Consider the following 72,089-nt stretch of genomic DNA (forward strand, 5'->3'; position numbering starts at 1 on the left):
GAGCTGATGCAAAGGCCATGGAGAAATGTTTCTTCCCCTGGCTTGCTCAGCTTTCTTTCTTATAGACTGCAAGACTTCCAGCAGAGTGATGGCATCACCCACAATGGGCACTCCCACACTTGATCACCAATTGAGAAAATGCCTTACAGCAGGATCTCATGGAGGCATTCTCTAAGAGAAGCTCCTTTCTCTGTCATAAGTCCATCTTGTGTCAAGTTGACAAAAAAAAAAAAACAAAATACAAACAACAACAACAACAACAACAACAAAACAGCCAATACACCCTCCTCCAAACAAAGAGATGTACTCTTGTCTAGGATCTCTAACTCATCTTCCACCCCTATTTAGGACCATTCATCTCTAACACACATTCAAGGTCACCCATCTCCGACTCCCACTTTGGATCATTCAAGTCCAACCCTAGGGTAGAGCAGAGAAGACTGGTAGAAGACTTTCACACATATTTGACACTATTAATATCTCGAACCAGCCTCTGAGAACACAACCTAAACACAGTGTGTAGGTCTATATATTCCTCCTTAAGAATCAAGAGGTAATAGCCTAGAAGAGCTTATCAGCACCACAAATCCAGGCTGGCAGGATGCAGTCATGGGCTACTTGCATCATGGATCCCCTATAACTTCCAGGGCAGGATGGCAGGTACACTCAGAATACTCAACACTCTCTGACCTCACTACTTCCTCCTCTTCTCCCACCCCCACACATCTCAATTTCTTAACAACTAAGGGAAAATCCTTATGTCTATCCTATTTTGCATTTGTGTGATTCTCAAAATCTCTTTTCCAGAAAAAGAGAGAAAGTGGCTTCAAACTGTCAAGGGAAATAAAAAAGGATTAAAGATACATGAAGTGATAGGTACATGTCATTTTGGATTAATAACCCAATCAAATAGGAGAAAGTCTTAAAAAACAAACAACTAATTAAGAGAAGGAGATAAATCTAAAACATTTTCTGACATTGCTAATACCACGAGCAAAATAACACAACTTCCAGGAGAAATAGAAGTTAAACAGGATGATTTGAAAATCCATCTTAGTCAGTTTTGGTCTGCAAATCAGAAAAAAAACAAAAAACAAAAAACAAAAAAACAAACTAGGGTGGCCTCTGGCAACAGAAAATTTCTACCCCCTCCTCAGGTGCAACCTCTTCCCAGACCTTTCTTCCTAGAAAACCTGGAGTCCCTTTGCCTCCTGCTTGCCTGCCTTTCCCCCCAGGATCTTACCTCTGGGTTCAACTGAAGAGTTGGGATCTATCAATTTGTTGTTTAATCAACTGAGTTTGCTGGGTGTTTCTTCCTTGGAAAGATAAAAATCCCAGAATCTTTCTGATTGATTTTCCTTTTTCTCTCTGGGAGGAAGTGGCACAGAAGAAGGGGAAAAGCTGGAGGTACAAAAAGCAGGTCCTCTGTGTCTGGAGGTGCTGGTGGCTACTTGAGAGGGGAATGCTTTGCTTCTCCCTCCCTCAGTAAGTTGCATGCAAGAGGAGATGTGTGGGGCTGAGCTCTGAGTCTGAGAATTTCATGAACTCCAGAGTTGTTCCCTTCCTCTCCCACACAGACCAGGGCATTTAAAGAGACAGCTAGGCAGCCTGAGTCAGGGCTTCACCTGGGTGTTTTGCAAACAGCTATTACCAGGGAAGAGGCACTCTTAAACTAGTTCTCTGTCAGTAAGAACTGGGCTCAAGAGTATCATTTGCCTTTACTCCACCCTGAGAAAAGAGTTCCTCTCCAGAACTGGAGCAAGATTCCAAATAAAGATTACAATGGGTGGGTAGGGAAGTTGGGGGGGGGAGGGTATGGGGGACTTTTGGGATAGCATTGGAAATGTAATTGAGGAAAATACGTAACAAAAAAAATAAATGATAAAAAAAGAAGAAATATAATGAAATCCTTACACTTTGGTACACTAGAAGGACTACCCACTTCCTTGAGCATATTTGTTTACTGCTAACTAAAGACATAGAGAGTATGCTAACTAGATATGTGCCTCAATTCCCCTTGTGAAATCAGGGCAATCTTTAAGCATCTGGTGGAAGTGGAGGCTGTAACTAGGATAGGAAATCATTATTTCAACAAACACCTTTGACTGCTGGATCTAGTTGAGACACAAGGGCAGGCAGCCAGGAACATAATATCCAATCTACACAAAGAGCTCAAGAAGATGGACACCAGAAATTCAAATAACCCCATTAAAAATGGGGTACAGAGCTAAACAAAGGATTCTCAACTGAGGAATACTGAAGGGCTGAGAAGTACTTGAAAAAATGTTCAACATCCTTACTCACCAGGTAAATACAAATCAAAACAACCCTGAGATTCCACCTCACACCAGTCAGAATGGCTAAGATCAAAAAATCAGGTGACAGCAGATGCTGGCAAGGATGTGGAGAAAGAGAAACACTCCTCCATTGCTGGTGGGATTGAAAGCTTGTACAACCACTCTGGAAATCAGTCTGGCAGTTCCTCAGAAACTCGGACATAGTACTGCCTGAAGATCTAGCAATACCTCTCCTGGGCATATACCCAGAAGATATTCAACTGGTAATAAGGAAACCTGCTCCACTATGTTCATAGCAGCCTTATTTATATTTACAGAAAATGTGGTACATTTACACAATGGAGTACTCAGCTATTAAAAACAATGAATTTATGAAATTCCTAGGAAAATGGATGTATATGGAGAATATCATCCTGAGTGAGGTAACTCAATCACAAAAGAAGTCAGTTGATATGCACTCAGTGATAAGTGGATATTAGCTCAGAAACTTAGAATACCCAAGATACAATTTGCAAACCACAAGAAAATCAAGAAGAGGGAAGACCAATGGGTGGATACTTAATTCCTCATTAGAATAGGGAACAAAATACCCATGAAAGGAGTTACAGAGATAAAGTTTGGAGCTAAGACAAAAGGATGGACTATCCAGATACTACCTACCCCACCTGGGGATTCATCCCATAATCAGCCACCAAACCCAGACACTATTGCATATGCCAGAAAGATTTTGCTGAAGGGACCCTGTTATAGCTGTCTCATATGAGGTTATGCCATCTCCTGGCAAATACAGAAGTGGATGCTCACAGTCATCTATAAGATGGAACACAGGGTCCCCAGTGGAGAAGCTAGAGAAAGCACCCAATGAGCTGAAGGGGTCTGCAACTGTATAGGTGGAACGACAATATGAACTAACAAGTACCCCCAGAGCTCATATCTCTAGCTGCATTTGTAGCAGAAGATGTCCTAGTTGGCCATTACAGGGAAGAGAGGCCCCTTGGTATTGCAAACTTTATATGTCCCAGTAAAGTGGAATGCCAGGGCCAAGAAGTGGGAGAGGGTGGGTAGGGGAGCAGGGCAGAGGGAGGGTATAGGAAACTTTTGGGATATCATTTGAAATGTATTTAAAGAAAATATCTAATAAAATAAATAAATAAATAAATAAATAAATAAATAAATAAATAAATAAAAGTGAAAGAGGTAGGCAAAGTAAAAAAAAAAAGAATAGTTCTGAGAAACAGTAAAGAGTCAACTTCAATTTGCAACATGTATTAGCTGTGTAATGAATATGGGGCACATCACTTCCAAATTCTCTTCCTGTTGAACAATACAAAAGAGTGAGCCCTCTCACTGTAAAGCTTTTTAAAAAATTAAAATAAAAGAGCAACAAGGAAAACCCATCTACGCTCCAAATTCATGGTAAGTAGCCTGCTTTCAGCGCTAATCAATGAATAGGGAGACCTGGCTAGAATCCAGTGTAGAGCTCCCCTGTAACAGGTGGAACTCAGCACTTGGCTGGCTTTGTTGAGTGGCAGAAGCCCCTATTTCCATCTCCTCTTGCTAGATAGCAAGCTCTGGGTTGAACTGTGTGAGAAGACAGTGCTCAGAGTGGATGCAGGGTCTTTCAGGACACTGAAGATTATGACAGTTATACGCAGTTATGTCACGCCTCTTTTAAAATAAAAATTTAAATTGCATCACATACTCTTATATTTCCCAATCAGACTTAGGTCTGGTGTATTATCCCCAGTCTCTGTGTTTGTACTTATCCATGCTGTGTACAGATTCTCTCTGAGACAACACTTAGTCAGAATTAGACTTGTCTGCTAAAGTTCTAAATTTTCCCTAAATGTGATGAGAAAGCTATTGATTTTGTTCATTTTATTTCATGAAAACATTAATAAATATTTTTGAAACAAATGTGCTTCACATAAGAAGACTGCATATTTACAATCTAAAATTCTAAGCATCCATATACATGAAACTTGGTGTAAGTACCAAAATAGTCACAGATTAGAGTGCATATTTTATCTTGAATATATCCACAGTACATGAGGATAAATCTTCTGACCTTAAATTTGTTACATTGGTGATGAGAGACATTTATCCTGTGTTATGACTTTCTAACATTTATATCTCTATTTTAATGAAAATAACGTTTATTCTTTCAATGATTTTTGGATCAGTATTACCCAGAAATTTTAGTCATTTGTATGATGTATATATTATCCCCTGGACTTGGAAGGATATCCTTGGTGGAGTCAATATAATTCATATATATCAACACAAATATAAAATTTTATTTTATATTCTATGTCTATATGCCCACTGGATGCCAACCAGAAATGCAGAGAACCTGGTACCTGCTGACTTCATGCCATTGGATGCCTTTGAGAATCCAAATTAGTGCTAGGGAGCTGGAAGCTCCCTGGATTGTCTTTGAGACACTCACAGCCACAGCAGGGAGCAGACCCAAAGCTCAGCAGCAGCCCCAGGACATGCATGTTCTGAAGAAGGCTCCTGTGATAGCTTTATAGCCTTGTACTGTGAGTTCTTTTTTGCATAGAGGATACTCCTGGAGAAGAATGAGTGGATCTGGAGACAGTGGTGAATCTATTTGAGAAGGATTAGGAAGTTTGTCTCTGTTGGGCAAAATGTGTCAGTGAAGTAAGGCTTATGCCTTGAAATGATTTATCCCATTCTCAGAGTTCCCTAACTCTACTTCTTACTTGTTGATAACTTCATGATCTTCACTTTCCCTGACTAACATGATTTCTGCTTGCTGCCATGCTGAATTATCATGTTATAGCCATCTAGAACTATAAGCCAAATTAAACATTTTGTTTCATAAGTTTCCTTGGACATAGTGTTGTACAAAAATAAAAGGAAATTAATTAGATATTTTTCTGTGAATTCACATTTCAGCAATCATTAATGATTATATTATCTGAGTTAAGCAGGGTATACAACATATGACAGATTTGTCTTCCAGACCACATATATTCTTCTTTTATGAATTTATTAATTTGAAATTATTTTAATCATTATTCTTTAACCTTTTTTAATTGTCCAGTTGTAATTCCTCTCCAGGTCTTCACTTTGACTGTTCCTCATCCCATACCTCCTCACCCCATCTCATTGAGGTTTTAGCAACCTCCTCCACACACGCTACCATACCTCTCCACTCCCTGTGGCCTCAAGTCTCTGGAGGTGTATATGCATCTTCCATCATTGAGGCCAGACTACACAGTCCTCTGCTGTATACATGTAGATGGGTATCATATCAGCTGTTGTATTCTGCCTGGTTGATGGCCATGTGTCTGAGAGATCTCAGGGGTGGGGAGGAAGGTTAGCTGAGACTGCTAGTCTTCCTATGGAATTTCCCTGCTCCTCAGCTTCTTCCAGGTTTTCTCTCACTCAGGCTCAGGTATCCCCAGTTTCTGTGCATTGATTGGGTGTAAGTATCTGCATCTGTCTCCTTCAAATGCTTTTTGGGCTTCCCAGTGGGTAGCCATGATAGGGTCCTGTCTATGAGCACATAGTAGCATGAGTAATAGTGTCAGGCCTTGGAGCTTCCCCTTGAGATGGATCTCAAAATGGGCCTATCACTGGAACTCCTTTCGCTCAGGCTTCTCTCAGGTTTTGTCCCTCAAATTCTTTTCGAAAGGAACAATTCTTGGTCAGAGTGGGCTGGCACATGGAGCCTCTAGGAAGCATGCCATTGAAGACTTCTGGGTATAATTTAAAGAGTTTTAGTGGGCTGTGGGCATTGTATTAACTAAAGACATTATCAGTGACGTGTCTTCCTGTTTAGCAGGTCTTCTGCCAGAGTTTTGGGCAATAATTCTTTTTACCATACCCTAAAATAGATTTCCTGTGCTACGTGTATGGGGCAAGCCCCCTGGTGGTACAGAGCTGCTCTATAAGGAGGTTTATGTCTGGGCTCACACTGAAGACTCCACACTGTGTCTCTCGCACAGTAGTAAGTGGCTGTGTCCTCAGTAGTCACAGAACTCAACTTCAGGAAGAACTGGTTCTTAGATGTGTCACGCGTTATGTACGTTCGACTTTCGAGAGATGGGTTGTAGTAAGTGATACCACTGTAGAATATGTACCCGATGTACTCCAGTTTGTTTCCTGGAAACTGCCGGATCCAGATCCAGTAACAATCACTGTTGATAGAGAAGCCAGTGACAGTGCAGGTAAGGGACAGTGTCTGAGAAGGTCTCACCAGGCCAGGTCCCGACTCCTGAAGCTGCACATCAGACAGGATACCTTCAGAAAAAAAAAGAGTCATTTTTTTCATTCACACATGAAAAAATAACCCTCAAGACCCATGTATGAAATGGCAACACTAACCAGGAAGGGCTGACAACAGGTACAGAACACTCAACATTCTCATCCTTTAGGCTACACCCTCTTTTCTTCAGAAATCAACCTCCAGTGAGAGAGATATGAGCTTCCACAACCCAGTAGGGGATTTAACTTAGAACTTGAACAAGCATTTGCATGCAGGGAGACAACCCTGCCTTCTTAATTGGGGAAGGTAAATAATGAATGTCCTTGGTTATTAAAGTAAGACCATCATGGTTTCTGGCTTCCTCTAGTGTGAGTCTCCAATAAGAGAGCATTAAGACCCTAGAAATCTTAGGGATCACAGCTAGACATGATCCAATCTTATAATCCTAGACCAACCTTCATACAAACCCCCTTCAGACACTGTAATTTTAAAATCTCAAGTCAGTGTCAACCTTCCTTTCACATTTAGGTTCATGAATTCTTGCTTTCTTATTAGCAAGTCTACACTGTTCCTAGTTTTCTTCTCTTATCCCATCCAGAATATGTGTTTGCATCTTTCATAAAACTTTGCACACATTCTTCTTGTTGTTGCACAGATGATCTCCTGCTTTTCCAATAGAGAGACCTGAGCTGTCTGCACAGGAGTGATGTAGTTAGGTCACATGACTTTTTTTTCCCCTCTTTTTGAGATCACTTTCGTACAGAATTCCATGGGCCTTACAACAGGTTAAACCAACCACACATTGTCTTTCCCCTTTAATCATTTTCTCATCAGCATCTGGTGTCATTTGTTTTCCTTAATAAATACCATGGTTGTTTGGATTAGATGACATTTCAAATTAGCTTTTTCATTTACATTTTCTTGATATATCATGATGTTGAGAACTTGAAAAAGTGTTTACTACTCATATGTTTTATGGAGATTTTTTCATTACACAAAGAAACTATAAAAAAAATTTCAAAGTTTGTCTGCTATCTTCAATTCATTCTTGTTCTTTCAAAGGCTGAGGGTAGAATTCTGTGGGTGGTGCAGAGAAATCAGTGAATAACCCACTAGACATTTTTCCACCTAATCTCACTATATCATTTGTGGACTGCCCTCTGTGTGATCCATTACAGTCCTTTCAGTACATGATTGTCTGCTGGAGACAGTTGCAATGCTCTGTCATCCTTCTCAGTGTCTGAGAAGCATAGAAACAGAATTAGGAACAGCACAGTGACAGTGAGGTGTGATAATTGTGTGTTTCTTTAAAATACAAGGTCGGTAGAATTCTGACAAAGTATCTGATTTTAGAATGGATAGACTCTCAAAATTTCCTGTCATTTACATTAAAAGACTGTCTCTATATTGCTTTAACAGCAGAAAGATAGACTCTGTGTGCTAGGTCTAGTCATAAAGAGCTTGCACCAATAGATTTTATAATCTCCCTACCTACACTTCCATCTTTTATCATGGTGTGCATAAGCTCCTGCCTACCAAAAGAGATATAACTGAAAGTTAAAATGATCAAGTGAAGTAGGATTGAGTGAATGAGGGAGACACCAATACTCACAGGAAATCACCCATCTTCACACTGTTCTGGTTCCCTAAGGATGAGTGTTCCTATACTTGTCCATAGTGGGAGCTATGTACCATTCATGAAACAATGAAATAATCTACTGGTCTGTCATTAAACACCCTAAATAACTTTTATACTGAAGAACTCTTTGATGGACTTTTCCTAATGTCTTCATGAGTCTTTATAGAAAATGAAGACAAATGGGCGAATGAATCTGTGAGGAAAATGACAGTTTTATTTGTCTATGTTCAGGGGAACATTCCTGATATTTTTTGGTTATTTCTTTAGTTTCAGCAGCAAACACAACGTTTTAACAATTAGCTTTCACCTACTTCTAAAAATGCACTTATATTCTTAACAGCACTTCGGACATACATGGACTATATTGTTTCTTCTTTTATTTTCTTTCAGTTACTCCTTGGTTATGTTATACTGGTTCAATGGGAACACCTGTTTAATCACTCAACTACAGAAGTGCCAAAACCATCTGTTTGAGGAGTAAAAGATGCATTTCCTGCAGTCTGGTGAGGTAAGCTGTTCCTTGCATCACCAGGATGTCAGAAAAGCAAGTCGCTTTCATTGAAATCTATAGTTAGAACTGACCATTAGTCATTGCAGGGAAGAAAGTGTGCATACTTGAGAAGGACAACCTCCTTTTAATATAGGATGCTCTGCAGTTTTAATCCATACAGCATGAGTATCTTCCCCTTGCACAGCTGACAAATCTCTGGCACAAAGGAAGGCAGAATACAACTGGTCTGATTGTGGAATATAGTATGTTTTACTATATTCAATAATACCATTTACAAACAAATATTCTGATCATATCATATGATGGAATGTATTTCTCACCTCGATTCTGAAGGTCTCATAATGCAACTACACCTGGATTATGCCAGGTGTTTCTGGAATCCATAGTACTGGTTACAGTCATCAGGGAAAATCAATAATCCCCAAACTAGAGTTGTTTTAAAACCACTTGTTGGTTTTATGCTTCCTCAGGGTGAGATCTTGGTGCTGACCAGGGAGTCAAATGGGCCTTGTTAATGCTCTGCATTTTGTTCTAAACAGTATGTATCCTATATTCGAATTTGTCCATCAGAACTAAAGATGTATTTATTTAAATATTTGATCTATTTATTTCTGGAATGTGTGAATTATAATTTGAAACTATTCAGAGTAATTTTACAATTCACAATCCTTCTCCACTTCTTTTGACCTGGAGCTCCTTATGTTCCAGTGCCCCCTGCTGACCATGAGCACCTTACAGAGTATTTGCCTGAGCTCCCAATTTACTTTCCTCACTGTATCTCTCACACAGTAACACATGGCAGTGTCCTTATTTCTCAGTCTGTTCACGAAACCTTGTGTAACTGTCAACATAGCCACAGCCATGAACACATATCCTGAATACATCCACATATGAAGTGATATATCTTTCTGACCTTAATTTTCATTGCTCTGGTAATAAGAGACATTGATTCTGTGCTAAGCATTTGTTGAATGAATCTTTTATTTTTTTATAAAATTATCTTTTGTCTTTGTGTCGCATTTTAATCAGTATTTTCTAGCTCTTTTAGTCTTTTTATGATATATATGGTATGGACATTATCCCCTAGATTAGGAAGGATACAATTGGTGCAAAGAATTAATACAATGCATATAAACCAAAACAGATATAAAATTTTATTTTACATCCCATGACAATCTGACCACTGACAACCAACAAGAAATGCAGAGGACCTGAATGCTGCTGAGTTCATGATATGTGATACCTTCAAGTTTCCAAATATGTGCTAAGGCTCAAACCTCCCAGAAACATCTCTGAGACATTCACAGCAGGGAGCTGTGGGATTGTGTGGTGTCCTGTCTCTGGTCCATCACAGGGCTAGTGACACTTGTGGAGGCAGAATGTAAGAGTTTTGACTGCACTTTCCCCATGCCAGCATCAGGCTAGTGCCTGGATATGTGAAACAGCCATGAGAAGGTTAGAGATACACTTCAGTCTCTTTACACCCAAACCACAAAGTTAAGTCTCTGTGCTTCATGTGTGTTGACCACCTCCACGGTGAGCTTTTGTTTCTCTGCAAGGAGGTTTGTATCTAGGGCCACACAGAATTTCTTTCACTCTCTTTTGCAGTAATGCATGGCTGTGTCCGTTGTGGTGATATAGTTCAGTTGTGTTAAGAATTGGGCTTTGAAAGTGCCTTTAATGATGGAGATGTGGTTCTTGAGTTTGGGCTGTGTACCACCTACCAATAACTAGACAAGGCTGTTCACTCTCTCCCTATCTATTCAATGGAGTACTTGAGTTTCTAGTTAAAAAAATAAGTCAATAGAAGGAGTTCAAATGGATATAAGTTGGAAAGGAAGAAGTCAAAATACCACTATTTGCAGATGATATGATAGTATACTTAAGATGATATGATAGATGATATGATAGTATACTTAAGTAACCCCAAAAAATCCATCAGAATTTATTCCTAAACTTGATAAACAACTTCAACAAAGTGGCTGGATATAAAATATACTCAAAAAAATCAGTAACTTTCCTATACTCAAAGAATAAGTAGGCTGAGAAAGAAACTAGGGAAACAACACCCTTCACAATACCAAACAAATGAAAGATGTGTATGACAAAAACTTTAAGACTCTGAAGAAATATATCAAAGAAGGCCTCACACGATGAAAAGATCTCCCATGCTCAAGGATTGGCAGGATTAATATAGTAAAAATGGCCATCTTGCTGAAAGCAATCTATAGATTCAATTCAATCCCCACCAAAATTCCAATTTAGTTCTTCACAGAGTTTGAAAGAGAGGTTCTCAAATTCACCTGGAATATCAAAAAACCTAGGATAATGAAAACTATTCTCAATAAAAGTAGAACTAATGTGGGAATCACCTACACTGACCTCAAGCTGTACTATAGGTAAGTAGTGATAAAATCTGCATGGTATTGGTACAGTGACAGGCATGTAGATTAATGAAATACAATTAAAGATGCAGAAATGGACCTATGGTCACTTGATCTTTAAGAAAGGAACTAAAACCATCCAGTGGTAAAAAGATAGCATCTTCAACAAAGATGCTGGTTCAACTGTCAGTCAACATGTAGAAGAATGCTGATCCAATCTTATCTTCCTGTACAAAACTCAGGTTCAACAGGATCAAGGACCTCCACATAAAACCAGATATACTGAATCTAATAGAAGAGAAAGTGGGGGAAAGCCTTGAATTTGTGGGCACAGAGGAAAATTTCTTGAACAGAACACCAATGACCCAGGCTCTAAAATCAAGAACACACAAATGGGACCTCATAAAATGGCAGAACTTCTGTAAGGCAAAGTAGACTGTCAGTCGAACAAAATGGTAACCAAAATATTGGGAAAAGATCTTTACCTATTCTAGAGTTGATACAGTGCTAATATCCAATATATACAAAGAACTCCAGATTTTGGAGTCCAGAGAACCAAATAACCCTTTGAAAAATGGAGAACAGAGCTAAACAGAGAAATCTTAACTGAGGAAACTCCAGTGGCCGGCAACCACTTAAAGAAATGTTCAATATCTCTAGTCATCAGGGAAATGGAACTCAAAATGACCCTTATATTCCACCTCACACTCTGGAAATCAGTCTGACGGTTCCTCAGAATATGGGACATAGTTCTACCTTAGTACCTAGCTATAGCACTCCTGGGCATATAACCAGAAGATGTTCCAATATGTAATAAGGGCATATGGTTCAGCATGTTCATAGCAGCCTTATTTATAATAGCCAGAAACTGGAAACAACCCAGATGTCCCTCAACAGAGGAATGGATTCAGAAAACATGGTACATTTACACACTGGAGGACTACTCAGATATTAAAAGCAATGATTTAATGAAATTCACAGTCAAATGGATGGAACTTGAAAATATCATCCTGAGTGAGATATCCCAGTCAAAATAGAACAAACCTGGCATGTACTCACTGATAAGAGGTTATAAGTAAAAAACCTTGGAATACCCATGATTCACCTCACAGTCCACATGAAGCTCAAGAAGAAGGAAGACCAAAGTGTAAATTCTTCAGTGTTTCTTAGATGGGGGAACAAAATTCTTACAGAAAGAAATATGGAGATTAAAGTGTGGAGCAGAGACAGAGGAAAGGCCTTCCGGAGGCTGCCCCACCTGGGGAAACATCCCATATTCAGTTATCCAACCTGGATTCTATTGTGGGTGCTGGGAAGTACTTGATGACAGTAGCCTGAAATGGCTGTCTCCTTAAGAGCTCTGCAAGAGCCCTACAAACACAGAAGTGAATGCTTGAAGAGAACCACTGGACTGAGCTCCGGGTCCCAGATAGAAGTATGGGAGAAGGGACAGAAAGAGCTGAGGAGGTATTTTGCCCCATGGGGAGAGCAAAAGTGTCAACTTGCAAGACCCTCTAGAGATCCTGGGGACTGTACAACCAACCAAATGGCTCTGACCACTTATGTGGCAGATGACCTTGTTGGACATAAATGCGAGGAGCAACCCTTGTTTCTGGGAAGGCTTGATGCCCCAGTGTAGGTGAATGCCAGGGTTAGGAGGGGCTGTGGGTGAATGAGTGGGGAAGTATCCTCATAGAAGCAGGGGAAGGAGGATGGGATAGGGGGTTTCATGAGGGGAGACCTGGAAAGGGGATAACATTTGAAATGTAAGTAATGAAAATATCCAATAAATAACAAAACAGAACAGAACAGAGCAACAACAACAACAACGACAACAAAACAGTTTAGATCTTTTGTGAGTATTTCCCAGCCTCAGACCATGCTAACTTTTGGGGTCAGGTAGTTAATTATATATGTTTCTAGTACTGTCAGATATTTGTTGCCATTTATGATCTCCAAAATCTAGATGCCAATTCTGTAAACATGAGAATACAGACTGTCTCAAAACATGTGCACCAAGGACAAATTCCTTGGGGCTCGAGGAGGACCTAAGAGCAGCCAGAGCAATGAGCAAGTGGCAAAAACAGCTGAGTGGCTGAGATTCAGCTGAGCATGCTGCTTTACAAGCCAGATGTTACTGAGTCCCATAACCTAGTGGAAAATGAGGCCCTCAGTGATGGAAGAAAACATCACATAACCATGAGCCTCAAATTGGACGATAGGACTGTGCAGCTCATGTGGCTGAGAAAAGAAACCATGTCTAGGAAGCTGATCCCTAGAAGTCAGCACACATCAGCCTCTGATTTGGGAATATAGGTTTGAAAATTTTTCCCATAGTGAAAAGTAAAAGAATTTGTTAATAGACCATCATAAAAATAAATATTAAGTTAAATAAGTTAAAGTATCTAAAGAAAGAAGAGAGCTGGAGCTTAAAAATGAAAATATTTTCTGCGTTAAAAAATGAAGAGTACAATGGTAGAGGACTCTTGGAGCCTGTGTAATTATGTTTCAATTATCAACAGTGAAATAATTGAATGTTCAGCAATTATTGTAATTTTATATTTCCTCTTTAAGAAAAATAAGAATAAAGCATACATACATAAGGAGAAGGCTACCAATTAAATAATGGCACAGAGACTTATTAATATTTATTATAGTTTTCCCTTTAGCTTCTTCTACCTCCACAACATCTCATCTAAATTAATCAGGCTAATACTGGCATTACATCCTGCCATGTGGCCAGGTCTACCTCTTTCCTGATGTTCATATCCTCAACCTCCATGCCCCTCTAGCAAATCACCTACTACTGATTTCTTCTCCCAGAGACCCTCTTAGCCTGGAAATTTCATCTTCCCCTTACTGCCTAGATATTGTCTGGTAGATCTTTATTAAGATAACCAAGTGAATATGGTGAATGCTAACATGAGGCCTGCGAAGAAATATAGGAATGAAAATACCAAGATCCAGTGAGCTCTTTGCCATTATGCTAATAAATAAGTGAAAATACAAAACCACCTTCACAAAACATACCCCAACCAGAAGATACAGATACTGGAAAAACAAAGGTTCAAACATGAAGTGCTTTTTGAAAACAGAAGAGATAGTCTGTACAAAGATCAACTACAATTAATGATTATAAGAAAACTGTATTCATATCAAGAAACTTTCTGGGTAAGCAATAATACAATTTAAGAGTATATATGTATCTTATGGCATGACAAAATTAAGTGGGTACACTTACAGGAGAAGAATATATCATAGAATATGACAAGGCAAAGGGTCTCTAAAGGATTGCTTGGGCGGGAAAGGAAAGCCACATATTCTAACACTTAATCTCCCATAAGCTTGTATGTTAGGAAGCACATGGGTCAGTTCTTAACCTTCTAAAATTTGAGTAGCATCTAACAGTTCTGAGAAGCCTCATCAGTTATTAAGTTGGTCCTGAGCTCTTCTGAGTTAACATTAAGGTCTTCTTCCCTTGTGTCTTTGGCACAATAAGAGATGGAATGCAGCTCAATTTAAATGAGTGTCTGTTGGAAGTATCTCCATTAATACTGACTCTGGATTTGATATTCCAATTAGATGTGCCTCTAATAATCAGTATTATAATGCTACCATATTCTATTTCTTTCTTTAATGCTGGTAGAGCAAGATAATATGATAATTTGTTAAGAGAATCTAGAGAGAGAGAGTACATTTGAGGGACAGGACCTGTGAGAGTTTCACCAAGACATACGTAACTCATTCAGCTATACATGGGGACAGGAAATATGAGAATAATGAAAATTATCATGTCACACACACTATAAGTCACATGTTCATTTCCCATACCTTAAACCCTGTGACCCTCACTTCAGAGAAAAGCCACCAGGCATGAAAAAGTACAAGGACATACATTATTTGATGGAGGCTCAGATGAAAAGGAGACTAATGCTCATTGGCCAGGACCTGTCTTTCAGCCTTAGACTGGGTCTTACTCTGAGTAAGTGGGGATCTAGAGGATATAAAATGGAAGCAAATCACAGGCCAACTGTCCTACCTTGACAGAGCAGTTTACTTTGAGTTGTCTAGAGGAACTAGAGACGCAGACCTCAGGAATAATTTCTTCATCCTTACCTTGACCAACTACTCCCAGAAAAATAAGAAATGATATATATCAGTCCACATAGACATTGCTCTGTGAAGATGGATATGACCTTTTCTTTGTTCATTTACTACACTATGTCTTCTTCCCAACTTCATTTTGCCCTATTGAATCAGAGGCATCCTTAATACTGACTATAATCTGTATGTATTTCCTGACTGGTTGGATGTATATCTCTTGAGTCCTTGTTTCTTTTTGTTTTTATGCCTGATCTTTGAGCTGTGGGTATCAGTGGTGGATACAGGTCTCAGCAGAGGAGAGTCAGGTGTCCAGTGCAGGTTCTGAGGTACTCTCATCACTTTGTATGTGGTGCCTCCGTGTTTAGTATACCATAAGTTTATTTCAGACATTAAATCTACTCTTTGTTTTGTCTCAAATTTCCTCCTTCCATTTGTCTCAAATGGTCAGACAAAATTTGGCAAAAATATCACAGAATTGAATGTGACTCTTGTTACACTTATATATTATAAGACCACTTACTTTGCTGCTTTTACACCTAATACTAGGGTATGGGACTGTGTTTCAGGATCTGCATTTGGGTTATCTGAGTTACACTCTATAGGAAGATATCACAAAACAAAGACCACATTCAAATTGTGCAGGTTGATGTATATTTATATACAAAAAAATTAATTATCTTTTATGACAGAGGTAGATTTTTCTCTGGTGTTTTTAAAAACAGTAGTTATCGCCATGTACACTTTAGTATTTATTAAATATGTTTTAATTTTAATATAAAATGATATATTTGTTTGAACAAAACATTCCTTATTTTGGAGGGAGTAATCACTAACCATGGAGACCATGTGCGTCATCCATAAACACCTGACCCCATGGAATCCCTTGTTGTGTAGTGTATGGTAGAAATAAAAGTTTCATGATATATGGAATCTCACATAACTCTGTCTCCTTTTCTAATCATCACATCAAGTGCTTTGTGTAAGTAGTATAGAATGTGCTCCAACATACTTATGTATCTAAGGGTGGAAGATATGAGCAATCAAATGTTGGATTAATATTTTAGTGTGACTAATACTGCCATGCCAAGGTCAACTGAGTTTCAAGGTGTTTTTATTAATATTTTTTTTCTCAAAGCCAGAGAGATGGTTAGGCTGATAATATTTTAGTTCACAAAGGAACAATCCTGAGAGACATAGTGAAAAATAAACATAGTGGAATTTACCAAGACACAGTATTTCATGAACAGATAGAGAAATCACCTGAAGCCTCACTGCCAATAGTAAGAAGAGAAGCACAGTCAAACCAAAACCAAAACAGACAACAAAATCAATCAATCAAACATATAAACAAATGAAAACACCCCTTTATCTTTCTGTGGTCTGAAGTAGTATTCCTGGGCTAGGTGCAAGCTCAGTGCCTCCTAGGGTGCAGAGCTCCTCTACTGGGTTCACAATGAAGTTTTCTTACTGTGTGTCCTACACAGTAATACATGAGAGTGCCCTCAGTGGTTACAGAATTCAGAGGCAGGAGGAACTCATCTTTGGATGCTTGTTGAGATGCTTATCCATATGGGGAGATTCCCTTGCCTTAATACTTGGGGAAGTTGGATAGTGACTTCATTTAGTTATTACAATATAGGCATCCTGGTCGTTGCCTTCCTATAGTGTAAGTGTGGAATAAGAAAACTTGAGGACTGTTGGGATCAGAGGGAACAAATCTTGGCATGGCCTCACCTCTACCTTCTCACCCAATGTCGCCATTGACACTCTTCCACAACTGTATTTTTAATGTCTTTGATCAGTGACGACCTTCTCTTGGTAAGAGAACAGTTTCCTAGTTCTGCTCCCTAAGAGAGAGAGAAAAAAAAAACCCTCTATTCTGAAGTATTGTTTATCATAGTTACTGAGGTATGTTTCTTATATGCAGCAGAATGAAGTATATCCTTTATGCATCCACTCTGTTAGCCTGTGTCATTTTTATTGGTTAATTGTGAAAATTGATGTTGAGAAATAATCATGATCAATGAATGCTAGGTCCTGTTATTTTCATGGTGTGTGTGTGTGTGTGTGTGTGTGTGTGTGTGTGTGTGCATGTGCATGTGTGTGTGTGTGTGTGTGTGGTATGTTTGTGAGAGAGAGAGGCAGAAAGAAGCAGAGACAGAGAGACATCTAAGTGAAGCATTTCTTTCTAGTTATTTTAATACTTTTGCTACAATCATTTGTAGTTTCATTATGGTAATAAAATAGTTATAAAAAGCATATGGATGAAGTAAATTTGGAGGGAGAAGAGATGGGGAGGGAAATGGGGGTGTTAGGATCAGCTGTAAATAAGGGCAGTGGGATGGCTTGATCTCCCATGTTAATGGATTGGTATGATTAACATAGTACAAATGGCCATCCTACCAAAATCAATCTACAGATTCAATGCAATCCCAATCAAAATTCCAACACAATGCTTCAAATACATAAAAAGAGCAATTATCAATTTCATACAGAAAACCAAAAAGCCAAGATAGCAAAAAGAGTTCTTAAGAATAAAATAATTTCTGAGAGAATCTCTATCCCGATCAAGCTATACTAGAGAGAAATAGCGATAAAAACTTATTAATACTGGTACAGAGACAGAGAGATGGATCAATGGAATAGAGCTGAAGACCCAGAAATAAAACCACACACGTATAGACACTTAATTTCTGACTATGAAGCAAAAAAGAAAATACAATGGAACAAAGAAATCATCTACAATAAATACTGTTGGTCTAACTGGCAGTCGGTATGTAGAAAAATGAAAATAGATCCATATTTGTCACCTTGAACAAAGCTCAAACCAAGTTCATCAAGGAACTCAACATAAAAGCAGATACACTGAACCTAATAAAAGATAAATTGGGAAAGTGGCTCGAACTCAGTGACAATGGGTGGGATTCCATAAACAGAACCCTAATGGCTTAGGCTCTAAGACCAGGAATTGATCAATGGAATCTCATGAAACTAAAAAGCTTCTGTAAAGCAATGGATAGTCAATAGGACAAATCAGCAACCCACAGATTGGGAAAAATATCTTCAGCAATCTCCCATTAGAAACAGGGCTAGTATCCAAAATTTAAAAAGACTTCAAGAAGCTAACCTCCAAAATTCCAAACAATCCAATAAAAAAAAAATGGGGTATAGATGTAAACAGAGAATTTACAACAGAGGAATGTCTAATGACAGAGAAGCATTGAAGAAATGTTCAAAATCCTTAGTGATCAGGGAAATGCAAATCAAAATGACACAGAGATTCTACCTCACACATATCAGAATGGCTAAGAACAATATCTCAGGTGACAGCACTTGTTGGTGAGGATGTCTGGAAAAAGGAATACTCCTCCATTGATGGTGCTATAGCAAACTGGTACAACTACTCTGGAAATAAATCTGGAGGCTCCTCAGAAAATTGGAAATAGACCTACCTTTAAACCCAGCTATACCACTCTTTGGCATAGCTTGTGCTCCACTATGTCACAGGGGCAAATACATACTATGTTCTTAGTGGCCTTATTTGAGATAGCCAGAAACTGAAAACAATTCAGATGTCCCACAATGGAAGAATTGATACAAAAATGTGGTTCATTTACAAAAGAGAATATTATTTAGCTACTGAGAATGAGTTAATCATGGGTTTTGTAGGTAAATGGATGGAACTGGAAAATATCATCCTGAGTGAGGTACCTCAGACTCAAAAGGACATTCATGGTATGTACTCACTAATGAATGGATATTTGCCAGAAAATGTACAGAATACTCAGGATAAAATTTACAGAATTCAAGAAGGTTACCAAGCAGAAGGTTTCAAGTGCAGATGCCTCAATCCCACTTGGGTGAAGAAAGCAATCATGGGATACAGAGGGAGAGAGGGACCTGAGTGGAAGAGAGGACAGTGAGGGGGAAAGGAGAACATGATCAGGTATTTGGGGTACAGGACTGAAGCCCTGAGGGCCATCAGAAAGAATGGAAACAAGCAACCTGGGGAGGTAAAAGTTGTGTGTGTGGGACCCTCTAGAATGTACAAAATACCTGAAGGGTGAGAGAGTCTCAGCACTCGAAGGGAGGAACCTTAAATGAAATCCCCAATAGTGAGGAGAGGGATATTATAGATTACACCTCTAGTAGAAAGACAGGGTATCAAGTGGAGGAATGGTGTTGCTGTCCCACAGTCAAAAACTCTGACCCAGAATTGTTCCTGCCTGAAAGAATTGCAGAGACAAAAATGGAGAAGATACTGAAGGAAAAATCCTGTGCTGTCACAAATTAGGATTCATCTCGAGGTGAGCCTGCAAGGTCTGACACTATTACTACTACTGTGGTGTGTTTACAGACAGGAGCATAGCATGGCTACCCCCTAGATCTCTCACACACTAAGCCACAATCCAGGCCTTGTGCACTAGTTGGTCCAAGGCCTCTGTCACATATAGAGCAAAGGACTGATGGATCTGAGAGAAGATGCATCTAACCCACAGAAGACTTGAGGCTCCAGGGAGTGGGGAGGCCTTCCAGGGTGGGGGTTGGGGACATGGGGGAGGAGGAATGGGATGAGCAACTGTCAGAGGATAGACTTGGAGGGGAATAACGACTGGACTGTAAAAAAATTGATTAGAGATAATTTTAAAGAGTGTATTTGATATGGAAATTATACTATTCAACGGGAAGATCTATAGCTTCAATGGGCAATGGCTAATTTAACACACAATTATTGAAAATGTTAATAAAGTACTATATGAGCCATATTTCATGCACTTTAGTTATGTATCTTCAAGGTGGCCCATACTGTAGAATCAATCCCTATCATACATTTTATTTATAGTAATAGCTTTATATTATACAAATTAATTTCTATTTTATTATTCATTTTATTTATGGACAGATTGGTTTTTTTTTTTTTAGATATTTTCTATATTTACATTTCAGGTTTTATCCCCTTTCCTGGAGTTCCCTCCAACCCCCCTATCACAACCCCCCCTCCATGCTTCTAAGAGGGTGTTCCTCTACACATCTACCCACTCCTGCTTCCTCAGCCTGCCATTCCCCCACACTCGGGCATCTATCCTTCAAAGGACCAAGAGTCTCTCCTCTCATTGATGTCTCACAAGGCCATCATGTGCTACATATGTGACTGGAACACCCCTTTCAGGTTACTCCTCCATACACCTCATATCTCATCCCCCCTCTCCCCCTCCCTTTGCCTTTATGAGGGAGCTCCACAAGCCAATCACCCACATCCTCCTCACTGCTCTTGCGTCCTACTGTCACACATCAAGCCTGCCTAGGACAATTTAATAGTCCAGATGATATGAATTTATATACCAAAAACAATCAGACATTCAGACACTTCCCAAAAACAAAACCAATAAACAAAGGACAACACCATAGGTATATTTCTATAAACAATACTAGTTATATTAAAAATAAATCAAAAAAGAAGAAAACAAAACAAATATCATGCCACCTATATTTCTCACTTCCAAACTCTGATGGCCTTCCACTTTCTATTAGATATTCACACACACACACACACACACACACACACACACACACACACACACACATTGCTTTGTTTGTTCAGGGCTTCTTTTACAGGATTTTAGCACTGAACACTTGGTAGCAGCATTTGAAAATATTTACACAGCATAAATATGATTATGGGCTTATGGATATATATGCAGTTAAATCAAATCAGTCACAGGAAAAGAAAATTCAAATAAATAGTCAAACATATTACAAATATTTTTATGAACAACTCATGTTCATGTTCATAAGTATGTAAAAAAATTCCATCATTAAAATGAAAATTAAACACATGCTGGGATGTCCATCACGTACTTAGAATAACGTCGCAGAAAGAGAAAAAGAAAACTGCTGAAGACAATGCACAGACCTGGACATTTTCTTGATTTGAGTGTAGACAAATTGGTCACACTGGTGTGTACTGTTCAACAACAAAAAAAATAGTAACACAATAACTTCTCCTAATCAACTACTATACTATGAATAAACTGTAGTGACGTGTGTCAATGAGAGGTGCAACAGTTAAGGAATTATTAATAGGGGTAGAGATATGAAAGGAAGGTATATTATTATCAAGTTGAAAGTGGTTTGCTGATTGTGGAAATTCAGGACTTATTAAGGGGAATTACAGTTGAGTATGATCAAAACACATTACTAAATGCTAAAGGTGCAACAAAAATTATCAAGAAAAATCACATTGCTTATAGAAGAAGGAATGGATAAAGAAAATGAGAATTTAGTAAAATACTGTGATGTGGTCTTGAGATGAAGAAAAAAGCTGTCCTGTGATAGAATAGGGTTGACCCTGTCTAATTTGTACTAAGTAAGAAATTTCAGATACATGAAGACAAATGCTGCCTGAGCTGAGTTAAATGTGACATGAAATGGAGAAAATCCTGGAATGGAGAGCATTGTGCTCATGAGATGCAGAGAGGAAGAGAGGTGACAGAGGAAATGTGTAAATCCCAGCTGAACAGGACAGACTGTGCAGACAGTTTTACAGTTAAAAATTGTTTACTCACTATATATTTAATATTTGTGCCAGAAAATTTTATGTAAGTCAGAATGTTAATTGCCTACCCCTCTGTTTCCACAATATATTTATACATTAAACAGAAGGTATTATTAATCTAAAATTACTAATTTACCAATTTATGAATTGTAAACAGCAACTTTCAAACACTCATGATTATATGGAAGTATGTTGTTAATGTCTACTGGATTTTCTCATTTCAAATGATACATGAACATAATTACCGAATTCATCATATTTGTATGCTTTACACATGTGCATGTTGCTTTTTTTTTTTTTACTTTTTGATTCAACTTAATTAACTTTTTCTTCTCCCCTAACTTTTCTCAGAATTTTTTACGCAGTTTCATGTTTTTTTCTGTCATCTAGAAAATAACTAAGAGAGACATTCTCAGCTTTTGTTGTTGTTGTTTTTGTTGTTGTTTTTACAGTGAAGGTAATTCTTCAAAAATAAAGCTGGAATTTCAGTGGCTCTTGAAAAAATGAGCTGGCTTTGTCATTGTTAAGGTTATAACTGATATCCATGTTATCCATGATGGATTTAGAGAAAATGGCTAATTGTGTGTGAGAGATTTTCTAGGAGAGTAGATTCCACTTCTCATGAAATACAGCATGTTCTCAGATGCATATGTTCAATACTTTTCTAAATGTGTAATTCCATCTTCATGTCCTGTAGAAAACAAGAACCATGTTCAAAAGGTCTGTTTCCATATAGACGCAGACTTTACCAAATACATAAATTTATATAAAGTCCTACAGTGAACAATGATGAAGGTCATGGAGTAACAAACTGAAGTACCCAAAAGAAGAGGGGATCCTATCTGAAATGTGATGTGCACAGTCCTCAGGGAGAAGAGTGGAGGTTTAAGACTTATTAAGGTTTATGAACCATTCATCCCCATCTCACTGTGTATTTTCCACCAAATACAAGTAAGTGCTATCGAGAAATCTGCCCAAGACTCTCCATTGGAACTGAAACAAAGAAATAACGAAACAGGGTGGGTTGGTTTGAATATGCTTAGACCGTTGGTAGTGAGATTATTAAGAGGAATGGTCTTATTGATGGAGGAATATCCAGAATATAAATGGGAAAATCATGAGACATATGGACATTCCATGCACAGATATCTGAAAAAGAATCTAACTGATGATAATCATCTAACCTTACACTCAAGAATTTAAGAAGATGCAAAGCAGGTTACAAACCACACATACACTACACACACACACACTCAATTCTACACACTTCCATTAAAATTCAGAAGGACATCAACCCAAAGGTCTCCTAATGTAGAAAAATAATATACTCTTAACAAAAGACAGGAGGTTCCAGCGCGCGGATGGCCAAGCTGGCAAGTCGGGTTCCAGGTCCATGAAGCCCCCGGGAGGAGAATCCAGTGATCTTTTTGGAAGTCCAGAAGAAGGTATTCCTTCAAGCAAGCCTAATAAGATGGCATCTAATATTTTCGGACCAACTGAAGAACCTAAAGACATACTCAAGATAACAAATCCTCCAGGAGGCAAAGGAAGTGGGATCTTCGATGAATCAACTCCTGTGCAAACTCGACAACGTTTGAATCCACCCGGTGGGAAGACCAGTGACATATTTGGGTCCCCAGTCACTGCCACTGTGCTTCTGGCACACCCAAACAAGCCCAAGGATCATGTTTTGCTGTGTGAACGTGAAGACTCTAAGTCTGACCTGAAAGCTGCAACAGACTCCACACCCAGAGGAGAGCAGGGCGACAAAGGAAGCTCAAAAGAAGTAGAGCATGCAAAGATACTGGAGCCCACACCTACAGTTGACAGTCATGAGCCCTGACTGGGGCCATGACCTCGCTCCCACAACAAAGTCCTGAACCCACCAGGAGGCAAATCCAGCCTCTCCTTCTATTGAGAAGCTCCTGCTCTGCCTGTAACCAGACCAGACAGAGAGAGAGTATTGAATGTTAGTGTTTCCTTTAACTCAAATGAGCTGGGGTGGGAGAGGGTTTGTCATGCGTGTGGGGTTGACTGCTCATAGGCCTTGTTGTCATGGGCAGAGCTGCACAGAGGAATGCCAAGATATACATTGTGGGGTAAACTGGGATGCTCTGGTCCCTCCTCTCTAACTGCTCTCTATGAAACACATCTGTAAAGTTGTGGGGAAGGCAGAAGAGCTGGGCTGTTAACAGAAGGATTCCAGGGTCTTTCTTGTCCTTGTGTTAGCAGGCTGCTGGCTGTTGGGCATCAAAGTATGGTTTGGTTGAAAAAAAAAAACCCACACTACTCTCACTGTGGGCTGGAGGAGACACACACAAACAGAAACTCTTAAAGACAAAGTGGAGTCTGCACTAACTAAGCCTTTCAGGAAATGCCTATCACTAAATGCTTCCCCCTCTGAGATACCTCAGAACCCTAATGTGTCCTCTCCTTCCCCCATTATGTCACTCTGTAGTATTGAAACATGATTGCTCTTTTTGGTAGCAGTCAACAGGAAATCAAGCCGTTATTCTCAGTCCTGTCCTGGGTGGAAGTTGTTTTGTTTTGTTTTGTTTTGTTTTGTTTTATACACCAATCTTCTGAGTTGTCCCATACTGCATCTAAAATCATGGCCAGGTCTGAGGTAGCAGCCTGTCTTCCTCTACAGTTGGCTTAGTTCCTGACATGCCAGATTTGCATATGGGTTGTTCCTTTTGTTTGTCTCATCAGCCTTAAGCATAGGCCTTAGTTCTNCACCTGTGAGGGGTTCTCCCTGTTCATGGTTCTTTCTGTACAGAAGGTCTCTGGCCTCTGCAGGGCCATATATGTCCAGGTATTGGGTGGGTTCCTGTTCTCCTGTCTTGCTTTGTTCCTATAATTGGGAGGAAAGCCCACTGAAGGATGTTGGGTTCGTTGGCTGCTTTACCAATGTATGGAAAGGTGTTTTTAGTGTTAGCTTCTTATAAATACCTGTGCATTGCTTCAACGCTTAGAAAAGTGCTACTCTGTACACCAAAGCACAGAGCTGCTTTTAGAAAGCTTTAGACTTCTTGACCTTGCTCATAAACAGTGCTCCTTAAGCCAGGATACTAAGTGTTTTGGCAGTAAAATCAGAACAGTCACTTGACAGCAGAGGTACAGTCATGTCACTTCCTGCCAGGCAGATGTCCCTGGTCAGCCCTGGGTGGGGGGGGGGGTTCCTTCTTTCCCTTCTGGTGCGCATCTGTGGAAAGGGCTTCTGAGTGGTACTACTTTTTCTTCTAGTGCCTACAGAGCGCTTCACGGTAGGTGCCAAAAATGTCCTCAGTAAATCTTAGAAAAGTGGCAATCCTGCAGCCACACACCGACACACCGACCTACAAGTGCCTGCAGGAGGCACCTGCTGGGCTCTGCGTCCTACCGGGTCTGTTGAGGGCTCTGACCGTGGCTTTATCAACCAAAGAGTTTTCCTCTTCAGATGCCCTGTATCCTGAAGCCAAGTAACAGGTCTTACATGTATCTAATTCTCTAACAACTCAAATGGTTTGTGGTTCAGTCATCATGAGATCTATTTTGGAATTTAGAGCATTTTTTTCCATTTAAGAAAATGTCATAAATGATGTTTACTTNATTTAGCCCAGACACTAACTTTTTTAGCTTATAATGAAATAATACAATGATAGAGATAAACCTTTTATAACTGCTCTCTCAAGTAGAAAATGATTTGTGAGTTCCAAATTGGATTGTCCTGAGGAATCTAGCATCACTATGCTGATTCTGCTGTTAGCCCTATGAGAGAAAAGCTTCAAGCGCCACCTGCTGGCCTGGATGGCTGAGAGGATATGGGGACCTGAGACAATGGTCCACAGCAGTGGCTGCCTTATTCATCTCCCATCCTTCTATCTTCTGCTGTAGCTGGACTCAGTGTGAATTTGTAAATTAGTGCCCAGCTAAATCCAGTAATGTACAATTGTCACCTACATTAAGATTAAAACTTTTTTTAAGTGTATCTGGTGCCAATATTTCTCTATCGCTGTCTCAGAGCAAGGAACCTGCCCTTACATTGTACTTATTTATTTATTTTATTTTTTTGCTTTTTCGAGACAGGGTTTCTCTGTGTAGCCCTGGCTGTCCTGGAATTCACTCTGTAGTCCAGGCTGGCCTCGAACTCAGAAATCCTCCTGCCTCTGCCTCCCAAGTGCTAGGATTAAAGGCATGCGCAACCACCGCCCGGCGATAATACAATTTTGATAGGAACATTTTGCTATTTTTTATGAGGCAGAACTGGGTATAATGGTTGAATTAAACTTACTAACCACATACAAAAAAAAAAAAAGACAGGATAATTTTCACAGGAATCAAGAGTGTTATTAACAATCAACAGATGACAGGATCATATAGCATAGCCTCAGCACAGTGAATAAAGTTAATTATCCTTGAACAATCCCTTCTCAGAAATTCAGACATTGACATATTTTGGATCAGAACACACATTCCTCATCATATGCTGTATAAAGGTGACCATGGTAGGCTGTATCTGATCAGAAGCTCAAGTGTACAAAGAACTATATAGAAGAGGAGGTGGTAAAATGCCTTTGTAATTCTCTTAAAGTATAACTACCTTTAAGAAACTAAAATACTGTATCAGGTAAAAGCAATGCTAAGCACCTAAGATGTGTAAATAAGCACATCAGGATAAACAAATATCTCACTTCAGCAAAGGGTGACTCCCAAAATGTTTATCTCTCATTACCAAACCATATAAGTACACACACACACACACACACACACACACACACACACACACACACACAAAACATTGAAAATGTAACTAATGTATAAAGCAGAAACAACAATAATTTTATACTGTAATGAGATTAAATGAGGAGTAAGGTAGGATACACAGTTCTTGAATACATGAAAGCAGTTAACATGGAATAAAATAACACAATAACATTTAAAAACATCAAGTGAATCAGAAAATTTGATAAGGAAGGATCAATTGAATAATTCATCAAACACATGCATTATAGCTGCCTAAATTAAAACAGGTCTCAACAGAAAAAAATAAGAGATGGAAGAAGAAACACACATTTTTATTCTTGATTTTAATGCAAGTTTATCACAGTTAAGATTTCTGGAAATGCCACAAAACACCAGGTAGGAATGATTTTTCAAACTAGTTATATGAAAAATATGAAATGCAAAGTAAGTGTTTGTCAAAATATAATTCCTTTTAAATGTAAACAGAAAGAATAAAGTACTAAAAACTTATACAGTGAAAATTCAGACTAAAAAGACCAGAATTCATACTTCAGTTCAAGATGACATTAACAGAGAAAACCACTATCAACCAGCATGGATTATCATTTAGGAAAAAATCCTGCTACCCCAAAGAAAAAACATTTTACTATAGTCCTCACATAGGAAATAGTCCTACCACCCTAAGAGCTGGAGGAATGTGCAATACTATGTGTTCTGCTAACAGATACTCAAGCAGAGATCTCTCAGGAGACCATCAATTAGAATATGGTCATAAACCTTGGTTGCTTGCACTGTGATCACTCTCAATTAAGTGGTTGCTACCTCTTTCTCTTCCTCCTCCTCTGGCCTTGATCTGCCAGCAAGAGACAGGCCATCTTCTTGGTATGAAAGGTGATATCAGAAATTTTTTGTGGGAATCCAGGTAAACTTAGGCTAATCCTGTGGGTCAACATAAACAAAACCCCTCCAGGTTGTAAGGAGGGGATCTGGTACCTTCCAATTTCCATCCAAAGGATCATGCTATCATACTAGGGTAGGGAGCATTAATTTTGGTGTATGACAATGGCGGGAGATAGGACGTGTTTGGTATTTTTGTAGATGACAGTATAGCATAGTCAGAACAATTGTTAATTATACATTAGGGTTTAGATGGTTGTCTTTTGTTCTAGAAGTTGGGCTTTTCAGGTTTGAAGTGTTCTTTCCACTATTTCTTAGCTCTTATGGTATAGTGACTAATTTCCCATTGTGTACAGGTGTTGAATTGAGTGAAGGCAAAGTCATTATCAGTCTTTGTCTTTTGAGGAATGCCCATGATGGTAAAGATGGAGAACATATGATGAATTAACCTTTTGAGTTTTCACTCTTTGGGGCTGTAGCCCACATAAAGTGTGAGTATGTATCTTTGGTAATGCAAACCTTTTGTCTACTGAATTAGGATGTATGGATTACATTGCTTTTCCATAAACCATTGAATTTAAGGCCTCAGCAATTATTGTCCATCATTTATAAAGCTGGGGTGATAATAAGGGATGCACAAGAGGAACAGGTTTTTATCCTTTAGAGTTGAACACGCTGATGTGGGGAGAGCAACTATAAAGCCCCTTTATATTTGTGTGTATGTGTTAATGGAATTAGTCTGCCTGCTCATTGGAGCTTTTGCATGTTCCTGTTGAGGTGGTTTGGTCAGTGAGGGCATTTCCTTTGGATATAGGCCTGGCAGGCGACTATGAGATCGGACATGCTGGATATAGATGGGGAGGCTCATTCCTGCAAGAAGCCAGTGTGAATAGAGGGGAAAGTCAGCTGGCATCTAGTTTGACAAAGAATCTTGACAGCCAGGGAAACAAATTGACAGAATATACACTGTAAAAGCTTAGGAGCACCTTGACTTCCTTTAGGGCTAGATAGATAGCATATACAATTATTTATATTAGGAAGAGTGATGAGGAAGCTCTCTGAATTGAAGAATAAGGGGTTCATCCACAGGGGAGTAGGATATTACAGCTGCAGCCTCCCTTTTTCTTCCATCAGTAAATATTGAGGGGGCTCCAAATATTGAGGGGGCCTTTTACAAAATATTTTGAGGGGCATCCATTACAACAGAGGGAGGGCAGAGTTCCATTTTTCATCATGGTAATGTCAATATGTCCTGGAAACCCCATTAAACTGATAGGTGATATTTGATTACCTATTGAGCATCATAGAGGAAAAGGGGGGATGACAAGAATGTCAGGTTCTTTTCCTAAAGGTTGTAGTGCTCCATACCTGCCACTTTTAATCTTCCCACAAATGTAGGGAAGATATTAAAGATAAGGAGGTGTATGGACACTGTTTTGTCATATCTGCCAAGAGCCATGTCTTTTAAGGATATATTGACAGAATTTAGAACTTGGATTGCTTCAGGGGACAGAATCCTATGGGATGAGAGCCTTTTATCTCATTTTAAGAGGTTGACAAGATGTTGAAGGGTGCTTATGGGAAGAGAAACTTAGGAGTTTAGCCAATTAAGGTTAGCCAAAAAGTTCTGGTTTATAGCCTAAAAATGCAATGGGTAGAATAAGTTTTATATCGTGAGGTGTTACTTTGATTTCTAGAGAAGATAGTGAAGGAATTAAGTGATCTTGAAGTTGGGAGGAGAAGTGGAAGAATCTACCCATAGTAAGATATTATCCATATAGTGATATATACTGTGCCCTTTTACTAATAAGGTTTTAATGCAGTGGCCAAAGCCTCTTGGTAAAGGCTTGGGCAGTTAGATATTCCTCAAGGGAGAATGGTACATTCATGTGGTAAGACTGGACCAGATTTGTTAAAGGGGGGGTGGGTGGCTATTTATAACACAATGTGTTCACCATCTCAAGGGTGGAGAGGGATAGAAGAAGGCAGTTTTTAATATCTATTTCCAATAGGTGGACATTGTCAAGGGTGGCTGTGTCATAGCAGCACCCTTTTGGGGGAGAACCCCAGACTCATATGGTTTTATTAATTGCCGTTAAATTTTGTATTAGTCTCCAGCCCCTTGAGCTTTTATTTTATAGTGAACACAAAGGTGTCCCATTGACTGTAATAGGTGGTGATGTGTTGTAGTAGAAGCTGCTCTTTTACTGGTTGTGTGAGGTCTTAAAGTTTGTCCCTTTATAGAAGCCGCAGTTCAACCCAAATGATTCCATTGGAAAGTCAAAGTAGAGATTATGAAGTATAACAGTGGCCCTGAGAATTAGAGAAGATTGGGGAGGTGGAGGGAATTAGAGTTTTCTACGGTACAGTTTTCCTTACAAGGATTATCATCTATCCTTATGTAGTCTCTGTCTGTTTGGGTGGTAAGCACTATCTCTAGTCAGTGATCTTTCTTAAGAAGATTGTTGGTGACATGAACTTAAATGGGGTGTATTTGATCAGCAGCTCCATCAAGGTTGCCCCATCTGTAGGCCTGTTTGTTGAGAAGTGCACAAGAGAAGATCCTATGCATTTTTTAAAACACAAATTGCAGGAAAAATTATATGGTTATTAATTATTCTATACATTAACTTAGAGATCATAAGCTTTTAATTATTTATTAGCAATTCTTCAGGATATTTTTGTCAGATTCATTTAAAATACAGTACGACATTGACTTAGTATAATCTAAGATCCATTGGTACAAAAAATAAAAATATATAACGTTTGCTTTTAACTGCAAAAGAAAAGCCATTTGGAAAACCTAATACTATCCTTAGTGTTTATTATCTGGTTTACAAAGATATCTCACTGATCATACTTTTCTTCACAAAACAAATTAAGAGAATTAGATAGAAAGACTTGATTGTATTATATTAGTAAAGTAAGGCCATTGAGTTAATGCCATTAATAAAAAAATAAGACTACCATTTAATGAATACTCTGTTAATGAATTATGTCAAGATTTGGGAGAGTTCCGTATTTGGTCAGTATTTCTCAAAAAGTTTATCATAAAACTGAATTTAAAAAAATACTGTAATATAATATGTATAATATAAATAGGATTTTATCAAACTATAGAAAATATTTTTCATGAACACATACTTAACATGTTATATTTTATTTAAAGTAATACTTTCAAATACAAGTATGACAAGTGCATTGCTGTAATAATTTTCCAATAATTTTACCAAGCTCCAAAATCTTGGTGCAGAGTAAGACAGTAATCTATTTTTAAAGGTAACCTGGAGGTGTCATTTATGGTAGAAGTTCAACACATTAAATTGATGCACAAGGAGTCATAAAGCAATATGTCTAAAGGCAAACTATAATTAGAAACAAAACATATCTGTGTTTGTGTCTTCAAAATTTCCTTCTTTACAAAAGAAATTTGCACCCACATATAGTTTCTCATAAATTAGCAATTCTGTTCAGTTGTCATTTTCCAATGCAAACACTTCTTTGGAGATAAAGCATGATAAGTTCCAGAGAAAATTCCAGATGTTAAGTAGTAAAAGGAGAGGCAATGCACTCTCTTTCTCTGGTCATGTGCGCCCCCTGTTGGTCCTGAGCACCCCTGCAAGGAGATTTGTGTCTAGGCTCACACTGAAGTACCCTCACTGTGTACATCTTTTGCACAGTAATAAGTGGCACTGTCCTCAGCTCTCAGGGTGTTCATTTGAAGATAGAGGATGTTTTGGGAATTATCTCTGGAGATGGTGAACCGACCCTTAACAGATGCACTATACTCTGTTGTATAGCCATTAGCTTTGTTTCTAATCAAACCCAACCACTCAGGTGCCTTTCCTGTGGGCTGGCGGACCCAGTTCATGTAGTAATCAGTGAAGGTGAATCCAGAAGCTGCACAGGAGAGTCTCAGAGAAGCCCCAGGTTGTACCAAGCCTCCTCCAGATTCCACCAGATTCACCTCACACTGGATACCTGCAATAGTAAAGAATTTGTTCAGGAAAATGTCACACAGATCCACTGTCCCTCTTACTTACACACACTCACATACTCAGCATCCCTTGTTCCCCATAAATTACCATTTAAAAGTGCTACAAGTAGAATCCAGTTCACCCACAACTTCATGGTGACAGGTCTCTGTTCAAGGCTGATCACTGAATCTGTGAACTGAAGGCTGGGGAAATCAAGACTAGGTTCATATGGTACAGCGAGAGTCTTGGCAGGATTTTATGAGAAGGGGGTGGGTTCCAATTTGCATGTCTTCCTGCTATAACATCAACTCATGGGTCGAAGCTGTAGAATATGCAGTTATTACAGAATACACTAATGAAATGGATTTGCAGCAGGAGCACTTTTACAATATTGTTTGTTATGTGTCTGTGATAAAACTTCAATATTTTGACTTAGCCATTTCACCTTCCTACTAGCGTTATGCAGGAATTCCTTTACTTTATGTCTACATCAGAAATGATGATTATTTTATCAGTGAAAGCATTCTTACTGAAATGAGATGGAGTAATGCCACCTTTGGTTTCCTCTCTCTGATTTCTAAGAATATTGAACACTGGTTCATATATGTGTTGTACATTCATGTTTTCTTTTCAGAGAACCATCTGTGTTTAATTCTTCTCTCTGTTGGTTTTGTTATTTGGGTTAATGTTTTAGCTTAGTGTAGATTCTATCTACTTATATTATTCAAAAATATATAAGAAAGATTTTCTCCTCTTATTAATAACCACTAAATATATCAAATTTCACTAGCTATTAAGAAAAGCCAAACTAATTCTAATTTTAAATTTCATCTGGACCATTAAAATGAATAATGTATATTAAAATGTCTTTTATATGCTGCCAATGTGTGTAAAGTACAATATTTGAATGCTGATGGTGTTAGGTTAATTAGTACAAGTATTAAGGGAATCAGTGTGATGACTTCTCAAAGAACTCAAATTTAATGTGGAAAATTTAATAATAACTGATACTAATTTTGGATTAGTATCATCTTAGAGGTCCATGACCTACTGAATATATAAAAGAAATGTGACAAATATACACACTGCAATTGCATTTGTCAGTAAAGAAAAACTTAGTCAATAATCAGGACATTTGGTAGAACTGGGAAACATTATTTTTGTTTCAGGGTGGGGAATACCCAGAGGGGACCACCCCCTCAAAGGAGAAGGGGATGAGGGATGAGGGATAAGGGAGGACTGGGATGAGGAGCAGCATTTAAATGTAAATAAATAAAAAACTGAGCTGGTTAGCTAGCCCCATCCTTTACCTGGGGACCATGCTTATCTATTGGAGATGATCACTACAGGTTCTCTCTCCCCTTTGTTGGGAGGTTTGGATAATATAATCCCGGTTGGGTTGCTTCCCTGGAGTCTGGGACTCTCTTGTGGCTTCCCTCAGTTCCTTACCCTCCACTGCTGCATATTTCTAATAATTTTTCCAGACCCTCTGAACATTTTTATCTTACTTGATCCTGCCCCTCTTTTTACCCTCATTCTCCTTTGTCCCTCCCAGATCCATCCTTTCCTCTACCTACTGTGATTATTTTGAATCCCTTCCTAAGTATGATTGAAGCATCCACACTTTAGTTGTCTTCTTGTTAAGCTTTGTATGATTTGTGGGTTGTATCATGGATATTCTGAGCTTTGGGGATAATAACCACTAAGCAATCAGTACATAGCATGAGTGTCCTTTTGTGTCTTGGTTACCTCACTCAGGATGATATTTTCTTGTTCCATGCATTTGCCTGTGAATTTCATGAAGTCATAGATATGTAATACTCCATAGTGTAAATGTATCACATTTTTTGTATCCGTTCTTCTGTTGAGAAACACTTGCTTTTTTCCATATTCTGACTATTATAAATGAGGCTGCTATGAACATAGTCAAGCATGTTCCTAGTTATATGTTTGAGCATCTTTTGGGTATATGCCAAGTAGTGGTGTAGCTAGGTCATCAGGTAGAAATATTTCCAATATTCTGTGGAACCACCAGATTGTTTCCCAAACTGTTTCTACCAGGTTGAAATCCCATCACCAATGAAGAGTTTTCCTCTTTCTCTACATCCTCAACATTATCTACTGTTGCCTGAGTTTTGATCTTAGACATTCTGATTTGCATGATATGGAATCTCACGGTTGTTTTGATTTGCATTTCCTTGATGACTACAGATGTTGAATATTGTTCTAGAGCTTCTTAGCCTTTCTAGATTCCTCTGTTGAAAACTGTTTAGTTATGTACACCATTTTTAATGTGGTTATTTGAGTCATGGGCATCTAACTTCCTGAGTTCTTTGGATATTTTACATATTAGCCTTGTATAAGATGCAGTGTTGGTAAAGATCTATTTCCAATTTGTACATTGCAGTTTTGTCTTATTGACAGTCCCCTTTGCCTTACAGAAGCATATCAATTTTATGAGGTCACATTTGTCAATTCTTTCACAGATTGATACATCATACAGATAGATACATCATGAATTTCTCAGTGGTTAGGTATTTTCATGGTAAGAACTTTTGGACAAGCCTCGTGATTTCTGAAGTCTCCTCGCTGCAAGATAGTACTGATCAATGTTATGGACAAACCTTGAAGCACATTGTCTAGGAAAATGCATCAGTGTTTGGAATTTATTCACACAAGAGCCAGACTGGACAAGTCAAGGAGAGTGGCTCTGATGGTTTATTAAATATAAGCCTTTGCTATTTAGCTCACATGAATATGAAACTCAGTGTGTTAGTTGATGTTCTATAAATGTAAAGAGACACCATGACAGAAGCAATTCTTACAAAGCAAAACATTTAATTGGAGCTGACTGTAGTTCAGACATTTATTTTATTTTCATGGCAAGATCAATGATAGCCTGACAGCAAACATGGTGCTAGAGAGGTAGCTAGAGTTATATATCTGGGTTAGAAGATATCAGGAACAGAGAGTGACACTGGGCTTCACTTGAGTATCTGAGATCATACATCCCACACTCGGTGACATACTTACTCCAATAAGGCCACACCTGCCCCATCAATGTCACATCTCCTAATTCTGGCACTGGATACAAGTTTAAAAAGGGTTATTTTCATTCAAACTACCCTAACTGGTGACAAAGTCATATCAATGACAAGACTCTGAAAGTAAATAGAAGTAACCAGCTTTTAAGTATATGATAAACTTTATGTGAAAATATAAAATTATTATTAAAATTAAATGCATTTCTTAAGAAAGATATTGGCTTCAGAAAATTGGAGTTCAGTATATAATGACACTCTATGTCCAGAACTTAATAAGAAATTCTTTGCCTCTGAGAGTCGTTAGATTGTAGAAGATAAAATTGAAATTTCATCTAATAGATTCAGCATGTGAAGAAATAACTTGATATCATTACAGTTGATTTATTCCTTTTTAGAAATCAGAGTTTTGGGGAAGACCATGTTGTCAAATGGACAAGAACAATGGACTTGATATGAACCCTTATCTTTAAAAATCAATGTTTGTTTCACCTGTATTTAGACCTGTATGAGAAAATCAGATCCTCTGAAACTGGAGTTAGAGACGTTGTCATCTGCAATGTGGGTGCTGCAAATTCAATCCTGGTCCTCTGGAAGGGCAGCTTGTGCTCTTAACAATTAACAGAGTCAAGCCCTCAACTCTGTTATCTTGATAAATCCATATTGGTAATCTCAGGTCTCTTTGCTCTTCACAACTTTCTTCATATAAAATCTATAGTTAATAATCAGCCCAGAAGCCTCAGGGCTCTTGCATAGAAAATAAGATTTCAGAGCTCTTCTAATGGAATCTAAAGCAGACATCTGAATATCTTTTGAGGTACAGTCATGCAGCTATGTCGACAACTGCCCTTATTAACCTCTATGGTACTAATTTCAAAATTCATCTACCTGATTATCAATACCCAATTTGCAATTGGAGGAAATTAGAAATGTGTTTTGGCAACTTATTGGAATTTTGTGGGTTCATCAGCAATTTTGATCATCTCCCAGGAACTAGACATTTATTTCTTATTGTATCTATATTTCTACTCCAAGACACTGACATAAATATTGTAGACATATGTGCTCTTATTATTATCAATACAGAATATATATGGGTTAATTTTACTCATTTAAAACTTCCTGTTCTCTGAACATTCCTTACAGGGTGAGTGTAAAAAATTTTTATGCAATGACAATTAATGCTCAGTCATGTTGTTCCTTTCCTCAATACTCAACCACAAGTGTTCAATTCTTCTTGTTTCTCTTCTCCATCATCTCACTTCCCCAGAAGTTTCCTGCTCCTATGCTTACTGTATGCTACGTGTCCCCCTCTTGGTAGAGATATGCTCTACAAGAGGGTTTATGTCTGGGTTCATACTGAAGATCCCACAGAGTGTCTCTTGTGTAGTAATAAGTGGCTGTGTCCTCAATAGTCACAGAGTTTATCTTCAGGAAGAGCTGGTTCTTGAAATTATCTCTAGTGATGGAGATTCAACTTTGAAGAGATGGTTTGTAGCCAGTGCTACAATAATAAGTTATATACCCCATTCACTCCAGATTATTTCTAGGGAACTCCTGATCCAGCTCCAGTAGTTATTACTGCTGATAGAGTGTCCAGTGACAGTGCAGGTGAGGGACAGTGTCTGAGTTTTACCTTCATAATTGAGTAGGGTGAATACTAAATACACTTGGTTATTAAAATGAAACCATCACAGTCTCTGGTTTCTTACAGTGTGAGTCTCAAAAAGAGGGCATAAGCACTGTATAAATCACTGGAAACACATCTAGGCATGAGTCCGCGTTCCGTTCCTAGACCATCCACCCCACTGACCCTCTGCTGCTCCTGGGTTCTTAAGGTCTCAATTCAGTGTCAACCGTCTTTTCACACTTGGATTACAGTTTTCTTCCTTTTTTATTCGGCAGCCCACACTCTTCCTAGTTTTTTTTTTTCTCTTTCCATACACAGAATATGTGTTTCTGCCTTTCCAATAACTTGGTACCCTTTCTTCTATTGTTACATGGCTGACCTGGTACCTTTCTAATACAGAGTCCTTATCTGTATGCACAGGGGTGATGCAGATTGATCAGATTACTTATATATTTACCTTTTAATAGACCATCCAGACAAAATTCTATAGGAACTACAACAGGTTAATCCAACCATCCATTTTGTATTCCCTTTCAACAAATTCTCATCAGCACTTGGTGTTGTTTGTTTCCTTAATAAATATTCCTATTGCTTGGACTGAATGAAATCTCAAACTAACTTTTTAATTTACATTGTCATTTACATCTTCAGGAAGAACTGGTTCTTGGAAGTATCTCTAGTGATGGATATTTGACTTTCAAGAGATGGTTTGTAGCCAGTGTTACCATAATAAGTTATATAACCCATCCACTCCAAATTATTTCCAGAGAACTTCTGGATCCAGCTTCAGTACTAATTATTGCTGATGGAGTAACAAGTGACATCTCAAACTAACTTTTTAATTTCCATTTCCTTGATAAGTCAAGATGCTGAAAACCTGAATAAGTGTATTCATATGTTTTATGTTTCCATTACACAAAGAAACTAAGATTTTTCAAAGTATCTGCTCTCTGCCTGTTGAATCAATTCATTCTTGGCATTTCAAAGGATGAGGGTAAAATACTTCAGGGTGTTCAGACAAATCAGTGGATATCCCACTGCCATCCTTGTATCTAAAATTATTCATGTATGGAATGCTCTCACTATCAGCTCATGATTGCCTGCTGGATCATTTTGCAATGCTCTGTCACCTTTCTGTGGGTTGGAGAATCACAGACACAGAATTAGGAACATCAACATGACTCTGTGTTTTGGAAGAGGTTTGAATCTTCCTGATCATCGTGAGCTCCTTTAAAATACTAGATCAGTAGAATTCTGAAAAGATATCTAATTTTGGAATGGATACTGACTCTGGAAACTCCTATGATTTACAGCAAAGGACTGTCTCTTCATTACCTTAACCGCAGAAAGATAATTTCTGTGTGATGGCTTATAAAGAGCCTGCACCAATAGATTTTATAATCATCCTACTTATACTTCCATCATTTATCTTGGTTATGAGCTCCTCCCTACCAAAACAGAAATGACTGAATGTTAAAATGAGCAAGGAAAAGGAGCATTGACTACAGGAGGGAGACACCAACTCTCACAGGAAATCACCTGGTTATTATTAATTAATGAAACATTTTTTTTGGAATTCCATGAAACAAAACCCTTCCCTGAAACAATAAAGTAGACTCTTCTTGATTCAGCAGTCTATGAAGGACATTCTATCATCCAATGGAGGTTTGAACCCCGTGCTCTCCTTCTACTCTTTTTTCCCTCTCACGGTGGTAACCAACAGCATCCAAGGAGAAAAAAAGGCCAAAATAAGTGAATTACTAGGGGGACATACCCAACTATAACAATTGCATTTTGTTTTTTCCCTTAATTTCAGCAGCAAAGGCGACATTTTAACTATGGGCTTTCACACATTTCTAAATATTCAACTTATATTCTTTATTATTATTATTATTATCGGGTATTTATTTCATTTACATTTCCAATGCTATCCCAAAAGTCCCCCACACCTTCCCACACCCACTCCCCCACCCACCCACTCCCACCTCTTGGCCCTGGCGTTCCCCTGTACTGAGGCATATAAAGTCTGCACGACCAATGGGCCTCTCTTTCCACTGGTGTCTGAACAGGCCATCTTCTGATACATATGTAGTGAGAGACAGGATCTTTGGGGGCGGGGCAGGGTACTGGTTAGTTCATATTGTTATTCCACCTATAGGGTTACACTTCCTGCCAGATCCCTGGGTACTTCCTCCAGCTCCTCCATTGGGGGCCCTGTGATCCATCCAATAGTTGACTGTGAGCATCCACTTCTGTGTTTGCCAGGCCCCGGCATAGCATCACAAGAGACAGCTATATCAGGGTCTTTTTGAGGAAATGCAAATTAAAACAACCCTGAGATTCCACCTCACACCAGTCACAATGGCTAAGATCAAAAATTCAGGTGACAGCAGATGCTGGCAAGGATGTGGAGAAAGAGGAACACTCCTCCATTGTTGGTGGGATTGCAAGCTTATACAACCACTCTGGAAATCAGTCTGGCAGTTCCTCAAAAAATTGGACATAGAAATACTGGAGGATCCTGCAATACCTCTCCTGGGCATATATCCAGAAGATGTTCCAACCGGTAAGAAGGACACATGTTCCACTCTGTTCATAGCAGTCTTAATTATAATAGCCAGAAGCTGTAAAGAACCCAGATGTTCCTCAACAGAGGAATGGATACAGAAAATGTGGTACATTTACACAATGGAGTACTACTCAGCTATTAAAAAGAATGAATTTGTGAAATTCCTAGGCAAATGAAATGGATGGACCTGAAGAGCATCATCCTGAGTGAGGTAACTCAATCACAAAAGAACTCACATGATATGTACTCACTGATAAGTGGATATTAACCCAGAAACTTAGAATACCCACGATATAAGATACAATTTGTGAAACACATGAAGCTCAGGAAGAAAAAATACCAAGGTGTGGATACTTTGCCTCTTCTTGGAACTGGGAGCAAGGCACCCATGGAAGGAGCTACAGAGACAGAGTTTGGAGCTGAGACAAAAGGATGGACCATCTAGAGGCTGCCATACCCAGGGACCCATCCCATAATCAGCCTCCAAACGCTGACACCATTGCATCAACTTATATTCTTAACAACACATGGGATGCACATTGACTAAATTTAATCTACAGTTTGTATTCTTTCAGTTACTCATTGGATAGGTAAGAATGATTCAATGGAAGCACTTTTAAAATCACTTACATAAAGGAATGACAAACTCCAGAGATTCAGGTGTGAAAGATGTATTTTCTGTAGCCCAAGGAGTTAAGCTGTTATATGCAATACCAGTAGTTCAGAACAAGTCTCTCAGATTTAATTCTGTAGTACGGACTGATCATTAGTCATTGCAAAGTAAAAGTAAACATTCTTGATAAGGACAACCACATATCACTACAGGATTCTCTACAGCTTTAGTACATAAAGGGTGACTATCTGCCACTTGCACAACTGATGAATCTCTGGCAAAATGAAGGCAGAATAAAACTGAGCTGATCATAGAATTTAACCTCAGTGATAGTGTACAGGATATAACTATTTGAAGTCAGATATTCTGAGCATATCATATCCTTGGATGCATTTTCCAGACTACTACTCAAGGACGTATAGTGCATCTAGGCCTGGATTCTCACAAGTGGACCTGGAATACCTAGCTTTGGTTTTAATCACTAGGGAAACCAATACCATCCTCCAATTTCATTTGTTTTAAAACTAATGGTTGGTTCCATTCTTCCTCAGGACGGGATCCTAATGCCCACAGGTGAGTCATATCTGCCATGTTAATGCCCTACATTTTGTTAAGAAGAGACAGTATCCTGTATTTAAATATGTACATCATAATTATGGACATATTTCTTTAAATACTTGGTTATTAGAATGCATGCCGCTGTAGAGGTTTCTGGGAAAAATGTGAACCATAATTTGAGACCATTCAGGCATAAAATATCTTACCATTCACAGTCCTTCACCACTTCTGTTGACTTGGTGATCCCCTTCTGCCAGGGCCCTCTGCTGGCCATCAGCACCTTGTGGAGGGTTTTGTGTCTGAGCTTTCAATTTCCTTACTGTTTCTCTCATACTGTAATACATGGCAGTGTCCCCATTTCTCAGCTTGTTCATTTGTAGATACAATAAGTTCTTAGAATTGTCTCTGGAGATGGCAAATCTGTCCTTCACAGACTCTTGCATACCACTTTGTACTATCATCATTTTTAATATCTGCTAACCACTATAACCCCTTCCCTGGGGCTTGTCTAATCTAGTTCATCCAGGAATTACTGAAGGTGAATCCAGAAGCTTCACAAGAGAATTTAATTGACAACCCCCAGCTGTATCAAGCCGCCTCTAGATTCTACCAGCTGAACCTCATCCTGTATCCCTGAAAACAGAGAGAATCAGAGTCAGAAAACTGTCACATATATCCTCTGTCCATCTTATGTATGTTCTTTTACACAAACAGAGTCTCTTGTCTGTACATTACCTTTTAAAAGATCAACAAAGAAAACCCTTCTAAGCTCCAACTCCATGATGAGTAGCATGTTTTTAGCTCTAATCAATGAATGGAGAGACCTGGCTAGAATCCAGTGCTGAGCTCCTCTGCCACAGGTGAAGCTCAGCCTGGGCTGGTTTTGTTGAGTGGCAGAAATACCAGTTTGCATCTCCTCTTGCTATATAGTGTGCTCTGGGTTTAACTGCATAATAAGACATTGCTCAGAGAAGATGCAAGGGCCTTTTTGGACACTGAGAATTTTGACAATTATATATAGTTATGTCATGCATTTTTAAAAATCAATTTATTTTTTGCAGTCTATATTTTATCCACCCTCAGTCCACCCTTTGAATGTTCCACACCCCATAGATCCTCTCCATGCCCTTATCTCCACTTGGAAGACCCCATCTCACACCTCACCTGACCTCTAAACTCTCTTGGACCTTCAGCCTCTTGGGGGTTATATGCATCATCTCTGAATGAACACAGACCCGGAAGTCCTGTACTGTATGTGTTCTGGGAACCTCATATCAGCTGGTGTATGCTGTCTGTTTGGTTGTCCAGTGCTTGGGAGATCTTGGGGGTCCTGATTAATTGAGACATCTGATCCTCCTACAGTACCGCCCTACTCCTCTGCTTTATTTCTGCCTCCCTTAACTCAACAACAGCTTTCAGCTGCTTCTGTCCATTGGATGGGTGCAAATATCTGCCTCTGACTCTTTCAACTGCCTATTGGGTCTTTTGGAGGGCAATCATCATAGGTCCCTTTTTATGAGCACTCCATAGTATCAGTATCATTAATAGTGTCTGGCCTTGGGACCTCCCCTTGAGCTGGGTCCCATTCTGGGCCTGTTGCTGGACCTTCTTTTCCTCAGGGCCCTCTCCATTTCTGTCCCTGTAACTCTTTCACACTGGAACAATTATGGGTCAGAGATGTGACTGTATGATGGCAACTCCATCCCTCACTTGATGTCCTGTCTTCTTGCTGGAGCTGGGTTCTATAAGTTCCCTCTCCTTACTGTTGGGCATTTCATCTTAGGTCCCTTCCTTTGAGTCCTGAGAGTCCCACAACTCCAAGCTCTCTGGTGCATTCTGGAGGGTCTCCCCAACCTCTTATTTCCTGAGGTTGCCTGTTTACATTATTTCTGATGGCCGTCAGGGCTTTGGTCATTTTCCCTCATCCAGTACCAGATTAGGTTCCTCTCTCCCCTATTCCTCATCTCATCCATTTTCCCTCCCATGTCCCTCCCTCCCTTCCCACTTGTTATTGCTTTCTTTTCTCTCCCAAGTGGGACTGAGAATTCCTCATTTGGCACCTCAGCTTGTTGACCTTTTTGAGTTCTGTGGACTGCATCTTTTTTTCCCCTAATATCCACTTATATGCTATGCATGTCTTTTTGAGTCTGAATTACCTTACTCAGGATGATATTTTCTAGTTCCTTCCATTTGCCTGCAAAACTCATGATGTCCTCATTTTTTTTAAAAGGAAAAAATATATTTCAATAGTACAACTGGCACAAGACACACCTTTTTGTTGTTAGAGAGGCAAGCACGCACTCAGCTTTCCCCTTAACAGTGTTCAGACCTTTACAAAGCGACTCGACAGTGGAGCAGCCTTGTCATGTAACTAGATGTTAACTTACGCAACTAAGTTAGTGGTTAGTCAAATCTGGCATGTATGTAACAACATTAGGGACATTATGCGGAGACACAGTAACAAACATTCATATAAAAAAGAGTAAACTCCAGGGAAGTGAGCTGTGGTTTTCCCCTTGGTTTGGATAACAAAGATTTTATACATTAAAGGCGTGGTGGTTGGCGCTTGCATTCACATGTGCTGTGTCACACAGAAACTCAAAGTGCCATTTCAAACCCACACAAGTCATCTTCAGCATGGTGCTCATTTTTAATAGCCGAGTAGAACTCCATTGTGAAAATGAATCACATTTTCTGTATCCATTCTTCTGTCATGGGATATATAGGTTGTTTCCATCTTCTGGCTCTCACATATAAGGCCACAATGACCATAATGGAACACGTGCCCTCTGGCATGTTGGGCCATCTTTTGGGTATATTCCCAAGAGTAGTGTAGCTGGGTCTTCAGGTTGATCTATTTCCAATTTTCTGAGATAACTTCAGATTTATTTCCAGAGTGGTTGTACCAGTTTTCAATCCCAGCAGCAATGGTGGAGTGTTCCTCTTCCTTCACAACCACTCATCCACTCCAACATGTGTTGTCAAATGATGTATTAATCTTAGCCATTCTGATTACTGTAAGGTGGAATCTCAGGGTCGTTTTGATTTGCATTTCTCTGATCACTAAGGACTTTGAACATTTCTTTAGGTGCTTCTGAGCCATTCAAGATTCCTCAGTTGTGAATTCTCTGTTTAGTTCTATAACCCATTTTCTGATTGGGTTGTTTGTTTGTGGTCAACTTATTGATTTCTTTATATATTTTGGTTATTAGCCCTCTATCAGATGTGGGGTTAGTCAATTTTTTCCCAATCTGGAGGTTGCCAATTTGTCTTATTGACTATGTCCTTTGCCTTACAGAAGCTTTCCAGTTTCATGAGGTCCATTTATCAATTGTTGAGGCATTGAAGTTCTGTTTAGGAAATTTCACCCTTGATCCAATGAATTCAATGCTCTTTCCCACTTTCTCTTCTATTAGATTTAGTGTATCTGGTTTTATGTTGAGGTACATGATCCACTTGGACTTAAGATTTGTGACAAAGTGACAAATGAGATTCTATTTTCATTCTTTTACATACAGATAGTCAGTTAGACCAGCACCATTTTTTGAAGATGCTTTCTTTTTTTTCCATTGTATATTTTTGGAATATTTGTCAAAGACCAAGTGATGATAAGTGTGTGGTTTGATTTTTGGGTCTTCAATTCTATTCCATTGATTAATGTATCTATCCCTGAACCAATACCATGCAGTATCTAAAACTATTGCTCTATAGTTAAGCTTGAGGTCAGGGATGGTGATTACACCCCAGTTGTTCCTTTATTGTTAAGAATTGTTTTCACTCTTCTGGGTTTTTTGCCTTTTCAGATGAGTTTGAGAATTTCTTTTTCCATGTCTTTGAAGAATTGCATTGTGATTTTGGAGGGGATTGCCCTTGGTAGGATGGCCATTTTTACTATATTAATTCTGTCTAATCCATGAGCATGGGAGATCCCTCCATTTTATGAGATCTTCTTCAACTTCTTTCATGAGAGACTTAAAGTGATTGTCATACAGGTCTTTCACGTGTTTAGTTAGAGTTAACCCAAGATGTTTTATATTATTTGTGGTTACTGTGATGGGAGTTGTTTCCCTAATTTTTTTTTTCCTCTCAGCCTGTTTATCCTTGTAGAGAGGAAGACTACTGATTTATTTGAGGTAATTTTATATCTGGCCACTTTGCTGAGGTTGTTTTTTTGAGCTGGAGAAATTCTCTTGTAGAATTTTGTGGGTAGATTATGTATGCTATCATGTCATCTGCAAATTATGAAACCTTCATTTTTTTCTTTATCTCTTTTTATTTTTTTATTCTTCTAGCTAACACTGAGTATTATATTGAATAGATAAGGAGAGAGCAGACATCCTTGTCTTCTCATTTCAATGGGATTGCTTCAAGTATTTCTCTATTTGATTTTTTATTTTATTTTTTAATTAGGTATTTTCTTCATTTACATTTCAAATGCTATCCCAAAAGTCCCCCAGACCCCCCCAACCCCTACCCACCCACTCCCACTTCTTGGCCCTGGCGTTCCCCCATATTGAGGCATATAAAGCTTGCAAGACCAAGGGGCCTCTCTTCCCAATGATGGCCGACTAGGCTATCTTCTGATACATATGCAGCTAGAGACATGAGCTCCGGGGTTACTGGTTATTTCATATTGTTGTTCCACCTAGAAGGTTGCCGGCCACTTTAGCTCCTTGGGTACTTTCTCTAGCTCCTCCATTGGGGGGCCCTGTGCTCCATCCAATAGCTGACTGTGAGCATCCACTTCTGTATTTGCCAGGCCCCAGCATAGCCTCACAAGAGACAGCTAAATCAGGGTCCTTTCAGCAAAATCTTGCTGGTGTATGCAATGGTGTCAGCGTTTGGAGGCTGATTATGGGATGGATCCCCAGGTATGTCAGACTCTTGATGGTCCATCCTTTCGTCTCATGTGAGAGACCAAATTGTGGGAAACTAAATTCCACAGTTACTCTCACCCTAAAGATCTGGCTGAACCTTTGAAGGGAATTATGTCACCCCCTCCTTTATTGCCTCCACCTGGCAACTGAGACTGCCAATTTCACTCTCTCCTTCACTTGGTACCAAGAACTGTTTAGATTAATGCAGCTTCACCTCCTCCTCCATGTCTCCATTTGGTGCTCGAGACTGTTTAGTCAGGACAGGCACTCCAAGATAAACTGCAGAATGTTTGAAGCCCGCCTGGGATAGTTTTAGGGCCCACATTCCAAGATAAGTTGCAGGAAGCCTGTAATCAGCATCTGCCCCAGATGTCCATCCTTTCTCCCTTGACCCCTCCCTATTTTTTCTCACTGTGTGCTTATAACCTGGCTCTTAGCCTTCATTAAACAGACCTAAACAACTCTGTACTTGGACTCGATCCTTTTTCTCTGTCTGCTTCTCTTGCAGGCCTCAGTCCTCCTCAACCCACAGAATAACTAGGTCCTGCTGGACTGGACAGTCTCAGCTCCGAATTTGTCTCTGTAACTCCTTTCATGGGTGTTTTGTTCCCAATTCTAAAAAGGGGCCAATTGTCTACACTTTGGTCTTCGTTCTTCTTGAGTTTCATGTGTTTTGCTAATTGTATCTTGTATCTTGGGTATTCTAAGTTTCTGTGCTAATATCCACTTATCAGTGAGTACATATCATGTGAGTTCTTTTGTGATTGGGTTACCTCACTCAGTACGATGCCCTCCAGGTCCAACCATTTCCCTAGGAATTTCACAAATTTATTCTTTTTAATAGCTGAGTAGAAATTCATTGTGTAAATGTACCACATTTTCTGTATCCATTCCTCTGTTGAGGAACATCTGGGTTCTTTCCAGCTTCTGGCTATTATAAATAAGGCTGCTATGAACATAGTGGAGCATGTGTCCTTCTTACCAGTTGGAACATCTTCTGGATATATGCCCAGGAGAGGTATTGCAGAATCCTCCTGTAGTACTATATCCAATTTTCTGAGGAACCGCCAGACTCAGAGTGGTTGTACAAACTTGCAATCCCACTAACAATGGAGGAGTGTTCCTCTTTCTCCACATCCTCACCAGCATGTGCTGTCACCTGAATTTTTGATCTTAGCCATTCTGACTGGTATGAGGTGGAATCCCATGGTTGTTTTGATTTGCATTTCCATGATGTTTAAAGATGCTGAACATTTTTTCCAGGTACTTCTCAGCCATTCGGTATTCCTCAGGTGAGAATTCTTTGTTTAGCTCTGAGCCCCATTTTTTAGTGGGATTATTTGATTTTCTGGAGTCCACCTTCTTGAGTTCTTTATATATATTAGTCCCCTATCTGATTTAGGATTGGTAAAGATACTTTCCCAATCTGTCGGTGGCCTTTTTATCTTACTGATGATATCTTTTGCATTACAGAAGCTTTGTAATTTTATGAGGTCCTATTTGTCAGTTCTCAATCTTACAGCATAAGCCATTGGTATTCTATTCAGGAATCTTTTCCCCTGTGCCCATATCTTTGAGCCTTTTCCCCACTTTATCCTCTATAAGTTTCACTGTATCTGGTTTTATGTGGAGTTCCCTGATCCACTTCGATTTGACCATAGTACAAGGGGATAGGAATGGGCCAATTTGCACTCTTCTACATGATAACCACCAGTTGTGCCAGCACCATTTTTTGAAAATGCTGTCTTTTTTCCACTAGATGGATTTAGCTCCCTTGTCAAAGATCAAGTGACCAGAGGTGTGTGGGTTCATTTCTGGGTCTTTAATTTTATTCCATTGGACTACTTGTCCGTTGCTATACCAGTACCATGCAGTTTTTATCACAATGGCTCTGTAGTACAGCTTTAGGTTGGGCATGGTGATTCCACCAGAGGTTCTTTTATCCTTGAGAAGAGTTTTTGCTATCCTAGGTTTTTGTTAGTACAGATAAATTTGCAAATTGCCTTTTCTAATTTGTTGAATAATTGAGTTGGAATTTTGATGGGAACTGCATGGAATATGTAGATTGCTTGTGGCAAGATAGCCATTTTTAATATATTGACCCTGCCAAACCATGAGCATGGGAGATCTTTCAATCTTCTGAGTTCTTCTTTAATTTCATTCTTCAGAGACATGAAGTTTTTATCATACAGATCTTTCACTTCCTTAGTTAGAGTCACACCGAGAGGTATTTTATATTATTTTTGACTATTGAGAAGGGTGTTGTTTCACTAATTTCTTTCTCAGCCTGTTTATCTTTTATGTAGAGAAAGGCCATTGACTTGTTTGANTTAATTTTATATCCAGCTATTTCACTGAAGCTGTTTATCAGGTTTAGGTGTTCTCTGGTAGAAATTTTAGGGTCACTTATATATACATATAATCTGCAAAAAAGTGATATTTTGACTTCTTCCTTTCCAATTTATATCCCCTGATCTCTTTTTGTTGTCGAATTGCTCTGGCTAGGACTTCAAGTACTATGTTGAATGGGTAGGGAGAAAGTAGACAGCCCTGTGTAGTCCCTGATTTTAGTGGGATTGCTTCCAACTTCTCACCATTTACTTTGATGTTGGCTACTGGTTTGCTGTAGATTGCTTTTATCATGTTTAGTTATGGGCCTCGAATTCCTGATCTTTCCAAGACTTTTATCATGAATGGGTGTTGGATATTGTCAAATGCTTTCTCAGCATTTGAGAAGATGATCTTTGTGTTTTTTTATATAGTGGATTAAGTTGATAGATTTCCATATATTAAACCATCGCTACATCTCTGAAATGAAACCTACTTGGTCAGGATGAATGAATGTTTGATGTGTTCTTGAATTCGGTTAGCAAGGATTTTATTGAGTATTTTTGCACTAATATTCATAAGGGAAATTGGTCTGAAGTTCTCTATTTTTGTTGGGTCTTTCTGTGGTTTAGGTATCAGAGTAACTGTGGCTTCATAGAATGAATTGGATAGAGTACCTTCTACTTCTATTTTGTGGAATAGTTTGGGAAGAACTGGAATTAGATCTTCTTTGAAGGTCTGATAGAACTCTGCAGTAAACCCATCTGGTCCTGGTATTTTGTTTGTTTGTTTTTGTTTTGTTTTGTTTTTGTTTTTGTTTTTGTTTTGTTTTGTTTTTGGTAGGGAGACTATTAATGCCTGCTTCTAATTCTTTAAGGGATATAGGACTGTTTAGATCATTAATATGATTCTGATTTACCTTTGGTACCTGGTATCTGTCTAGAAATTTGTACATTTCATCCAGGTTTTCCAGTTTTGTTGAGTATAACATTTTGTAGAAAGATCTGATGGTGTTTTGGATTTTTTTCAGGATCTGTTGTTATGTCTCCTTTTTCTTTTCTGATTTTGTTAATTAGGATGCGGTTCCTGTGCCCTCTACTGAGTCTGGCTAAGGGTTTATCTATCTTTTTGATTTTCTCAAAGTACCAGCTCCTTGTTTGGTTGATTCTTTGAATAGGACTTCTTGTTTCCACTTGGTTGATTTCGCCCCTGAGTTGGATTATTTCCTGCAGTCTACTCCTCTTGATTGAATTTGCTTCCTTTTTTTTCTAGAGCTTTGATGTGTGTTGTCAAGCTACTAGTGTGTGCTCTCTTAGTTTCTTTTTGGAGGCACTCAGAGCTATGAGTTTTCCTCTTAGAAATGGCTTTCATGTGTCCCATAAGTTTGGGTATGTTGTGGATAATTTTCATTAAACTCTAAAAAGTCTTTAATTTCTTTCTTTATTCCTTCCTTGACCAAGGTATCATTGAATAGAGTGTTGTTCAGTTTCCATGAGAATGTTGGCTTTTTATTTTTTATATATTTTATTGAAGTTAGTCCGTGGTGATCTTATAGGATGCATGGGACAATTTCAATATTTTGTATCTGTTGAGGCTTGTTTTGTGACCAATTATTTGGACAATTTTGGAGAAGGTACCATGAGGTGCTGAGAAGACGACGGTATATCCTTTTCTTTTAGGACAAAATGTTCTGTAGATATCTGTTAGATCCATTTGTTTGATAACTTCTGTTAGTTTCACTGTGTCCCTGTTTAGTTTCTTTCCATAATCTGTCCATTGGTGAAAGTGGTGTGTTGAATTCTCCCACTATTATTGTGTGAGGTGCAATGTGTGCTTTGAGCTTTACTAAAGTTTCTTTAATGAGTGTGGCTGCCCTTGTATTTTGAGCATAGATATTCAGAATTGAGAGTTCCTCTTGGAAGATTTTTCCTTTGATGAGTACACAGTGCCCCTCCTTGTCTTTTATGATAATTTTGGGTTGGAAGTTGATTTTATTCGATATTGAAATGGCTACTCCAGCTTGTTTCTTCTTACCATTTGCTTGGAAAAATATTTTCCAGCCTTTCACTGAGGTGGTGTCTGTCTTTTTCCCTGAGATGGGTTTCCTGTAAGCAGCAAAATGTTGAGTCCTGTTTGTGTAGGCAATCTGATAGTCTATGCCTTTTTATTGGGGAATTGACTCCACTCATATTAAGAGATAAAAGTAATTGTTGCTTCCTATTAAATGTTAAAGGTTTTTTTGTTGTTGTTGTTAAAGTTTGCATTCTGTCCTTGGGGCTGTCTTCTTTTTGGTTTGTTGAAGGATTACTTTCTTGCTTTTTCTAGGGTGGAGTTTCCATCCCTGTGTTGGATTTTTTCTATTATTATCCTTAGAAGGGCTGGATTTGTTTAAAGATAGAGTATGAATTTGGTTTTGTCATGGAATACTTTGGTTTCTCCATCTATGATAATTGAAAGTTTAGCTGGGTATAGTAGCCTGGGCTGGCATTTGTGTTCTCTTAGTGTCTGTATAACATCTGTCCAGGATCTTCTGGCTTTCATAGTCTCTGGTGAGAAGTCTGGTGTAATTCTAATAGGCCTGTCTTTACATGTTACTTGACCTTTTCCCCTTACTGCTTTTAATACTCTATCTTTATTTCGTGCATTTGTTGTTCTGATTATTATGTGTCGAGAGGAATTTCTTTTCTGGTCCAGTCTATTTGGAGTTCTGTAGGCTTCTAGTATGTTCATGGGCATCTCTTTCTTTGGGTTTGGGAAGTTTTCTTCTATAATTTTGTTGAAGATATTTGCTGGCCCTTTAATTTGAAAATCTTCATTCTCATCTACTCCTATTATCAGTAGGTTTGTTTTTCTCATTGTGTCCTGGATTTCCTGGATGTTTTGACTTAAGATCTTTTTGCATTTTGCATTTTCTTTGATTGTTGTGCCCATTTTCTCTATGGAATCTTCTGCACCTGACATTCTCTCTTCCATCTCTTGTATTTTGTTGCTGAGGCTCTCATGTATGCTTCCAGATTTCTTTCCTAGGGTTTCTATCTCCAGAGTTGTCTCCCTTTGGATTTTCATCGTTTCTACTTCCATTTTTAGATCTTGGATGGTTTTGTTCAATTCCATCACCTGTTTTGTTGTGTTTTCCTGTTTTTCTTTAAGGACTTCTAACTGTTTGGTTGTGTTTTCCTTTTTTTTTTTCTTTAAGGACTTGTACCTCTTTAGCAGTGTTCTCCTGTATTTCTTTAAGTGATTTATTAAAGTCCTTCTTGATGTTCTCTACCATCATCATGATATATGCTTCTAACTCCGGGTCTAGGTTTTTGGGTGTGTTGGGGTGTCCAGGACTGGCTGAGGTGGGGGTGCTGGGTTCTGATGATGGTGTCTGGTCTTGGTTTCTGTTAGTAAGATTCTTATGTTTTCCTTTAGCCACTTAGTAATCTCTGGAATTATTTGTTATAGTTGTCTCTGGTTACAGCTTGTTCTTCCCTTGAGATTCTGTTAGCCTCTATCAGCAGACCTGGGAGACTAGCTCTCTCCTGAGTTTAAGTGGTCGGAGTACTCTCTGCAGGCAAGCTCTCCTCTTGCAGGGAAGGTGCACAGATATCTGGCATTCAGACCTGCCTCTTGGCAGAAGATGAAGGCGGGAAACAGGGCCTTTCCCAGAAGCTGTGTGGCTTCTACCTAAGTTGGGTATGATGTGTCAACTTTTTCATTAAATTCCAGAAAGTTTTTTCTTTATTTATTTCTTCCCTGGCCAAGTTATCATTGAGTAAAGAGTTGTTCAGTTTCCACATGTTTGTGGGGTTTCTGTAGTTTTTGCTGTTATTGAAGACTAACCTTAGGGCATGGAGATCTGATGGGATGCATAGTATTATTTCAGTCTTCTTATATCTGTTGAGGGTTATTTTGTGACCAATGATATAGTCAATTTTGGAGAAGGTACAATGAAGTACTGAGGAGAAGGTGCATTCTTTTGTTTTAGAGTGAAATGTTCTCTAATTTCTGCATGAAAGATATCTGTTAAATCCATTTGGTCCATAATCTCTTAGTTTCAGTTTCTCTCTTTGTTTTGTTTTGTTTTGTTTTGTTTTTCTTCGATACACGGTTTCTCTGTATAGCTGTCCTGGAACTCACTTTGTAAACCAGGCTGGCTTCCAACTCTGAAATCCAACTGCCTCTGCCTCCCAAGTGCTGGGATTAAAGGCCTGTGCCACCATTGCCTGGCATCACTGTCTCTTTTAAGTTTCTGTTTCAATGACCTGTCCATTGGTGAGAGTGGGATGTTAAAGTATCCCACTATTATTGTGTCGGGTTCAATGTGTGTTTTGAGTTGTAGTAGTTTACTTTATGGATTTGTGTCCTTTTGTGGCATAGATGTTTAGAATTGAGACTTTCTCTTGGATTTTCCCCTCGATGAATATGAAGTGTCCTTCTTTATCACACTTCAAACTTTTGGTTGAAAATCTACTTTATTGGATATTTGGATGGCAACTCCTACTTGTTTCCTCGGACAATTTGCTTGGAAGACTTTTTCCATCCTTTCACTCTGAGATAGTGCCTGTCTTTGTTACTGAGGTGTGTTTCTTGTTTGCAGCAAAATGCTGGGTCTTGTTTGTGTATCCAGTCTGTTATCTTATGTCTTTTTATAGCTGCATTGAGTCCATTAATATTGAGAGATATTAAAGAGAGGTGGCTGTTGGTTTATATGTTTGTTTTAATAGGTGGCTTTATGTGCTTGTGCCACTCTACTTTTGCCTTTGTTGTAATATCCTTAATATATTGTCCCTTCTTTGGTGTAGTTATCTTTCCTTGTGTTGGAGTTTTCCTTTTAGGATCCTCTTCAGGGATGGGTTGGTAGATAGATACTATTTGAATTTGGATTTGTCCTGGAAATATTTTCATATCTCCATCATGTTGATAGAGATTTTTACTGGGTATAGTAGCCTGGGCTTGCATTTGTGTTCTCTTAGATTCTGGATGACCCCCTTACCAGGATCTTCTGGCTTTCCTAGTCTCTGTTGAGAAGTCTGGTGTAATTCTGATAGGTCTATCTTTGTATGTTACTTGACCTTTTTTTCCCCTTTTCAGCTTTTAATATTCTTTCTTTGCTCTATGCATTTAGTGTTTTGATAATTATATAATACAAAGATTTTCTTTTTTGGTGCCATTTATGGTGTTGTATAGGCTTCTTATACTTTTATGGCCATCTTTTTTTTTTTTAGGTTGGGGAAGTTTTCTTCTATGATTCTGTTGAAGACATTTTCAGGTCTTTTGAGCTGGGAACCTTCATTCTCCTCTATTCCAATTATTCTTAGATTTGGTATTTTCTTGTGTCCTGAATTTCCTGGATACTTTGGGTTAGGGGTTTTTTATGTTTTGAATTTTCTTTGACAGTTGTGTCAATCTCTTCTACTATATCACCTACACCTTAGATCCTCTCTTCTATCTCTTGTATTCTGTTGGTGATACTTACACCTCTAATTCCTGACCTCTTTCCTAGGTTTTCCATTTCCAGGTTTGCCTCCATTTGTATTTTCTTTATTGTTTCTACTCCCATTTCTAGGTCTTGGATCACTTTATTCAATTCCTTCATCTGTTTACCTGTGTTTCTCTATAATTTTTTTTCAGTGAGTTATTGATATCCTACTTAAAGGACTCTTATTTTCATGAGATATGACTTTAGGACAGATTCCTGATTTTCAGGTGTGTTGATATATTCAGGGCTTGCTGTGCTGAGAGAACTGGGTTCTGATGATGCCTGTGTATTTTGGCTTCTGTTGCTTTTGGTCTTGGTCTTGCCTTTCACCATCTGGATATCCCTGGTGTTTGTTAGTCTTGGTGACTGTATGGAGTCTGCCTCTTTTGTCCCTGGGTTACTTCATGTCTCTTGGTAGGCCTGCAGCCCCCTCTGTCACAGATCACCTGTGAGGCTTTCCAACTGGGGATCCTCACAGGAGCAGAGAAGATAGTGATCTGTTGCCTTGGCTGCAGTACATCCCCTGGGAGGCCTTCAGACTATTGAGTCTTCATTGGAGCAGTCAATCTGTTTTCCAACTTCCCTGAGTCTACCCAATCCTCAACTGCTCTGAGAGAAGCATCAGCATCTCCTCAAGTGCTCTAAGTGCAGCAGGTCCTCAACTGCTCAACTGCTCTGAGTGCAGTGGGTCTTCAAGGACTCATTGAGATATGGAGTCTTCATGGGAGCAGATGAAATAGGGTTCTGTCCCAGCAGCAAGGACTGGGCAGAAACAAGTCATGCCTCCTTTTAAAATAAGAAATTTAAATAGCATTGCATACTATTATGTTGCCAGATCAGGCTCAGGTTTGGTATATTATCCCAGTCTCTGTGTTTGTATTTATCCTTGCTGTATATAGATTCTCTATGAGAAAACACTTGTTCAGAATTAGACTTGTCTGGTAAAGTTATAAAATTTCCCTAAATGTGAAGGGAAAACTATTGATTTTGTTCATTTTAGTTCATGAAAACATGAATACATATTTTATTTGAAGCAAATGTACTTGACATCAGATGACTGCATATTTACAAATTCAAATTATAAGCATCCATATCCATGAAACCTAGAGTAAGTATCAACATAGTCACAGATGTGAGCACATTTTTTACCTTGAATATATCCTCAATATATGAGGATAAACTTTTGACATTAAATTTCATTAAATTATTGATGAGAGACATATATTCAGTGTTCTTCCTTTTTAACACACATATCTCTGTTTTTATAAAAAAAAAATAACCTTTGTTCTTTCAATTGCATTTAGATCAGTATTATCTAGCAGGTTTTGTCAATTATATGATGTAGATATTATCCCCTGGACAAGGAAGGATCCTTTTGGTGGAGTCAATACAATGCATATATATCAACACTGATATAAAATTTTATTTTATATCCTATGGCTATTTGCCCACTGGATGCCCACCAGAAATGGAGAGAACCTGGAACCTGCTGACTTCATGCCATTGGATACCTTTGAGTTTCGAAATTAATGCTAGGGAGCTGGAAGCTCCTTGGATTGTCTCTGAGACACTCAGCAGAGAGCAGAAACAAAGCACAGGAGCAGCCCCAGGACACACATGCCCTGAAGAAAGCTCCTATGATAGCTTGTTAGTCAGGATTTGGCCTTCAGCCTTGTACTGTGGGGTCTTTTTAGCACAGAGGACTCTCCTGAGGAAGAATGAGTGGATCTGTAGACAGTGGTGAATCTATTTGAGAAGAATTAGGAAATTTGTCTCTGTTGGGCAAAATATGTCAGTGAAGTAAGGCTTCTGACTTGAAATGATTTATCCAATTCTCAGAGTTCCCTAACTCTATTTAATTTTATTATTATTATTATTTTATTTTAATTTATTTTTAATTAGGTATTTTCTTCATTTACATTTCAAATGCTATCCCAAAAGTCCCCCAGACCCCCCCCCCACTCCCCTACCCACCCACTTCCACTTCTTGGCCCTGGCATTCCCCCGTACTGAGGCATATAAAGTTTGCAAGACCATAGAGCCTCTCTTCCCAATGATGGCTGACTAGGCCATCTTCTGATACATGTGCAGCTAGAGACAAGAGGTCCAAGGGTACTGGTTAGTTCATATTGTTGTTCTACCTATAGGGTTGCAGACCCCTTCAGTTCCTTGGGTACTTTCTCTAGCTCCTCCATTGGGAACCCTGTGTTCCATCCAATAGCGGACTGTGAACATCCACTTCTGTGTTTCCCAGGCCCTGGCATAGCCTCAAAAGAGACAGCTGTATCAGGGTCAGCAAAATCTTGCTGGTGTATGCAATGTTGTCAGTGTTTGGAGGCTGATTATGGGAGGCTGATTATGGGATGGATCCCTGGGTATGGCAGCCTTTAGATGGTCCATCCTTTCTTCTCAGCTCCAAACTTTGTCTCTGTAAATCCTTCCATGTGGTGTTTTGTTCCCAATTCTAAGAAGGGGCAAAGTGTCTGCAATTTGGTCTTCGTTCTTCTTGAGTTTCATGTGTTTTGCAAATTGTATCTTGTATCTTGGGTATTCTAAGTTTCGGTGGACTCCAGAAAATCAAATAGCCCCATTAAAAAATGGTGCTCTGCCAGGCATGGGCACGGTGGCACATGCCTTTAATCCCAGCACTTGTGAGGCAGAGGCAGAGGCAGGCAGATTTCTGAGGTCAAGGGCAGCCTGGTCTACAAAGTGAGTACCAGGACAGCCAGGGCTATACAGAGAAACCCTGTCTCAAAACAAACAAACAAACAAAACACAGCAACAACAAAAAAATGGGGCTCAGAGCTAAACAAAGAATCCTCACCTGAGGAATACCAAATGGCTGAGAAGCACCTAAAAAAAATGTTCAGCATCCATAATCATCATGGAAATGCAAATCAAAACAACCCTGAGATTCCACCTCACACCAGTCAGAATGGCTAAGATCAAAAATTCAGGTGACAGCAGATGCTGGCGAGGATGTGGAGAAAGAGAAACACTCCTCCATTGTTGGTGGGATTGCAAGTTTGTACAACCACTCTAGAAATCAGTCTGGCGGTTCCTCAGAAAATTGGACATAGTACTATGGGAGGATCCTGCAATACCTCTCCTGGGCATATATCCAGAAGATGTTCCAACCGGTAAGAAGGACACATGCTCCGCTATGTTCATAGCAGCTTTATTTATAATAGCCAGAAACTGGAAAGAACCCAGATGCCCCTCAACAGAGAAAAGGATACAGAAAATGTGGTACATTTACACAAGGGAATGCTACTCAGCTATTAAAAACAATGAATTTATGAAATTCCTAGGCAAATGGATGGGCCTGGAGGGCATCATCCTGAGTGAGGTAACCCAATCACAAAAGAACTCACATGATATGTACTCACTGATAAGTGGATATTAGCCTATCTCTATTTCTTATTTGTTGCTAACTTCATGTTCTTCACTTGCCCTGGCTAGCATGATTTCTCCTTGCTATGATGCTGATTTATTATGTTATAGCCATCTAGAACTATAAACCAAATTAAACATTTTGTTTCATAAGTTGCCTTAGACAGTATTTTACAACAGCAACAGGAAAATAATTAAAACAAGATTTTTTTCTGTGAATTAACATTGAAGGAATAATTAATGATTATATGGTCTCACTGAGTTAAGCAGGGCATACAACATATGATAGGTTTATCTTCCAGATGAAATATATTCTTCTTTTATGAATTTATTTCTTTGAAATTATTTTTAATTATTATTCTTAAATCTTTTCTTTTTTACTGTCCAGTTGTAATCCCTCTCCTGGTCTTCCCTTTGACTGTTCCTCATCCCATACCTCATTCCCCTATCTTATAGTGGTTGTATCAACCTCCCTCACCTTACCCTACAAAAACTCTCCACTTTCTGGTGCCTCAAGTCTCTGGAGGGGTATATGCATCTTCTCTCATTGAGGCCAGACTACACAGTCCTCTGCTGTATATCTTTAGAGGGGTATTATATCAGCTGTTGTGTGCTTCCTGGTTGCTGGTATGTGTCTGAGAGGTCTTGGGGCTTGAGGGAGAGGTTAGTTGTGACTATTAATCTTCCTATGTGGTTGCCTCCTCCTCAACTTCCTCCAGCTTTTCCCTAATTCAGCCCCATGGTTCCCCAGTTTCTGTGCATTGGTTATGTGTAAGTATCTACTTCACTCTCATTCAGATGTTTTTTGGGCTTCTCAGAGGACAGCCATGGTCACCTCCTGTCTATGAGCACAACACAGCATCATTAATAGTATCAGGCATTGGAGCTTCCCCTTGAGATGGATCTGGAGCTGGGCCTATTATTGGACATCCTGTCCCTCAGGCTTCTCTCATGCTTCTACCCTCATGTTCTTTAGAAAGGAACAATTCTGTGTCAGAATATGCTGGCATGTGGAGCCTCCAGGAGGGAGTGCCATTGAAGGCTTCTGGGTATAATTTAAGGAGTTTTAGTTGGCAATGGGCATTGTATTAACTGAAGACTTTATTACTAATGTGTCTTTCTGTCCAGCAGGCAACTTCTGCCAGGGTTTTATGCAAGATTATTTTTAACCCTCCCTAAAGTAGATTTCCTGTCCTAAATGTCCCTGGCAATCCACCTGTTGGTGTAGCGAAGCTCTATAAGGAGGTTTTTGTCTGGGCTCACACTGAAGACTCAACACTGTGTCTCTTGCACAGTAATATGTGGCTATATCTTCAGTAGTCACAGAGTTCAATTGCAGGAATAGCTGGTTCTTGGAAGTGTCTCTAGTAATGGAGATTCGACTTTTGAGAGATGGATTGCTGTCAGTGGTACCACTGGAGCTTATGTACCCCATCCACTTCAGTTTGTTTCCTGAAACCTGCCGGATCCAGTTCCACCAGTGATTACCACTGGTGATAGAGTAGCCAGTGACAGTGCAGGTGAGGGACACTGTCTGAGAAGGCTTCACCAGGCCAGGTCCTGACTCCTGAAGCAGTACATCAGACAGGATACCTTCAGAAAAGAAGAGTCATTTCTGTCAAGCTCATATTTTAAAAACTCCTCATGAGCACATGTATAAAGTGGCAACACTTACCAGGAAGGGCTGTCAACAGGTACACAAGAATCAACACTCTCATCTTTTAGGCTACACCCCCTTCCTTCAGAGATCACGTTCCAGTGAGAGATATGAGATTCCACAGTCCAGGAGGGGATTTAACTTAGAGCTACAAGAAGCATTTGCATGCAGGGAGTCAGCCTTGTCTTCATAATTGGGGAAGGTAAATAATGAATGCACTTGGTTATTAAAAAAAAAAAAAAGACCATCATGGTCTCCGGCTTCCTATAGTGTGAGCATCCAATAAGGGAGAACTAAGACTGTACAAATCACAGAAAACACATCTAGACATGATCCTACCTTCTAATCCTAGACCATCCTTCATAAAAACTCTCTTCAGATCCTGTGTTTTTAAAGTCTCAAGTCAGTGTCAACATTCCTTTCATATTTGGGTTCCTGACTTATTTCTTTCTTACTTGTAAGTCTACACTGTTTAGTTTTCTTCTCTTATCCCACCCAGGATATGTGTTTCCATCTTTCCTAAAACGTGGTACACACTCTTCTTGTTGTTGCACAGATGACCTCCTATCTTTCCAGTAGAGAGACCTGAGCTGCCTGCACAGGAGTGTTGTAGGTAGGTCGCATGATTTTTTTTTCCTTTTGGAATAACTTTAATACAGAGTTCCATGGGACATGCAATAGTTTAAACCAACCATGCATTGTCTTTCCCTTTTCACCAATTTCTCATCAGCATCTGATGTCACTTGTTTCCTTAAGAAATATAATTGATATTTGGATTAGATGACATCTCAAATTAGCTTTTAATTTACATTTTCTATATAGAGTGTGATGTTAAAACTTCAAAAAGTGTTTACTATTCATATGTTTTATGCATATTTTTCCAATACACAAAGAAACTATAAAATATTTCAAAGTGTGACTGCCATCCTCTTGTTGAATCAATTCATTCTTTGCCTTTCAAAGGCTGAGGGTAGAATTCTGTGGGTGGTGCAGAAAAATCAGTGAACAACCCACTAGACCTTTTTTCTACCTAATCTCACTGTATATCATTTGTGGAATGTTCTCTGTGTGATACATTACAGTCCTTTCAGTACATGATTGTCTGCTGGAGACAGTTGCAATGCTCTGTCATCTTTCTCAGTGTCTGAGCAGAATAGAAACAGAAGTAGGAACACCACAATGGTGGTGATCTGTGGAAAGGGTTGTAATCTTCTTGATAATAATGTGTTCCTTTAAAGTACTATGTCAGTAGAATTCTGACAAAATATCTGACTTTATAATAAGTAGGCTCTCAAAAGTTCTTAAAATTTATATCAAAAGACTGTCTCTATATTGCCTTAACAGCAGGATGATATTCTCTGTGTGATAGATGTAGTTATAAAGAACTTGCCCCAATAGATTTTATAATCTCCCTACCTACACTTCCATCATTTATCATGGTGTGTATAAGCTCCTCTTTACCACAGCTCCAAGATGCCTCCCAGGCTCGAATCCAAATATGAGAACTGCAGGCAGACCCCAAAACTTATCCTTGTCCACATTGGATGTTATTTCCAGTTTGTGAAACAATGAGACTATCTACTGGTCTGTCATAAAGCACCCTTAAAGAGTTTTATTCCAAATAATTCTTTTGATGACATTTTTCCTAATGTCTACATGAGTCATTATAGAAAATGAAGAAAAGTTGCCAATGAATCTGTGAGTCAAATGACAGTTTCATTTATCTCTGCTCAAAGTAACATTACTGGTATTTTTGGTTATTTTGTTAATTTCAGTAACAAAGTCAATGTTTTGACAGTCAGCTTTAACTACTTCTAAATATGCGTGCTTGTATATATATATATTTTTTTACGTGCTTGAATTTTTAACAGCACTTGGGGCACACATTGCCTATATTGTTTCTTCTTTTGTATTACTTCAGTTACTCCTTCCATATTTTAGATTGGTACAATAGGAACACATGTTTAGTTGACTAGAGGAGTGCCAAAATCATGTGAATGAGGAGTGAAAGATACATTCCCTTCAGTATGGCACGTTAAGCTGTTCCTTGCAGCACCAGTAGGTCAGAAAAACAACTTTCTTTCATTTAAATGCATGGTTAGAACTGTCCATTAGTCATTGAAGAGAAGAAAGTGTACATCCTTGAGAAGGAAAACCCCCTTTTAATCTATGATGCTCTGCAACTTTAATGCATACAGCAGGACTATCTCCCTCTTGCACAGCGGACTAATCTCTGGCACAGAGGAAGGCAGAATTCAACTGATCTGATTGTGGAATTTTATATGTTATACTATATTCAATAATACCATTTCCAAACAAATATTCTGAGTATATCCTATGCTGGGACATATTTCTCAGTGCTATACTGAAGGTTTCATCATGCCCCTAAGCCGAGATTATGGCAGGTGTTACTGGAATCCATGTCATGGGTTTCAAACATCAGGGGAATTCAATGATACCTTCCCCAAACCAGAGTTGTTTTTAAACTACTTCTTGGTTTTCTGCTTCCTCATGATGACATCTTTGTGCCTACTAGGGAGTCACATCTGCATTGTTAGTGCTCTGCATTTTGTTCTAAATAGAATGTATCCTATATTTAAATTCGTCCATCAGAACTAAAGATGTAATTATTTTAATATTTGATCTCTATAGTGTTTTTCTGGAAAGTGTGAATTATAACTTGAAACAATTCAGATTATTTTTTAATTTAATTTTATTTGTAATTCCTTTTTTACACTCCATATTCCCTTCCCCACCCCCCATTCATGCTCTGAGTTCTCCACATCCCACACCTCAACCCCACCCCACCCTGTCTCCACGTGGATGTTGCCATAACCCAATCCACCTGACCTCTAAACTCCCAGGAGACTCCAGCCTCTTGAGGGTTAGGTGCCTCATCTCTGAATGAAAACAGACCTGGAAATCCTCTACTCTATCTGTGTTGGGGGCCTCATATCAGCTGGTGTAAGCTATCTGTTTGGTGGTATAGTGTTTGAAAGCTCTCAAGGGTACAGATTAATTAAGACTTCTGGTCTTTCTAGAGGATCACCCTTCTCCTCAGCTTCTTTCAGTCTTCCATATTCTACAACAGGGATCAGCTGCTTCTGTCCATTGGATGGATGCAAACATCTGCATCTGACTGTTTAATCATGAATCTGTCCTAAAATAATATCTGATCGAGATAATAGTGTCCTTTAAGGAGGATATCAATAACTCACTGAAAGCAATACAGGAAAACACAGATAAACAGGTGAAGAAATAGAATAAAGCAATCCATGACCTAAAAGTGGAAGTAGAAACAATAAAGAAAACACAAATGGAGGCAAACCTGGAAATGGAAAACCTAGGAAAGAGGTCAGGAATTACAGACGAAAGTATTACCAACAGAATACAAGAGAGAGTAGAGAGAATCTCAGGTGTAAAAGATACAGTAGAAGAGATTCGGACATCGGTCAAAGAAAATTTAAAACATAAAAAACTCCTAACCCAAAGTATCCAGGAAATTCAGGACACAATAAAGAGACCAAATCTAAGAATAATTGGAATAGAGAAGAATTAAGATTTCCAGATCAAAGGACCTGAAAATGTCTTCAACAAAATCATAGAAGAAAATTTCCCCAGCCTAAAGTATGATATGGACATAAAGCAATAAGAAGCCAAAAAAGCATGAAATAAATGGGACCAGAAAAGAAAATCTCATATTTAGATTATTTTAACAATTCACTATTCTACTCTACTTCTGTTGACCTGGAGCTCTCTGTGTTCCAGTGCCCCCTGCTGACCATGAGCACCTTAGATAGAGTGGTTTTTTTTTTTTTTTTTTTTTTTTGGTCTGAGCTCCCAATTTACTTTCCTCACTGTATCTCTCACACAGTAACACATGGCAGCGTCCTTATTTCTCAGTCTGTTCATGGAACCTTGTGTAACTGTCAACACAGCAACAGCCATGAACACATATCTTGAATACATCCATATATGAGGTGATATATCTTTCTGACCTTAATTTTCATTGCTCTGGTAATGAGAGACATTGATTCTGTGCTATGCCTTTGCTGACCTAATCTTTTTGTTTATAGAAATATCTTTTGTCTTTTTGTCACTTTTGAATAAATATTATCTAGCTCTTTTAGTCTTTTTAATGATATATATGATATAGATATTATTCCCTGGATTAGGAAGGATACACTTGGTGTAAAGAATTAATACAATGCATATAAGCCAACACAGATATAAAATTTTATTTTATATTCCATGACAATCTGACCACTGACAAACAACAAGAAATGCAGAGGAGAGGATCTTAAAACTGCTGAGATCATGATATGTGATACACCTTCTTGTTTCTAAATAAGTGCAAGGGCTCAAACCTCCCAGAAACATCTCTCGGACACTTGCAGCAGGGAGCTGTAGGATTTTGTGGTATCCTGCAACTGGTCCACCACAGCCCTTGATATTGATACCTCTTCTTCAGAGCTGTGATTGAGAAATAGAGACAGCTTTTATTGCAATGAAAATACTGTATGTCCTTGTTATTTGTATATCCAGGGGCATCCCATATCCCGTTCTCTTAAAGGACCATGCCTTTGTCTTCGCTATCTCTTATCCTGCCTCTGTTAGCCCCAACACAATGACAATGGATCTCTCTCTCTCTCTCTCTCTCTCTCTCTCTCTCTCTCTCTCTCTCTCTCTCTCTCTCTCTCCTCTCCTCTCCCCCCTCTGTGTGTGTGAGACATATTTTAGGTGTATTACTAGGAGTAACATATAAATAGGCAAACAACTGTTCTGAAGACATATACTGTTGTTAACAGTTTAGGGCATCCAGGATTCATCTAAGCCTGGAGCTGATACTGTGACAGAGCTCTCCATAGTCAAATGCCACCAGGAGAGAGCTGGTATCCCAGAAGAACTGGCACATCTGTGAGCCCAGGTAAGACCACCATTTCTGCTTCCACCAGAGAACTCCAAAACCTGATAAACAACTTCAGCTATGTAGCTGGATATAAAATTAACTCAAACAAATCAGTAGCTTTTCACTACACAAAGGATAAAGAGGCTGAGAAAGAAATTAGGGAAACAACATCTTTCACAATAGTCACCAATAATATAAAATACCTTGGTGTGAGTCTAACTAAGCAAGTGAAAGATCTGTATGATAAGGACTTCAATTCTCTGGAGAAGGAAATCAAAGAAGATCTCAGAAGACGGAAGGGTCTCCCATGTTCATGGATTGGTAAGATTAATATAGTAAAAATGGCCATCTTGCCTAAAGCAATTTACAGACTCAATGCAATCTCCAACAAAATTCCAATTCAATTCATTACAGAATTAGAAAGGGAAATTTGCAAATTCATCTGGAACAACAAAAAACCTAGGATACCAATAACTATTCTCAATAATGAAAGAACCTCTGATGAATCACCATCCCTGACCTCAATCTGTACTACAGAGCAATTGTGATTAAAATTTCATTTTACCATACATTTCCAGACAGGTAGATCAATGGAATAGAATTGAAGAACCAAAAATAAACTCACACACCTATGGTAACTTTGACAAAGGAGCTAAAACCATCCAGTAGAAAAAATGACAGCATTTTCAAAATATGGTGCTGGCTCAACTGGCAGTTAGCATATAAAAGAATGCAAATTGATCTACTATTTTCTCTTTGTACAAAGCTAATGTTGAAGTGGATCAAGGACCTCCACATAATACTAGAGACACTGAAACTTAAAGAGGAGAAAGTGGGGAAGAGCCTTGAAGATATGGGCACAGGGGAAATATTCTTGAACAGAACAGCAATAGTATATGCTGTAAGATCAACATTTGACAAATGGGACCTCATAAATTTGCAAAACTTTTATAAGACAAAGGACACTCTCAATAAGACAAAAAAGCAACCAACAGATTGGGAAAGATCTTTACCAATCCTAAATCTGACAGAGGGCTAAAAGCCAATATATGCAAGAACTTGAGAAGTTGGATGCCAGAGGGAAAAAAAATACCCCTATTAAAAATGAAGTGCAGAGCTAAACAAAGAATTCTGAAGTGACAAATTCTCAATGGCAGAGAAGCACCTAAAAAAATGTTCAACATCCTCAGTCATCAGGGGAATGCAAATCAAAACAACCTAGAGATTCCAGATCACAGCAGTAAGAATGGCTAAGAAGAAAAATTCAGGTGACAGCAGATGCTGGCGAGGATGTGGAGAAAGAGGAATACTCCTCAATTGCTGGTGGGATTACAAGCTGGAACGACCACTCTGGAAATCAATTTGGTTATTTCTCAGAAAATTGGACATAGTAATGCCTGAGGATCCAGCAATACCACTCCTGGTAATATACCCAGAAGATGCTCTAACATGTAATAAGGACATATGCTCCGCTATGTTCATAGCAGTCTTCTTTATAATAGCCAGAAACTTGAAAGAACCCAGATGTCCCTTAACAGAGGAATGGATACAGAGAATGTGGTATATTTACACAATGGAGTACTACTCAGCTATTAAAAACAATGAATTTATGAAATTCTTAGGCAAATGAATAGATCTGAAGGATATCATTTTGTGTGGGGTAACCCAATCACAAAAGAACACACATGATATGCACTCACTGATAAGTGGATATTCACCCAGAAACTTAGAATACCCAAGATACAAATTGCAAAACACATGAAACTCAAGAAGAAGGAAGACCAAGTGTGGATACTTTGTTCCTTCTTAGAATTGGGAACAAAATACCCATGGAAGGAGTTACAGAGAAAAGTTTGGAGCTGAGTCTGAAGGAATGACCATCCAGAGACTGTCCCACCCTGGGATCCATCCCATAAACAACCACCAAACACAGACACTATTGCTTATGCCAACAAGATTTTTTTGATAGGAACCTGAAATATCTATCTCCTGTGAGGCTAAGCCAGTGCTTGTCAAATAGAGAAGTGGATGCTCACAGTCATCTATAAGATGGAACACAGGGTCCCCAATGAAGGGTCTAGAGAAAGTACCAAGGAGCTAAAGGGGTCTGCAGCCCTATAGGAGGAACAATACAAACTAACCAGTACCCCCCTTCCCCCAGAGCTTATGTCTGTACCTGCATATGTAGCAGAGAATGTCCTAGTTGGCCATCAATGGAAGGAGAGTCCCTTGGTCTTGTGAAGATTATATTCTCCAATATAGAAAAATGACAGGGGCAGGAAGCAGGAGTAGGTGGGTTGGGGAGCAGGGGAATGGGGGGAGGGTATAGAGGATTTCCCAAAAAGAAATAGTATACACAGAAAAAAATTACTTTTAGAAGAATTAGGGAGTGTGTCTCTGTTGGACAAAATATGTCAATGAAGGGAAGCTTGAGACTTGAAATGATTTACACCATTCTCAGAGTTCTCTAAATCTATTTCTTACTTGTTGATAACTTCATGATTTTCACTTGTCCTGAATAACCTGAATTCTGCTTGCTGCCATGCTGACTTATCATTTTATTGCTATCTAGAACTATAAATCAAATAAATATTCCGTTTCATAAGTTGACTTGGACCTAGTATCTTACAATAGCAACAAGAAAGTAATTCAGACAAGATTTTTCTGTGAATTCACATTGTAGAAATTATTAATGATTATATTATCTCACTGAGTTAAACAGGGCATACACATATGACAGATTTAGTTTCCAGACCACATATATTCTTCTTTTATGAATTTATTAATTTGAAATTATTTTAGTTATTATTCTTTAATCTTCTTTTATTGTCCAGTTGTTATTCCTCTCCTGGTCTTCCATTTGACTGTTCCTCCTCCCATTCCTCCTCCCCCTATCTCTTTGAGGTTGTAGGAACCTCCCCTATCCCAACCCCACCATAACTCTACACTTCCCTGGGGCCACAAGTCCCTGGAGGGGTATATGCATCTTCTCTCATTGAGAGAAGACTACATAGTACTCTGATGTATATAAGTAGAGTGATAACATATCAGCTGTTGTATGCTGCCAGGTTGCGGGCCATTTGTTTGAGACATCTCAAGTGTGGGGAGGAAAGTTAATTGAGACTGCTAGTTTTCCTATAGGATTTCCCTGCTCCTCAGCTTCCTCCAGCTTTTTCCTAATTCAGATTGAGGGGTACCCAGTTTCTGTGCATTGATTCTATGTAAGTATCCGCATCTGTCTTATTCACATGCTTTTTGGGCTTCTCAGAGGGTAGCCAGGCTCAGGTCCTGTTTATGAGCACACAATAGCATCAGTAATAGTGTCAGCCCTTGAATCTTCCCCATGAGATGGATCTCAAGGTGCAACTATCACTGAACCTCCTTTTCCCCAGGATCCTCTCAGGTTTTGTTGCTCAAGCTCAAGATCTTTTAGAAAGGAACAATTTTTGGTGAGAGCGGGCTGGCATGTGGAGCCTCTAGGAGCGAGTGTCATTGAAGAATTCTGGGTAAAATTTAAGGAGTTTTAGTATGCAGTGAGCATTGTATTACCTAAAGACCTTATCACAAATGTGTCTTCCTGTTCATCAGTAGTCTCCTGCTAGAGTTTTGAGCAAGATTGTTTTTAATCTACCCTAAAATAGATTTCCTGTGCTAAGTGTATGGGGCAAGACCCCTGTTGGTGCAGAGCTGCTCTACAAGGAGGTTTACATCTGGGCTCACACTGAAGATTCCACACTGTGTCTCGTGCACAGTAGTATGTGGCTGTGTCCTCAGTAGTTAAAGAGTTCAATTCCAGGAAGAACTGGTTCTTGGAAGTGTCTCTAGTGATGGTGGTTCGACTTTTGAGAGATGGATTGTAGGTAATGCTACCACTGTAGTATATGTACCCTATCCACTCCAGTTTGTTTCCTGGAAACTGCCGGATCCAGCTCCACCTGTAATTACCAGTGGTAATGGAGATGCCAGTGACAGTGCAGGTGAGGGACACTGTCTGAGAAGGTTTCACCAGGCCAGGTCCTGACTCCTGAAGCTGTACATCAGACAGGATACCTTCAGAAAAGAAGGATCATTTTTGTCAATCACACATTAAAAAAAAAAAAAAAAGCCCTCAAGACACATGAATGAAATGGCAACTCTCACCAGGAACAACTGTTAACAGGTACAGAAGAGTGAACATTTTCATCCTTTAGGCTATACCCCCTTTTCATCAAAAATCAACCTTCAGTAAGAGAGATATGTGCTACCACAGTCCAGGAGGGGATTTAACTTAGAGCTTGCTGAAGGATTTGCATGCAGGGGGACAGCACCACCTCCATATCTGGGAAAAGTAAATAATGAATGACCTTGTTTATAAAAGAAAGGCCATCATGGTCTCTGGCTTCCTATAGTATGAGTCTCCAATAAGGCAGCGCTAAGACTGTAGAAATCACAGGAAAGACATCTCGATGTTATCCTACCTTCCAATCCTAGATCAACCTTCATGCAGACCCTCTTCAGATACTGTATTTTTAAAGTCTCATGTCAGTGCCAACCTTCCTTTCATAATTGGGTTCATTACTTCTTGCTTTTGTATTAGATATTCCACACTGTTTCTAGGTTTCTTCTCTTATCCCACCCAGAATATGTGGTTCCATCTTTCATAAAACTTGGTACATATTCTTCTTGTTTTACACAGATGTTTTCCTATTTTTGCAGGACAGAGTACTGATCTGTCTGTACAGGAGTGATGTAGGAAGGTCACATGACTTTTTTTTCCTTTTGGAATAACTTTCATACAGAATTCCATGGTTCCTACAATAGGTTAAACCAAACATGCATTGTCTTTCCCCTTTAACAAATTTCTTATCAGCATTTGGTGTTACTTGTTTCCTTAAGAAATATAAATGTTGTTTAGATTAGATGACATCTCAAATTAGCTTTTAATTTACATTTTTGATATATAATGATGTTCAAAACTTAAAAATGTGTTTACTATCCATATATCTTATGCATACTTTCCCATTACACAAAGAAAGTATAAATTTTTTTCATAGTTTGAATACTATACTCCTGTTGAATCAATTCATTCTTGGACTTTCAAAGGCTGAGGATAGAATTCTGTGAGCTGTGCAGATAAATCAGTGAATAACTCACTAGAAATGTTTTCCACCTAATCTCACTCTATATCATCTGTGGAATGCTCTCTGTCTGATCCATTACAGTCCTTTCAGTACATGATTGCCTGCTGGAGTCTTTTGCAATGCTCTGTCATCCTTCTCACTGTCTAAACAGCATAGAAATAGAACTAGGAACGTCCCAATGGTGGTGATATGTGAAAAGGGTTGTGATCTTCTTGAAAATTGTCTGTTCCTTTAAAATACTAGGTCAATAGAATTCTGACAAAATATCTGATTTTAGAATCCATAGGCTCTCAAAAGTTCCTATAATTTATATCAAAAGACTGTCTCTATATTGGCTTATCAGATCTAGTTATAAAGAGCCTGTACTGGTAGATTTTATAATCTCCCTACATACGCTTCTATCATTTATCATGGTGTGTATAAGCTCCTCTATACCAAAAGAGATATAAATGAATGTTAAAAATGAACAAGGAGAAGTAGGATTGACTGCAGGAGGGAGACACCAACAGTCACAGGAAATCTCCCATCTTAACACTGTTCTGGCTTCCTAAGGATGAGTCCTTGTCCACAGTGGAGGTATGTCCAGTTCATGAAACAATGAGATTATATACTTGTCTGTCATTAAACATCCTAACTAACTTATTTTGAAGAATTCCATTGATGATTTTTTTCTAATGTCTACATGAGTCTTTATAGAAAATGAAGACAAAGGTGCCAGTGAATCTGTGAGGAAAGTGACAGTTTTATTTATCTATGTTCAAAGAACATTCCTGGTATTTGTGGTTATTTCCTTAATTTCTGCAGCAAAGGCAAAGTTTTACCAGTCAGCTTTCACCTACTAAATATGCACTTATATTTTTAACAACACTTAGGACATACATGGACTATATTGTTTTATACATGGACTATATTCCTTTATATTCTTTCAGTTACTCCTTGCTTATGCTAGACTGGTGAAATGGGGTCACCTGTTTAATCACTTAACTAGAAAGTGCCAAAACCATCTCTTTGAGGAGTGAATGTATTTCCTGCAGTCTGGTGAGGTAAGCTGTTCCTTGCAGCACCAGGATGTCAGAAAAGCAAGTCCCTTCCACTGAAATCCATAGTTAGAACTTACCATTAGTTTTGCAGAGAAGAAAGTGTAAATCCTTGAGAAGGACAGCCCCCTTTTAATATATGATGCCCTGCAGCTTTAATACATACACAATGTGAATCTCTCTCCTGTGAGGCTAACAAATCTCTGGCACAAAGGAAGGCAGCCGGCAACTGAGCTGATTGTGGAATTTAATCTGTTATACTCAATTCAGTAATGCCGTTTCCAAACAAATGTTCTGATCATATCATATTCTGGAATGTATTCTCAGAACTATGCTGAAGGTCTCATAATGCACCTATAACTGGATTATGCCAGGTGTTTCTGGAATCCATGGCATGGGTTTCAATCATCAGGGAAATTTAATAATCCCTTCTCCCAAACTAGAGTGGTTTTAAAGCTATGTGTTGATTTTATACTTCCTCAGGATGAGATCTTGGTGCCTACCAGGGAGTCACATCTCCCTTGTCAATGTTCTTACTGGGGGGAGGATCAGCCACAGCCTGACTTTCTTATCTCCAGGGAATCTTATCAGAAGGTTTTACACAGCTCTGTCAGGGTTGTTGAAACTGGCTCTCCGGGCTGCAATTACTTGTTCTCATTCATAGCCTATTGGCATAATTTCAGTTACCATATTCTCTTAAGGCTGACTTGTCACAAGGGCACTTGTTGCATCTTCAAAAATTGACCAGGAATAACCTCCTGGTGTACTGTCCGCTGGTGCTGGGTAGTAAGCCTTGGTGTCTGTGCTGGCTTTTCTGCAGGTTTCTCAGGATGAATTACATCAGCAGGTGCAGTCATAAGATGCTGTCTTTAAGGCTGGAGTAGTGGAGGCAGGAGTGGAAGTAGGAGCCTGGGCCACAGCTGCTGCTGGGGAGGGGCTGACTGTAGTATTGCTGAGAGTACTTGATTGCTGGGTTATAGCTGGCACGGCTGTTGTCATTGCTTTTGGTTTTGTCACTATAACCACCACAAAGCTTTCTCGTCAATTTTATATTCTTTGAGAGCAGTATACCAGAAAGGCATCTTTCCTCTTTTCAGATTCAATCTTCTCTTTCAATGTCTTTACCATCTCCTCTGGGTCAATATAGATCTTGAAGGTCTACAACTTAAAGCTCTTCACGGTGACATGCATGATGCCTAAGCCAGGGTCTGGCCACCTCTGGGTGGCTGCAATTCTGGCTCTCAAGAGGAAGGAGGTGGAGGTGGGGGCTTGTCACATCCATCTGGAGTTGCACTCACCCCGGCCCAGCATCCACTGGCCGCAGGTCTGCTTGATCCCTCAGCTTTTCCCAAAAGCTCAACCCTTGGTGCTTCCTCATGCACTTGCCACTGGGCCCACGGGAGGTGCGAGGAACTCCCCAAGACATGCAGAGAATCTGCTACCTCATTGCAAGATGGTGGCCACCATCATAGTGACTCTCCATCTATTTTCTTTATCTGGTCATTTTCATTTGTCTTTGGACTGACATCCTGGCTGCTTTACTCGTTCCCTTATCTCTTCTCTGCCTTCCTCTCCTCACATGGCTCAGAAGTATGTCTACTCAGGGGTATTGCAAGTCTGTCCCCATTCTTTGTGTATGCATTGCGCCCTCTCCCAGATGACCCTGTCTCTGGTCAGGCTATCAAAAACATCTCCAATAATATTTCTCCTTCCACATACCTGGGACCAGTCGTTTATTAAAATATTTTCTTGTTTCCTTCCCTGACAACCTTCACCTAGTGGCCATGGAGGTACATTCTGAGCCTCAGTGCAGTTTATTATGACTCATGCCTGTGTTTAGAACATGTGTCCAAAGTTAGATGACAAAAATATAATTGGAGATATTAAAATAAAAGTTATAGGTTACTTAACTAAATCAGTAAGAAATACAGTTGGGTCAGATCTTTTCCTGATATGCACTCTGCTCAAGGATATCAGAAAGACCTTGTGATTTGTTATACTATATGTATCAAGGAGTATAACCACACCTTTCTTGTAGTTCCTTTAATCTAAAACACTGTTCTAATCATGATACTACTAGAGTTTTCTCTGAATTGCCTGAGGGAGAAACATGATCATTAACTGTGCACCTTCCTAAGGATTCAAATCTGGTGACCTCAGTAGAATCATTTCTTCAAGCAGAGGTGATTTTTTTGGATGTAGTTCATGTTAGACTTAGGTATATCTATATAGCTATATCATCTATATTTATATCTATATACATACATCCACATATCCATATATATGTGTGTGTGTGTGTATAACTACAGCAATTAGGACTCCATTTTCACAGATGTGAGAGACCATAAATTTAGTGAACATACTGAGAAATCAGTAGAAGTGCCTAAGTTTTTCAGAATCTTTCATTCCCATGTCTTCTTTAATATAACACCAATATTTGGTTTTTCCTTAATTCCTAAGGCTATGTAGTCACAGTTCCTTGTCCACCTGAGCAATTTCAAGAATGGGTACAATCTCATGGTATAGTCCTGAAATACAATCAGTTATTGGCTAATTTGGCTATCAAAAGTTACTATGCACAGTTCTAAAGCAGAAAGGTAAACAAAAACCCATTGGTACTTCACTTCAATGTTGATCTGCTTGCAAGACACAGATATATTTTCTAAGTGTATCCTCTTAAATAGAAGATCCAACTCCCTCACCAACAAAAGCTTTCTTTTTAATTGCAGATGAGGACTATCACTGAGTTCCACATTATGTAAACATGCAAAGAGCAACTGACTCAGTGATGCCCAGCTACAGTAGGTGCATCTTCAATGCAAATCCTACACCTAAGCACAGGGAAAATTATGAAGGATGAGGAAGAAAGATTGAAATGTTACAGGATGAAGATGCCAGATGAGATGGCATCTTGAGACAAAAGAGGGATGATACACCCATGCAATCTCTACAGTATTAATGCTTAAATTATATCTCACATTATAGGGAAGGAAAAGCTCTTATACCTCTACCTGCAAATACATAACTATGGGCAATCAAAGGCTGCTGAGAGATAGACAATCAGTTTTCTTCAGGACAAACTCCCCTATGTGTTATTTACTTCTAAGTTAACTGCCCTAAACATATACCCCTTCATACCTCCCACATATATACATATATATGTGCACATATATGCATATATATATATTCAGTATGTGTTCAGTACATTACATACCAAATATAGTCATACACACTGGTAAAAATAATACTTTTTGAAAAAGTCATGAACGTCCGAGTGAGTAAGATATGTATAATGGAAGAATTTGCATGATTATATTGAGGTGCACATTAATCAGGTTAAGAAATATCCAAAAGATATTCTAATTAATAAAATAAAAGCAACAAGGTAATCGCCTTTCCAACACAACTCCTTGGAAAATGTATTCTTTTTAGCACTATCAATGAGTAGCAAGAACTGAGAGTCCAGGGCTTGGTTCCTCAGACAGACTTAGGAGAGTTAGTGTTGGACAGATTTTCATGAACAGAGGGAGGCAGTATTTACATTTTTTTCTGCTATATATTGA

General features: G+C 38.9%; 2 pseudogenes and 3 gene segments (V, D, J or C); 1 reads left to right on the forward strand and 4 right to left on the reverse strand.

Annotated features, from left to right (window-relative positions):
• The first annotated feature begins 23,111 nt into the window (after positions 1-23,111).
• On the forward strand, positions 23,112-23,571 carry LOC110306481 (annotated as a pseudogene).
• Positions 23,572-30,990: 7,419 nt separating this feature from the next.
• Positions 30,991-31,549, reverse strand: LOC110306612. The segment is given in 2 exon segments: positions 30,991-31,331; positions 31,436-31,549. Coding segments are annotated over 2 exon segments (387 nt in total).
• A 25,419-nt stretch (positions 31,550-56,968) lies between these two features.
• LOC110306613 lies at positions 56,969-57,521 on the reverse strand. The segment is given in 2 exon segments: positions 56,969-57,396; positions 57,479-57,521. Coding segments are annotated over 2 exon segments (471 nt in total).
• A 1,015-nt stretch (positions 57,522-58,536) lies between these two features.
• LOC110306614 lies at positions 58,537-66,552 on the reverse strand. The segment is given in 4 exon segments: positions 58,537-58,650; positions 61,310-61,386; positions 66,078-66,419; positions 66,510-66,552. Coding segments are annotated over 4 exon segments (576 nt in total).
• Positions 66,553-69,025: 2,473 nt separating this feature from the next.
• LOC110307277 lies at positions 69,026-69,717 on the reverse strand (annotated as a pseudogene).
• Positions 69,718-72,089: the final 2,372 nt, after the last annotated feature.

This window comes from Mus caroli, chromosome 12, assembly GCF_900094665.2.
Source record: "Mus caroli chromosome 12, CAROLI_EIJ_v1.1, whole genome shotgun sequence".
In the NCBI taxonomy this organism is placed as follows: Eukaryota; Metazoa; Chordata; class Mammalia; order Rodentia; family Muridae; genus Mus; species Mus caroli.